The sequence below is a fragment of the Juglans microcarpa x Juglans regia genome, chromosome 8S, assembly GCF_004785595.1.
Source record: "Juglans microcarpa x Juglans regia isolate MS1-56 chromosome 8S, Jm3101_v1.0, whole genome shotgun sequence".
NCBI classification, from domain to species: domain Eukaryota; kingdom Viridiplantae; phylum Streptophyta; class Magnoliopsida; order Fagales; family Juglandaceae; genus Juglans; species Juglans microcarpa x Juglans regia.
This window is the reverse complement of record NC_054609.1, coordinates 2,089,608-2,145,155: the sequence shown is the minus strand read 5'-3', so window position 1 is coordinate 2,145,155 and position 55,548 is coordinate 2,089,608. Positions and strand designations below refer to the sequence as shown.

Genomic DNA, 55,548 nt, shown 5'->3' with positions numbered 1-55,548 from the left:
TCTTCTTTTATCTAAGTCTCCAGCATAATCTGAATCAACAAAATCAGTAACTTTGGAACTGAGATCGACATCTCTATCAAATATTAACCCAAAGTTCAGGGTTCCCCTCAGATACCTGAGTATCCATTTCACAACCTGCCAATGAGTCTTACCCGGATTAGCCATATACCTGCTAACTACACTCACGGCCTGTGAAATGTCTGGGCGGGTGCAAACCATTGCATACATGATGCTGCCAACTGCACTTGAATAAGGAACACTAGCCATGAATTGTTCCTCTTCATCTGCCTGAGGAGATAGGCAAGCTATAAGCTTAAAGTGCGTAGCAAGTGGTGTACTTACTGGTTTGGAATCAAACATCCCAAATCTCTGAAGCACTTTCTCAATGTACTTTCCCTGGGACAAGTACAACTTTCCAGCTTTCCTATCTCTAAAGATTTCCATTCCCAAAATTTTCTTCGCAGCACCTAAGTCTTTCATTTCAAACCCATTTCTGAGTTGGGTTTTTAACAAATCTATGTCAGATATGCTTCTAGCAGCAATAAGCATATCATCAACATATAATAGCAAATAAATGAAAGACTTATCAAATAATTCCTTATGATAAACACAACTATCATAGTTACTTCTCAAATAACCATGATCAATCATGAAGGAATCAAACCGCTTATACCATTGCCTTGGCGACTGCTTCAAACCATATAAAGACTTCTTCAATCTGCACACATGATCTTCCTTGTTTTCAACAATGAATCCCTCTGGCTGATGCATGTAAATGGTCTCTTCAAGTTCACCATGTAGGAACGCTGTTTTAACATCAAGTTGTTGTAGCTCTAAGTCATACAATGCTACTAAAGCAAGTAGTAATCTGATCGAACTGTGTTTCACCACTGGAGAGAAGACTTCAGTGAAGTCGATGCCTTCTCTCTGACTGAAGCCCTTAGCAACTAAGCGTGCCTTGTATCTTGCATCTGTATCACCCTGGATTCCCTCTTTTCTTTTGAAAACCCATTTGCAGCCAACAGTCTTCACCTTCTTTGGCAACAGAACCAAATCCCATGTTTGGTTTTTGTGAAGAGACTCAATCTCTTCAGTCATAGCTGTGCACCACTGTGCAGATTCTGCGCTCTTGACAGCTTCTGAATAACTGGAAGGTTCCTGACCAACAATATTCTCTGCCGTAGTAAGAGCATACATCACCATATCTGCATGAGCATATCTCTGAGGTGGTCTAATCTGCCTCCTCTGTCTACCAGTTGCTATACTGTAGTCTTGCTCACCTTGTGCACCGCTACTCGAATCAGAATCATGCTCATCTACAATAGCATGATCTTTGGCGCCACTGGGCAGCCCTTGTGATGCTTCCACCTGAAACTCCACCTGCTTTCTAACATCCTGTTCTTGTCCTATAGACTCAGAATTCTCCTTCCTCGGACTAAGCATGGATTTTTCATCAAAAGTGACATCCCTACTGATCACAAACTTGGGTGATTTAGGATCAGTACACCACAACCTGAATCCCTTGACCCTACTGGCATACCCAATGAATATGCCCTTCTTTGCCATTGGCTCAAGTTTTCCATCATTAACATGGAAATAAGCAGGACAACCAAAAACTTTCAAATTTGAATAATCAGCAGGAGTATCAGACCATACCTCATTCGAAGTCTTCAAACCAATCGCTGTGGCTGGAGAACGATTGACCAAGTAACAGGCCGTGTTGATTGCTTCAGCCCAGAAATTCTTAGCCAAGCCTGCATTAGAAAGCATGCTGCGAGCTCTCTCCAAGAGAGTCATGTTCATCCGTTCAGCTACCCCATTTTGCTGTGGGGTATGTCTAACTGTACGATGTCTGGCAATACCCTCATTTCTGCAGAATTCATCAAACTCACCTCCGCAAAATTCCATACCATTGTCAGTGCGAAGTCGCTTGATTTTCTTGCCCGTTTGATTTTCAATCAAAGCTTTCCACTGTTTGAAGTTAACAAATACATCACTTTTCTGCTTCAAAAAGTAAACCCAAACCTTCCGTGAGAAATCATCAATGAACGTAAGCAAATATTGAGCTCCACCTTTTGACGGGACGGAAGATGGGCCCCAAAGATCAGAATGAATATAGTCCACAGAACTTTTGGTTCTGTGAACCCTTGTAGAGAACTGAACCCTGCACTGTTTGCCAAACACACAGTGTTCACAGAAATCCAGTTTCCCTATCTTCTGATTACATAACAAACCCTGCTTACTCAAAATTGACATTCCCTTTTCACTCATATGACCCAAACGCATATGCCACAAACGAGTGACATCTGTATCTGGATCATCTGAAACTGACACTGCAGCTGCACCTGTCACTGTAGAGCCCTGAAGGAAATAAAGACCATTTGTCTTATCTCCTTTCATCACAACCATAGAGCCCTTACTGACTCTGATAGCTCCACCTTCACCAGTGTACTTGTAGTCCAGAGAATCAAGAGTACCCAAAGAAATAAGATTCTTTTTCAAATCTGGAATGTGTCGAACATTAGACAATGTCCGAACAATTCCATCAAACATCTTAATTCTGATTGAACCAACTCCAACAATTTTGCAACCCATATCATTCCCTAACAAAACGGAACCTCCGTTGACCGATTCATAGTTAGTGAACCAGTCCCTCTTGGGACACATATGGAAAGTGTAAGCTGAGTCCATGACCCACTTTTCACTAAAGCGACTATTGGAGTCGCTAATTGCTAGAACAAGATCTAGGTCGTTAGACCTATCATCAGCAACACTAACGGCACTAGATGAACTAGTGCCGTCCTCTCTGTTTTTCAGTTTTGGACACTCGTTCTTGTAGTGACCAAACTTATGGCAGTAATGACATTTGACGTTTTTCTTACTAACCGTTGTTTGTGAACTGCCCCTGGATTTCCCCTTATTCTTCTCTGAACCCCTGTCATTCGATCTACCCCTACTTGAGGACCCTTTAACAAACAAGAAACTAGCATGTTCATTAGTGTTCTTCACACTCAATTTATTCCCCAACTCCTTAGAATTCAAAGCAGACTTTACATCTACCAAGGAAATTGTATTTCTACCATACAACATGGAATTCACAAAGTTCTCAAAAGATGTGGGTAATGAACATAAAATAATTAACGCTTGATATTCTTCTTCAAGCTTAATATCTATGTTCCTCAGATCCATAATGATTTTATTAAATTCATCTAGGTGTTCAGAAATAAGAGTACCTTCCTTCATTTTGAGAGTGTATAACTGTTGTTTCAAATACAACCGGTTGGTGAGAGATCTCTTCATGTACAGATTCTCAAGTGCCGACCAGAGACCAGTTGCAGTCTCCTCGTCAGCAACCTCTCTTAAAACTCCATCAGATAGTGACAAAAGAATAGTACTATGTACCTTTTCTTCTTCTTCTTTCGAAGGAGCCGGAGAATCGTCAGATACCGACACTTCTAATACTTTTGACAAGCCTTATTGTCGCAGTAAAGCTTTCATCTTGATGCGCCATAGACTGAAACTGTTCTGACCGTCAAATTTCTCCACTTCGAACTTAGCCATAGCCATCCCTCTAGATCCTGAGCCAAGCTCTGATACCAGTTTGTTGGGAATAAGTGTAGCTAAGACTAACTCGAAGTATAGTAGCGAAACTAAACGAAAGAAATTGATGACAATCACACAGAAAGAACACCAAGAATTAAATGGTTCGACTCAAAATGAGCCTACGTCCACTGGTGGGATCGGTATCGAAGATTTCACTATTAACAGAGATGGAGTACAAATGAATACAACAAAACTTCACAAGGAAGTTATCTCTCAAAACTCACTCTAGACTTCTCTCTCAAGAAAACACTTAAAACAAGACCAAAATGTATTCTGAAGTCCTTAGGCAAAAAGTGGGCGCCGTTTGATATTTATAGGAAAAGTGAGAATTCACTTTTGTGAACAGTGGCTCGGGCGAACGTTGAGCGAGTGTCGAGCGAACGTAGATATTCTGCACTTCGCTCAAGCCAACAGTTGTGCAAGAGTCGAGCGAAGCTCTCTGCCTGAACTCGCTCGAGCTGGGTGTCGAGCGAGGGTCGAGCGAAGCTCTCTAACTTGGATATTGCTCGAGCTGAATGTCGAGCGATACTTGAGCGAAGCTCTCTGTCTAAATTCGCTCGCGCTGAGTGTCGAGCGAAGCTCTCTGTCTGAACTTCGCTCGAGCTGAGTGAACCTCCGCTCGAGCGAACCTACGACACATGCACTGTTCAATCTGAATTCAAGCTACCTCATAACAATATATGTGGCCCATAACTCCGCGCCTCCAGCTCGAGGCCTACAACACCAACAATTGTATGTACGTACGTATTTCATGTTGCAAAAGATCACACACGCGTGCGCGCGCACACACACATATATATAAAATGGTACTTGACGACTGCATAATACCCAAATTGCTCAATAATGATACATATAAATTCGTACCCGGAAATCAGTAAAGCAGTTTTCAGCCAAAAAATGACGAAGATCATGAGCAGGCACTCAATTTATGGGAAATTAATGATCATGAAATCTCATGTGGTGGATACGGAAGATATATGTGGAACTCAAAAAATTTATGACATTAATTTTATTATCATGAATTCATGAGTGGAGAAAGAAGAGCGGATTGATTGTTGAGTGAGAAATTCATAGATAGTGTATTGATTAGGAAGTTTTGTTGATTATAACCCTCTAAAGTTAAGTCTATACAAAGTGACGTCGTCCTAGTCAGATAGGTTTTGGCTTGACCGCCTTTGTATTATTGCGATTTGAGGAGTTGAACTTGTTCCAAATTAAAGTTCTGTTCTGTTAACCCTATCATCATGCACGCTTAAATCTGTAGCTATTGTAGTAATAACCTTTCCATCTTCGCCAAAGTCCGGGTTCATGCATTTCTTCGGCTCACTGATGAATCCTAGCTAGCTATATAAATGCATGTGGCATAGCATAGTGGCATTAGGCATACACAAACACAAGCTGCGCGCTTTCTGTATGCACGTTTCTATATATCGACCCGAATGGATTCAAATGTCTCTACACTTCATGTTTCCTCTCTTTCAGAAGCTGGAGAAGGCCAGAAAGATCATGGTGCAGGGGATTCTCTCTTACAATCACAGTTTGTGCTGCAGAAAGAATCCTCTCATGTGCCCATGAATTTCATTTGGCCAAAAGAGGATTTAGTGAAAGCCATTGAAGAGCTTAGAGAGCCAGTTGTGGATCTTTCAGGTTTTCTTAAGGGTGATTTGGTGGCAACTCAGGATGCTGCAATGCTCATTAGGGAATCCTGCTTGAAGCATGGTTTCTTCCAAATTACCGGCCATGGTGTCGATCCTCGTCTCATCCAAATGGCATATGATCATTTGGATCGTTTCTTTAAGCTCCCGGTTAGCATGAAACTTAGGGCTAAGAGAATGCCTGGTACTAACTCATGGGGCTACTCTGGTGCTCATGCTGATCGTTTTTCATCCAAATTGCCATGGAAGGAGACATTATCCTTTCGCTTCTATGAGCCTGATGACTCACACCCCGTCGTGTTAGACTTCTTCAAATCAACTCTAGGGATGGATTTCGAAGAGACAGGGTACATACACATGATTTATTCATCATTCTCATATCAACTCGGTGTAAATCAGAATGTGGCCTCCACATTACTAAGATGAAAGTATATATTACACAAATCAAATAATGTCATGCTAGAAGTATATAGAACGTGTCTTCCATACCGATTTGCAAATAAATTATATATATATATATATATATATATATTCCCTACTTTGCTTCTTTTGTAGATTGGTATACCAAAAGTATTGTGCAGCAATGAAGGAAGTAGCACTTGCAATCATGGAGCTTATGGCAATCAGCTTGGGGATTCATGATCAGCAGCATTACAAACACTTTTTCCAAGATGGTTCCTCCATAATGAGATGCAACTACTACCCGCCATGCAAAGAACCAGAACATGTCTTTGGGACGGGACCCCATTGCGATCCGACATCCTTAACTATTCTTCACCAGGACCAAGTTGGCGGTCTCGAAGTATTTTCCGACAACAAATGGCGGACCGTTCCACCTCGTCAAGGTGCATTTGTCGTTAACATCGGCGATACTTTCATGGTACGTACGTATATATTTACGTCGGCTTCGATCTAGAAATGAAATGTTAAGAAAAATTGCTAGCTGTTTTCTTAGTTTTTTCCTTCTACCAATATCAACGGCACCATTTATTCTCAAGTGCTGCTGCTTTTCCCCACCGTCACCAATCACGCCACCGGCCACTTGCCATATTCCACGTACTAAGATCAATCATCAATGTGCTATGCTATTCCGTTAATTTCTCTTGTTAAAATGGACAGAAAAACGTACAGCTGATCACCTGCATGTGTACAGAAAATAAAGCAAAATTGATCATGACCCAAAGAAAATTAATGAAAAGATCTACCACATGCATTTCCTCCTTCACTTTCTTCTGATTGGCACAATATACACGTGTATATTTAGATATACATCCCCACGTGGGTATTGATATTACTTACACAGATGCATGCATGTACGTACATAGTTTAAACTTCATAATGCAATCATATTTTATTAATGGGAGACACAAAATGATCAGTGGCGCCGTAACCAGAAATTTTTTCGAGTGGGGCCGACTTGTCTAACGTAGGATACATTTATATAAAATAAAATAGACAAATTAATTTTAATCTTAATTTCATGAAAAATTATAAAAGCGTAACTATATATAAAAATTATATCTCAATTATAATTTGCTATCTACATGTAGAAATAAAATTCAAAAACACAACTTATAAACTTCTCTTTAAGATTTTACTATATAATTAATGTTTCATGGAATAATATTCATTTATTTTTATTCTTAATAAAATATTTTGAATATTGTTCTTCATAAAAACTATCAAGTTATCTTTTGGCAGTCGGCCATATAGTTTCATTCTAGCTAGCATGTAAGCACCTAGTTTATCAAATTTAATGTAAAACTTAGATATTTGGTGTCACATTAAGCATATAATGCTACAGTTGAGGTCTTAAATATATTTTTTCTTGTTCAATGAAGTCTAGGGATCGAATAAAACTTCTCAACTATTTTTTATATGGATCATCAAACTTATATGATTTTCTTGTATTTATTTCACTTTGGATTCTATATTAATAAGCATAATCTTGTATAATAAAAAACTTGGGATACAAATTAATAAGTTTATTATTTCTCATTCACTTGGTTTTAATTTAATTTTGAAGGGCCACATCACAGAAAATAGATAATATTTAGAAATTATACAAAATCTTGGGACTATAGGAAAAAAGGTTGAAGATCAGCCATTTCTATCTACATAGAAATTTTAGATAACATATGAAGATTATTGATTTTTTGGGAGGGCACTTTTCTATACTTTGTAGCGAAGAAAATTTATGGGATATTTTGAATTTAAAAAAAAAATAATAATTGGTGGGGGGGGGGGGGGGGGGGGGGGGGGGGGGGGGGGGGGGGGGGGGGGTTCCAATTATATAAACGTTGTCCGCCATTGTGGAAAATGTAGTTGAACCTAGATATTATAAGTGATCGACTGTACCTTGATAATCTTGAACACATTATAATCTTTCTAACCATATGGCGGTTTTAGGCTTAGCATGATTAAAATAGTTTATTGTTAAGTAAAAAATATTGTAAATCACTGCCATGGTTATGTGTTGGTTCGGTGCATGGTCAGCCTACCTAAACCATGTGACTATGCCAAGAAAAAGTTGTGACATTTTATGAGTGTCATTTCATTGCTTTCTTTCATTTTGTGTCTTTCTTTAGGCTTTGACTATTTTATATCAGGTTCAAAGATCTCCTTTCATGTGACCGAAAATAAGATTAATGGGAATCGACATTGTTGTACCTTGGGAATAGACTACTAAGAAGCCTACTGCACTATATTAAGACTTGGAGGCGGCAAAATTTATTTTAAAGAAAATGTCCATCTTAACATGTCTCAATACTGGGTTCTCTCTTTCTAAATTGTTCTTGTTATTTTATTTTATTCTCTAGTTTACAAAACATATGCAATTATATTTTATATCTTCAATATTTTCCCAACACTATCATCACTTCATGATTTGTCATTAAATAGCTGAAAAACTTTTTATAATTTATAATTTAATTATCTTATATATGTCAAATATTTAATGTCATATAAAAAAATAATAATTAAAAGAGTAATGAATAGTACTTCTCATTTGGTGGTGCATAAGCACATAAACTTGGCGGCCTCTTACATATATGCGGGAAATAAGTTAATTGCAATATTATAATTATTTAATTTGATATCTCTTTTGCATGGTATGCATGATATATAGGCACTATCGAATGGGAAATACAAAAGTTGTCTGCATAGGGCATTGGTGAACAGGGACAAGGAGAGGAGGTCGTTGACCTTCTTTATGAACCCAAGAGAAGACAAGGTGGTGAGACCTCCTGAGGATCTTGTATCTTCATGTACTGGTGATGCGCCAAGAACATACCCTGATTTCACATGGTCGGAGTTACTCCAATTCACTCAAAAACACTACAGAGCTGATGATGCTACCCTACCAAACTTCACCAAATGGCTCCTGTCTTCCAAACCGGCTAACGTTAATAATAATTAGTAAGCCATGCATGCATGCATGCACCTCTATCTTATAATATTTATGGATGCAATCAATCTACATGAGTACTACTGATGTTTAGAACAGTACTTAAGTAATAATTGTGAAAACCTAGCTGCAGTGATCAGCTTCCTCAAATTAAGGAGGTCGTGTTGCTTTATATATGTTAATAATTTGCATGCGTTTATGAAAGGATCATCGACTTGTGTAAATTTATGCAAAATATATATATGTATGATCTACACCGGCGCGTCTGCATGTATTAATACTTGTTGTATTACATTAATATGAATATGAATATTATGAAAAAGTATAATGATTATTATTACTCAGTCCAGTAGTACTGTAGTAATATATAATTTGATGCTATCAATATGTGTTTTTTTTTTTTTTTTTTTTTTCGTTTTCTAAGGTGATAAATCTCTTTGAAAAAAGAGAGATCCATGTAAAATAAACTCATTTTTTTTATGATGGATATCATACTCTAGATTTTTTAATAGGCATGTTTGTATCGAGCTTGCATTATTCCTCTTTAAACACCCTACGCCTTTGTGATACGATAAAGAATCACAAAAGTCATAACTCAATCAAGGAAGTTTTATACAGCAATAGTCCACGAAACTAATTACCATGTATATAATCGCGCGTCCACCAAAAGAACTCGACGACCTACGAGGGACCCATCATGTGCATGAAGCTCATACATGATCATGTACCCCAACCCCACTAAAGAAACACTTGCTATTAAATACGAGAAATCTAAAATATAATAAGAGGTACGCATTTTCTACAAATAAGAACTATTATTCATGGCGTTAATATTGCTCCTACCCAAGCTCTATAGTTGTTATATCCCATATTGATTGGTAAGTGATAAGGTTAGGTGGTATTCGAGATCTCACATTGCTTCGGAATAGGAATAAAGAATTCTTGCTCTTTATAACGTTCTAATGTGATTCCAATTTGATTGTTGACTAATTTTCGGAGCATATAGGCCCAAATATAGCATGAGCCTCACTTGAAGCATTACAAATAATACCTGCATTGTTATACTTCATATTGACAGATAAGCAATAATAGTAGGTAATGTATATGATCTCACACTATCCGGAAAGAAGTTCTAGCTTTTTAAAAGGGCTTCAATTGTATCATTTACTAATCATTTTGGCCACCTATAATGGACTGGCCAGTGGACTAGGCTAGGACATCGGAATTAGTTTAAAGGTGGAGATTGTGATACCGCATATAGTCTGATAAATTATAAGTTAGATATGTGATATATGAGATCTCATATTACTTAGGAATGAAAAGTTTTTACTTTTAATAATGTTCTGATTGGGCTCTAATTATATTATTGACTACTAATTTTGTAGTATATGCCCAGATGTGGCTTGACGCTTCCTTAGGGCATTACAAGTTTGAGAGTCTCAAATAAAAGAGCAAGTGAAACATGAAGTGCGTGTTCTACATTACTTCTTACTCATTTAATGTTGTCCAAAATATTTTTGGTACGACGTAAAAGCTCCATCTGGTCTAAATAGAATTTAGGAAAGAAAAAACACCCAAATGGGCCAAATCTCACATGTTTGGATCCATTAAAGCGAAACCAAAATCCTTCCGGACTACAAAAATCCGTTGCCACACAAACCAGTTAGAAAATAGAAGTTTAATGGATCATGATAACACTTTAATTTGATACCTGACTTGATATATTGTATTGCTCTGTTTTTATAATGGGTTACAGCAGTTCAGGATTACGACTAACATCAGAAGCGATCATGCATAAAGATTATAATTAGTTACAGCTAATCATGATAACCCTACACCTATTCCTTATCTACAAACTCATCAAGTTCAGCATTATCGACTTTTTTTTTTTTTTTTTTTTTTATGAAGAGCCGAAAGTCACATGTCTAATTGTGACTCCGTCCCAAATTTTATTGATCAACCCTCACTTGTGACGGAGGAAAACCGTGGTTACAACCCGAAGCCTGGGGGCTACAAATATTATAATAAAACCAAAACCCAAGCCTAAAAAACCAACTAAACTCAACCACTATACAAAAGCCTCAAAAAAACCTTCAAAATAAGAACCTGCAAAACAAAATCTGCACGAACATAGAGTGAGAAATGAAATGATCAAATGCAAAAAAAGACATACCTCTCAAAAGACCAGCTCACATAGCTTTCTATCAACTGCTTCGGATTCTACGTAAGTAAGGAAGGCCCCCTCTATCCAGCCTAAAGTTATCGACTTAGGTTACTCTTGCGTGCGCTATCTTCAATTAAATTATTCTGAGTTGGTTGCTGAGGTTTCACCGAGGGTCTGAGATGCTATATATGTCTCACATCAAACTATCGATATTGCTGGATCACCCCACGGAGCAATCCAAATCTTAGTTGAGAATAAAAGTTATTCTAATCTCAAGTCGGTGCATAGAACACACCATCCACATTATTTAAATAAAATATTTAATTTATAAAATTCAAATTTCAAAATTTATCTTTCCGATCAAATTATATCATATAAGTATTTTTGTAAGTTTGCTCTACGCACCGATTTTATAATAGAATTTTTCTAAGAATAATAAAGATGTTTTGTATATGCCTTTTTCTTATATATTCTCTCTTCAATTAGATTATATAATATATTAATTCATTTTAATTTAGAACAATAGAGGGTAATGGGGCAGATTGGTCGATGGCAACTTTTATTGAATTTTTTTTTTTTTTAACTTCATAAGAAATAGAAATGGTTGTGAGAATATTACTATGTTAGTAGAGGGCAACTTTTCAACAGACGGAAGGTAATGATGGTATGCAAATGACTATCTAGCCAACCCAATGCCTAGAAATATTTTCCTCAACACTTCTCGAATTTCACCTTGCTAACAGAAAATGGGAGGTTTTACCAAATATATTTTCGACAAAAAATGCTTTTTTTAGTTTTTTGTTTTAATTTAATGCTAGAACAAACACATTAACGTCCTAATTGAGTTCGAAAGGGTTTGCTCAAAGTTAATTAAAACTAAGAATTATAGACAGAAATTCTATATATATATATATATATATATATATATATATATATATATATATATCTCAAAACGAGGCTTTTAGACAAACTAGTTATTCCCGCAACAAAAGATCATCGAATGCCAATATAGCTAGTTTATAAATTTGCTAAATGTCCTTTGATTTTTCTCATTTTAGTTTTTACACGTTCGAAGACAAATGACATACTTCAAGGATACATAGTTTTTAAAACTAGATTATATATATTTAAAAAAAAAAAAAACTAGTATTTCTTGCCTATTCAAGAATTTCTTAGTACTATATTGGATATCAAAGATACTTTGTCATCTTTCTTATTTTATATAGGAAAATGATTTGTACAATCTTATTGAATGCAAATATCATGCACTTCATTTGAAAGGAATAGAAAAAATTTAGAATTCATGCGAAAAAATTAACTTTTTCATGTACTCTATTTTGAAAGTACGCAATATCTACGCACTTTAAAATTGTAGGTAACATTAGTACTCACATATTTATATATACTTCTTTTGTTTTCTCAATTCGTTCCATGTTTTGTGGTTGCAGAGAAACTAAGGGTTGGTTTGCTTTCACAAACCATTTCATCTGATCTCATCTAATCATTATAACTTTTTCAAACTTTAAAAAAAAAATACAATAAACAATTCAAAATTTCAAATTATAAAACAAAAATTATATTCTAACAATATTTTATTCAACTTTCAACTTTTATTTTATCTTATATGTGTAACCAAATTAGCCTAATTCCGTACACTCATTATGACGACTAGGAATGCTTGGAGAATGAGCATCCCACTGATGTCAGCGAGTATATTATTAAAAAAAAATGTAAGAATCAGGCCAGGAGAACTATGAGAAGAGGAAGAACACTTGAGAACCATGTGAAGAGGAAGAACTCATGAGAGAGGCCTGGACGTGCGAGAGGAAGAAGACGAATGGAGTTAGGGTTCCAGAGGAACGTACTTTGTCGGCTAAGTGTATTTTCTGTTGAAGAGAAGTGATCTGAAGTCTTGTTGTTGCGTGGATTTATTCACATGAAGACAAAGGCCTGGGATGGGCCATGGTTACAAAGGGCTTGTTGTGGGCTATAGCCTGTTAGAAGTCATAGTAGTTTAGTAATCCTTATTTAGTAGTATTGTAGCTAGGTTGGACCATGGGCCGTAACATTGGGTTTGTTTTTTACTTAATTTCCTACTTTCAGTCCAATAGAGTTGGCCCACGATGAGGGCATCAGTATGTAAGGGTTTAGTTTATCTGTATTAGGGTTTTTATCAGAAAGTTATTAGAACTCTCTATTCTCTCTTACAACTTTCTCTAGAGGTACTCACCCTCGAAGTGAGACTTGCTATCAATACAAGTTTATTTTATAAATCTATTACATTTTTTTGTATAAGAGAGATATGATCTCTGTGCAAATATAAACTTTTTCTATGGTTGAAAGGACAAGATTGAACCAACTCTAAGATGGCTTGACTACTCTAAAGAAAGTGATTGATGCCCAGTATGGTAGGATGGAGAATCAGTTCCACAGCCTGGAAGGTCAGTATCACAGCTTGGAAACCGAGATGGTGGCCCTGAAAGGCACTGTCCAGCAATAGTTAGCAGCTTTAACTCATGAGCTATAGAAAAAGAATCAAAGCCCTCACCAAGGAGAATCTTCCTCGGGGCTGCATTATCGAGATGAGAATAACCAGTCACATGGGGAGGTACACACAAAGTCAATCCACCTGGATTTTCCAGTGTTTCAAGGGGAGGACCCAGCTAGATGGCTCTACAAGGTAAATCATTTTTTTGCTTTTCACAACACACCACACACTCAACGCATGAGGTTAGTGTCTTTTCACATGGAAGAACAAGCTATGATTTGGTTCCAAGGAATGGAAGAGTCAGGCCAGATTTTTTATTGGGATGCTTTTGTGAGGGCACTGTTAATAAGATTTGCTCCTAACCCATATGATGAGCCCATGGAGGCCTTAACTAAGCTAAGACAAGTAGGGTCAGTGGAGGACTATAAGTCCGGGTTTGAGACTTTATCCAATAGGTTAAGAGGCTTGTCTGACACCTATAAACTCAGTTGTTTTCTGAGTGGACTAAAGGATGAAATAAGGTTGCCTGTAAGGATGTTTAACCCATCAAACATGTCTACCGCCTACAGCCTTTCCAAGCTACAAGAAGAAACCATGAATTTGTCAAAAAAATCCAACAAACCCATTTTTTCCCATCCACCAGAACCTGCCCATCCTAGCCACCAAAAAAGTTCTTATCTACAGAAAACCTCAATACCCATCCAGAAAATCAACCAAAACCAAATGAAAGAGAGAATGGAGAATGGGTTATGCTACCACTGTGATTCTAAGTGGAGCCCAGGTCATAGATGTCTAAATCCTAAGTTATACATCTTGGAAGAAGTATTACATGAGCCCGAAGAAGACATTGGAGAAATCTTAACTACCCCTAAGATGGAAGGAGAAGTAGAAGTGTTGAAGTTAGATCCTAATCAGGATAATCCTGAAATCTCTCTACATGCCATTACGGGGTCACACAACCCCAAAACTATAAGGGTTAAGGGGAAGATAGGGGCTTCGTAGGTGACCATTCTCATTGATACTGGGTCAACTCATAACTTTTTAGACCATACTATTGTGGAAAAAAGTAAGTTGCCTCTAAACATTACTGAAACAGTTAAGGTTAAGGTTGCTAGCGAAGAATTACTACACAGCTGGGACAAAAGTAAAGGAGTAGGAGTATGGATCCAAGGTGTGAAGTTTCTCTTGGATGTGCATATTTTAACCTTGGCTGGTTGCAATTTGGTAATAGGGGTCCAATGGCTCCAAACATTAGGCCCAATCCTATGGAACTTTGCGGAGTTAACTATGAAATTTTCTTACAAAGGAACAACAGTGCAACTAAAGGGTCTAGCTGCAACTTAACTAATAAAAGAAGGGTCTCTAAACCAGGGGAACAAGCTGGAAAATAAAGGGTCTTACCACACTTGATACAAGAAACTGAAAATTGTGATGTGGTGGAACAAGAAAGTCCAACAACTGAAATATAGCCACTGCTGGAGGAATTTTCTGACATTTTTTGTGAACCCAAGGGATTACCCCCCACTAGATCCCATGATCATGCTATTAATTTGTTACCCAGAACAAAGCCAGTTTCAATAAGGCCATATCGTTACCCCTACTACCAAAAGGATGAGATAGAGAAGATTGTGAATGAACTCCTAGCCTTGGGGGTTATACAACCTAGTTAAAGCTCTTTTTCATCCCCGGTTTTATTGGTGAGGAAGGCGGATGGCACATGGCACCTTTGTGTGGACTATAAGGGACCTAATAGCATTACCATCAAGGATAAGTTCCCAATCCCAGTAGTTGAAGAGTTAATGGATGAGCTCCACGGTGCTAAGATCTTTTCTAAGCTGGACCTAAGGTCGGGTTACCACCAAATCCAGGTTAAATGCGAAGATGTTCAGAAAACAGTGTTTAGAACCTATGGGGGGCATTACGAATTCTTGGTAATGCCTTTTGGGCTAACCAATGCCCCCTCTACTTTTCAAAACCTCATGAACAAAATTTTCAGACCATATCTAAGGAGATTTATTTTGGTCTTCTTTGATGACATATTGGTGTATAGCAAGAGTGAAGAAGAACACCTAAGGCACCTAAGAGTGACCCTTGAGATTCTAAGGCAGCACCAACTCTTCGCCAAGAGATCTAAGTGCAAGTTTGGTAGTTTGGAAATGGCATACTTGGGCCATGTAATATCTAGACAAAGGGTTAAAACAGATCCAGAAAAATTGCAGGCTATGAAACAATGGCCATTCCCATCCTCTCTCAAGGCTCTTAGGGGTTTTTTGGGCTTAACCGGGTACTACAGGAGATTCATCAAGGGAAATGGGAGCATTGCTGCCCCACTTACAAAAATGTTAAAAAAAGACAGCTTTATATGGTCTGAAGAGCAATGTTTTGAATATCGTATCGGATGTCATACTGTTCAAGGCACTGGAACGAAATATTTCGGTACCGGTACCGTTTCGGGATAGTCGATATATGAATAAATTATATATATAAATATATATATTATTTTTCAAAATAATAGTCTATATATGAATAAATTATATTTAAATACATACAAATATAAATTATAAATAACCTAGTCTAAATTGGAGGTCAAAAAATAAGCTTGTAGTTTGAAAAAATAAAAAAAAATTACAGGCCGAAATATAGGCCGGTACGATCGGTGTTTGGGCCGGTACAAAACATATATGATACCCGTACCGGCCCAGTGGCCAGTATGGCAAATACCGGCCGTACCTGTCGATACGGTACGAGATTAAAAACAATGCTGAAGAGTCTAGAGAGGCATTTCAGAAACTAAAGGAGGTTGTGATGCACCCTCCTGTACTTGTCTTACCAGATTTCTCATTACCCTTCATCATAGAATGTTATACGTCAGGAACAACCATAGGGGCAATCCTAATGCAAAGGGGAAGACTCATAGCTTTTTTCAACCAAGTCCTAAAGGGGAGGGTTCGGGGTTTGTTAGCCTACGAGAGAGAATTTTTTGCCTTGGTGTCGGCAGTGCAAAAATGGAGACCCAACTTATTAGGAAAACCATTTGTAGTGAAAATAGACCAGCAAAGTTTGAAATATCTGCTAGACCAGAAAGTGGGCACTCCGATACAGTAGAAGTGGATAACCAAACATATAATTTTCTTGTTGAGTACCATAAAGGTTCAGAAAAGAGGGTGGTCCAGAAAAGAGAGAGAGGAGGAATGCTCTCTATCACTTATATCATTTCCCACTATGGATTGGATGCATGAGTTGGAGGTGGCATATGGATGTGATGAACAACTATAGCTGCTCATATCTCAGTTTAAGGAAGGAAAGTTAACTTCAGCTTTTTCAATGAAGGATAAATTCATGCTGTATAAGGATAGGTTCTGCATTCCCAACTAAGAAGCCTTTAAAACTAAGATGTTGGAACTGATGCACTGTAGCCCTTGGAAGGGGGAATGCCGGGTTTGATAAGACTATTCATAAACTCAGGAGAGAGTTTTATTGGCCAGGTCTAAAAAGGGAGGTCAAGCAGTTCATCCGGAACTGTGATGTATGCCAAAGGGTGAAGATTGATAATACCCTTCCAAGTGAACTCTTGTAAACTCTACCGATATCCCACAAAACTTGGAAGCACATCACCATGGACTTTGTGGAAGGGCTCCCTATCTCTAATGGGTTTAACAATCTATGGGTGGTAGTGGATAGGCTAACCAAGTATAGCCATTTCACCCCACTCAAACCTCTCAACACAGCCAAGGCAGTAGTTGAACTATTTCTGAAACACGTCTACAAGCTCCATGGGTTGCCCTCATCTATAGTGTTGAATCGGGACTACACATTCCCTAGTAAGTTCTAGAAGGAGCTTTCTACGCTCCTAGGGGTCCAAATAAACATGAGCACAGCCTACCACCCTCAAACGGATGGCAAAACCGAATCAGTTAACAAGACACTAGAAAATTATCTAAGATGCTTCACAAGCGACCATCCTAAAGACTGGTCATAGTGGATCCCACTTGCTGAGTGGTGGTACAACACCACACAACACCTATCTACGAAGCTTACCCCCTTTGAAGCTTTGTATGGATACCAGCCCCCACGAATCCTTAGCTATGTGCCTAGAACAACAAAGCTGGAAGCAGTGGAGACAACTCTGAGAACAAGGGATCACATATCCCTTTTACTGCGGCAAAACCTGTAAAAAGCACAGGAGAGAATGAAAAAGTACTCTAATCTAAGGAGGAAAGAACAAAATCTTGAAATAGGTGACTGGGTATACCTAAAGCTCTAGCCCTACTGCCAGATCTCGGTCGAGCATCTCCGTAATATCAAGTTAGTACCCAGATATTTCAAACCTTACCGGATCCTGCAAAAAATTGGTATCGTAGCATATAGGTTAGATCTCCCTCCTAATTCTCGAATTCACCCTACGGTCCCTGTATCACAGCTAAAGAAGAATTTGGGATTGTAGATTACCATGGTGCTGTCGTTGCCTCCCGTCGATCAGTCTCAAATCTTGAAGCCCAAACCTGTAGAGGTACTGAAATGCCACATGTTGAGGTTCAAGAACCGACGAAAGGTGGAGGTTCTTGTGCACTGGCAGGGACAAACCGAAGAAGAGGCTACCTGGGAGGAATTTTTGTAGTTGAAGGAGGCTTATCCCCACCTTGTGGACAATATGCTCTGATAGGGAGGGTACTATAACAATCAGGCCAAGAGAACTATGAGAAGAGGAAGAACACTTGAGAACCATGCGAAGAGAAAGAACTCATGAGAGAGGCCTGGACGTGCGAAAGGAAGAAGAAGAATGGAGTTAGGGTTCCAGAGGCAAGTACTTTGTTGGCTAAGTGTACTTGTTGTTGAAGAGAAGTGATCTAAAGTCTTGTTGCTGTGTGGGTTTATTCACATGAAGACAAAGGCCTGGGATGGGCCATGGTTACGAAGGGCTAGTTGTGAGCTATAGCCTGTTTGAAGTCATAGTAGTTTAGTAATCCTTAATTAGTAGTCACTATAAGAAAATTGTTTATTTGTTGCCACTTATTTCCTGCAAAAATGATTATTTTCTGCGAAAATGAGTCTGTTTTTATCCCAAATGGTCATTCTCGCTGCAAATAATTTGTCCCAAATGCTTTTTTTTTTGTAGTGAGTACTGTAGCTAGGTTGGGCCATGAGCCATAACATTGGGTTTGTTTTTTTACTTAATTTCATGCTTTCAGTCTAGTAGAGTTGGCCCACGATGAGGGCATCAGTATTTAAGGGTTTAGTCTATCTGTATTAGGGTTTTTATCAGAAAAGTATTAGAACTCTCTATTTCTCTCTTACAACTTTCTCTGGAAGTACTCACCCTCGAAATGAGATTTGCTATCAATACAAGTTTATTTTTTAGATATGTTACAAAAACCAAAAAAAGAAAAAAAACTGAGAATAAGTTCATTCGATCTTCATCCATTCATTCGAGCTTCATCCAAAAAAGAAGAAGAAAACATAGCGAATATTTTCTCTCTCAAAAAGGAAACGAACATTTAACTCACCACCACATTTTCCTTTGTGAGACATAATAAAATTGGACTGAAAACTCATTAATGGCATCAGATTCAAAGGCAACTTACAGTTCATTCGAGACGAAGGAGGAGGGAATCACCGTCTGCCAATAGGATCAATCTTGAGAGGCTCACGATTTGGGAGGGTCACCGAGATTTAGAGGGACGCGACAAGATTCAGAAGGCTTAGGATTCTATAATAGAAAGGAAAATGTAGGCTCTTCGCGTGAGAAGGAGGTTGGAGGCCACATGGTGTTTACATGAAACACACCGTTCCATGAAATGGTGTGTATCATGAGGCATTAGTAGTGGGGAACCTAATAGTGGAATTTTGCCATGAAACGCTTCATTTCATGAGACACCCTGGACGGTGTGAACGGGGCCTCCCCCATATGCTTGGCTTTAGTATTTTTTATAGTGAAATGGTTTGAATTATGAGGTTTTGAAAAATGAAAGGAAAAAAATTAAATAAAAATATTATAAAGGTAAAATATTTTTAGAATATAAATTTTTCATATAATTTTTATTTTAAAACTTGAAAAATTAAATTCATTCTTTATTTAGAAGTTTAGGAAAGTTATAATATAGAATAGAAAAAATTGTAATAATTAATTTAAAAGTATTTATATTTTAATAATATTTACGTAAGAAATGAGATAAAATAAATAAGATTGGATAAGACTAAAGATACTTCCAAACAATCACGTGAATCCTTAAATTATTGTAGGGCAGAGAAATAGGGAATACCTCTTTGCTTTTTCTAAAGTTCATAGTTGTGGACCATGGCTTTCGTCCCTTCTACTTTTGCCTCAGGATGTTAAATCTCTTTCGTCGGACCCTGGCCTTCATGTTTTCACATCCTTCCCGCGTATGTATCTGTTGTACGATCTTTTCCCGTTTGTACAGGCGTAGGTATCAGGTACAAGCTTCTAAGAAGACGGTGCCAGCGGGCCTCCCGGCGTACCGCTGGTGTAAATTTGTAAAAAAAATTTATTCATTATTTTCATACATCATATATCATTTTTTTTCTCTTATTAAATATGTAATATATAGATAATTAATAAAAAAATTCAATTAGTTTAAAAAAATAAAATATAAAAAAATTAAAAAAACATAAAAACGTAAAAAGAATAAAAATAAGTGTGATATGTGATTTGTGAAGATGATGAGTAATAAATCTCAAATTTGTAATTCTTATTTTTATTATTTTTTAAAATACTTTTTTACATCCTTATTTATAAAAAAATTAAAAATATATAATTTTAATAATAACTATTTTCTTAACTATTAAGTAAAAAAAATTAAAATATTCGAGCTGTAATTTTGAGCCATAATATTGAGGGATCTAAGTAAAATTTTCCTTTAAAACGTAATATATAAAATATTTAATTAAATGAGTAAAATATAAAGTTAAATTTAAGATTTTCTATGATAATATATAAAATTATTACTTATTTTAAAAGTTTAAATTAATAAAAAAAATAGATTTAATTATTTATATTTATTAATGTAATGCTATATTAAAAATGTTCTTTTACCAGCCCACGAGTCTATCTTTAGGCTTGATTTGGATAGTGAGATGAGATGATCTATGAATAAGTGAAATGGTTTGTGAATAATAATGAAACGATTTGAATTATGATATTTTATGGAATTTTGGAAAGTGAGAAAGAAAAAGTTGAATAACAATATTATAAAATTAAAATCTTATTATAACATAATTTCTTAATATTATTTTTGTTTTAAGATTTGAAAAAAGTTGAATTATTTTTTATATTTTATTTGGGAGTTTAGGAAATCTCTAGTAATTCGATAAAAGTTTTGAAGATTTAAAATTAAAAAATATTTATATTTATAGTGTTTAAATATTAAGATGAGATAAAATGAGAAGCTTTCACCATCCAAACCAGGCCATGCATCCATTTTTTCTAGTAAGTAGACCATGAAAGCAAGGCATCCACCATGAGTAATTAACACCTTTTAAGATATCTAGTATCTAAAGAATTGGCAATGCTACACTAACTTCTCACCTAACGTGTATTTTTTAAAAAAATATATATAATTTTTTAGAAAACAAATTGGTAGCCCTACATTAATTAAAAATACTTAATCATTTAGTAGATTTATTTATTTATTTATTTTTACTTAATCATTAAATATAAATAAATAAATCATTTGGTAGATTTCTTCGGTAGCCCTACAGAATTACACAACGGATTCGAGATATATAATAGAGCAATGCTACGTATAATCTCTATTTGAGAATTATATTATAAGTTTAGTTAATTTTATATTTAAATCTCTTTTAAAATTATAATAATATTTTTATCAAAATAATATTTTTTTTTATTTAATGAAGAGTTTGTACATACAATCTTTAAACGGAAATTACAAATAGAATTTTCCTACATAATAACTACAAAATGAATGGCGTTAAAAAAAGTGAAAAAAAAATTGCTCTAAGAAAAAAGTAACGTCATAGATTTGGAGTACTTGTGGTCCATAGGCTCTTAAAAAAATTAATGATTAGTTTCAAAAGATGGTAATAATTAGTTTGAAAAAGTTGTAATAATTAATTTAAAAATTTTAGATTTAAATTATATTTAACAGTAAGATTAAATGAGATGAAATGAAATTAGATAAAAATTTTATATCTCTTCTATGCCCCTAAACAAGCCAGTCTTTTACTTTTCTAGGATCCTAGTGTTTTTATTGTCCGGTGTTTACGTTGTGTACCTCTCCATATATATGAGATTTTAATAGCGCTAGATTTGTTATTTCAATGATTATTATATATCTAAGGGGAATACAACAAACCCTTGCTAGCTGCATGTGTGTCGTTTTTCAAGTATTATTAAAATCCGCAGAGGATTTTTTTTTTTTCTCTAAAGAATACTATTTGCGGGGATCAGTTACCACCGTAGATGTAGCGACTTTCACCGCCGGAACTAATTCCCTTAGACCTGTTGGATTATTTTTCAACGGCCGTTTGCATCGAGCTTGTCTACGATCTTAATCTTGTATTTAACATCAAACTATCATTGCTGGATCATCTCATGGAGCAATCCAAATCTTAGTTGAGAATAAGAGTTATTCTATTATCAAGTTGATGCGTAGAACATACTATTCACATCACTTAAATGAAAAGATTTGATTTTTAAAATTTAAATTTTAAAATTTATTTTCCTAATCAAATAATTATATCATGTAAGTATTTTTGTAAGTGTGATCTACACACCGATTTTATAATAGATTTTTCTGAGAATAACAAAGATGTTTTGTATATGCCTTTTTCTTATATATTCTCTCTTCAATTAGATTATATCATATATTAATTCATTTTAATTTAGAACATTAGAGGGTGATGGGGCAGATTCGTCGATGGCAATTTTCATAGATTGTTTTTTTTAAAACTTTATAAGAAATAAAAATGGTTGGGACAATATTATGTTAGTAGAGGGCAAATTTTCAACAGACCGAAGGTAATGATGGTATGCGAATGACTTTCTAGCCAACCCATGAGTGCCTAGTAATATTTTCCTCAACACTTTTCGACTTTCACCTAGCTAACAGAAAATGGGAAGTTTTACCAAATATATTTTCGACAAAAAATGCTTTGTTTTAGTTTTTTGTTTTAATTTAATGCCAACAACGTCCTAATTGAGTTCAAAAGGGTTGCTCAAATTTAATTGAAACTAAGAATTATAGACAGAAATTATAAAAAATAAAAAAATCTCAAAGCGAGACTATTTTGAACAAATTAGTTATTCCTGTAATTAAGAGCATTGATAATGGACTAGCCAAATGTCAATGTAAGTCTAAACTTTAGCTAGATGTGAGAAAAAGCTTCCACATTGGACTAGCCAATGGTCCAAAGCTTAAGACATGACGAATAGTAAATCTTAAGTCTTCTCCTAACATGACTAGCTACTATTCACAATGGAAAGTAATATTTAATTATTTTATCACTTCCCTCTCTCTTTGAATGGTAAAAAATGCATGGCATGCACATTATTTCTACTGATTGATAGAGTAGACACATTATTTCTACAAAGCATGAAAATCTAAGAAATATATAAATTGTATTTACAAAAAATAAAAAAATAAAAAATAAAAAATATTATATTATATTACCAAATTTAACTTTATAATGGCTAGTCTAATGTGGACTCACCTAATCAAAAATTGATATTATAGTCAAAAATTAAGATTCTAGCTAAACTTTAGACTTGACAATAGATAGACCATTGCCAATGCTCTAAAAAATGTCAATATAGCTAGTCTATAAATTTGCTAAATGTCCTTTGATTTTTTTAGTATTTAATTTTTACACGTTCGAAGGATAAATGACATTTTCCAAGGATACATAGTTTTTAAAACTAGATTATATATATATATATATATATATATATATATATATAACGCATGTAATTCTTGCATATTCAAGAATTTCTTAATACTATATTGGATAACTTTCTTTTAATCCTATATCAAAGATACTTTGTTATCTTCTTATTTTATATAGGAAAATTATTTATACAATCTTATTGAATGCAAGTATCGTGCACTTCATCTGAGAAAAATAGAAAAAATTTAGGATCCGTACGAAAAAATTAATTTTTTCACGATATACTCTATTTTGAAAGTACGCAATATTTATACAATTTAAAATTGTAGGTAACATTAATATTTGTAAATAATTCTTTTGTTTTCTCAATTTGTTTCATGTTTTGTGGTTGCAAAGAAACTAAGGGTTTGTTTGTTTTCACATATAATTCCATCTCATTTCATCTAATTATTATAACTTTTTCAAATTTTAAAAAAAAATACAATAAACAGCTCAACCTTTTCAAATTTTAAAACGAAAATAATATTAGAAAATAATATTCTAATAATATTTTATTTAACTTTCAACTTTTATCTTATCTTATCTGTATAACCAAATTAGCCTAATTCCTTACACTCATTCCGATGACTAGGGATGTGATGCAGGACAGGGACTCGGGCAATAACGTGGCAGCTAAAGGCTCTAACTCCTGAGTAACCAATTACCCAAAGACATGGCGGGACTCTCATGCATCTCATGCATTGCGCCTAAAGTCACTACGTCAAAGATCTTTCCTATTTCGGATTGCTATGATTTCCATTGATTTATGCTAGTTTATTTTGTTTCATTTTGCAAGTTATTTTCTTACAAAATGTCCACTTTCCTTTCAAGAATTTTATATAGTCGGCTATCAATGTAATGGGATGATCATTAAGACATTTCGAAAATAAGAAAGTTACGAATATCAATTTTTTCAGCAACCCTCATCTGTTCTAGAAGACACAGTTCTTCCATTTACTTTGTTCGCAAGCCTTTTACTTTATTTCCCTTATTTTTCACATCTTCCGCTACGCCAAAATTTGCATCAGAGCAAGGCTTTACCTAGCTTGATGGCGAGAGACAATACTCGTGAGGAGGAACGCGGCATGCAAGCTGTTTGGGTAGCCGTTAATGCTCAAGATCAGAGGAACCAACAGCGTTTCGAAGGAATTGAGCATATGCTGCAAGAGATCCAGATAGCCATCACAGGCGTTCGTGTTGGTAAAAATGAAAATAGAGATGGGGAAGACCCAAACCATCCAAGAGGAGATCGCAATTCTGCTCATCGACAGAGGAACCAAGCACTAAATGACTCCTCTAGTGATGAGGAAGTTGAGGGGTTCGCTCGTGGGAACCATGAGGCCAGGAGGGCTCCGGACAACAACAAAAATTTCAGAATCAAGATTGATTTGCCTTGTTTCAACGGGCACCTTCACGTTGAGAGTTTTCTCAACTGGATGCTCAAGGTAGAAAATTTCTTTGATTATATGCAGATCCCCAAAGCGCAACAAGTGAAGTTAGTCGCCTATAAAGTATGTGGTGGTGCTTCAGCTTGGTGGGAACAGATGCAAAACAACATGAGATGACAAGGCAAGCAACCAATGAGAGTTTGGCCCAAAATGAAGCGATTGATGGGGGCTAGATTTCTTCCACCTGACTACGAGCAAATTCTATACCAGCAATACCAAAACTGCTAGCAAGGGGCGCAGATCGTGAGTAATTATACGGAAGAATTTTATCGATTGAATACTCATAACAATCTATCCGAAACTAAAGGACAATAAATTGCAAGATACACGAGGGGTTTGCACGTGGCCATACAAGACAAGGTAACACTACACACCACATGGTCTCTATTAGAGGTAGTAAATCTTGCTATGAAGATTGAGATGCAGCTGGCCAGGCCACCACCGAGGATACAAAATCCACCACCTCAAGCGAGGCCTGTGGCACAACCATCGCAACCCAACGATACACACCCACCACCATTCAGCAAGTTCCAAAGTGGGGAGAGTAGCACTCAACACGCCAAAGCTGCAGTTAACAAAGAAGGGGAGGAGCAACAACCCCTACACACGACCTATGACCAGAAAATGTTTTTGGTGCAATCAACCTGGACATCGATCTAATGAATATCCCACACGCCGTTCAGTTCATGTGATCGAAGAAGGAGATGAAGAACCAAGGGATGGAGAAAGTAGCAATGATGATGTTGTCAAAGAGTTTGTTGAAGGCAAAGAAGGAGACCCGATAAAATGTGTCATCCAAAGGATCTTGTTGTCACCAAAGATAGAAGAGAAAAACCAACGACACTCTATCTTTAAGACACGTTGCACTATCAAAAACAAGTGTGCAATGTAATTATAGATAGTGGGAGTTGCGAAAATATAGTGTCCAAGGCTTTTGTGAAGGCACTTGAATTGAAGACTGACAAACATCCACGCCCATATAAGATTAGCTGGATCCGAAAGGGGACTGAAACCAGTGTTAGCAGTGTTTGTCATGTCTTACTTTCCATCGGGAAGCACTACCAAGATGAGTTCGTGTGCGATGTTGTGGACATGGATGCCTGCCACATCTTACTGGGGCGACCATGGCAGTTTGACGTGAACGCCACCTACAGGGGACGTGATAACGTGTATTCCTTTTGGTGGAGGGATAGAAAAATTGTATTGATGTCTACTGGGGATAAGGTTTCTAACTCACAACAGGCTGAAGACAAGGATGCCCTTCTCACCCTCATTGAAGCTCGGTTCTTAGAGGAAGCCAAAGAGATTGGAGAAATATGGACCTTAGTAGTAAAGGGGAAAGAGCCTGATGAAGACCTTGCAATCCCCCCACAAGTCCAATATATCTTGACAGAATTTACAGACATCATGCCCCAAGAATTGCCTAATGGACTTCTGCCTATGCGAGACGTCCAACACCATATTGATTTAATTCCTGGAGCTAGCTTATCGAACCTACCACAACCAAATGAGCCCAGCTGAACATGTGATTTTACAAGGCCAAGTGGAGACACTTCTTCACAAAGGATTAATTAGAGAAAGCATGAGCCTGTGCACGGTACCTGCATTAATCACACCAAAGAAATATGGAAGTTGGCGGATGTGCGTAGACAATCGCACCATCAACAAGATAATGGTAAAATATCGCTTCCCCATCCCTCGACTAACTAATTTGTTAGACATGCTTGCAGGGTTTAAATTTTTTTCAAAGATTGATTTGCGGAGCGGCTACCCCCAAATAAGAATTTGGCCAAGCGATGAATGGAATACAGCTTTCAAAACCAAAGAAGGCCTATATGAGTGGCTAGTAATGTCATTTGGTTTCTCTAATGTGCCAAGCACTTTCAAGCACCTCATGCACCAAGTCCTCAAGCCCTTCATTGGAAAATTTGTAGTGGTCTATTTTGACGATATTCTCATTTACAACCACAATGAGAATGATCATTTGAGCCATCTCAAAGAGGTTTTATCCGCCCTCTCCCAGCATAAGTTGTTCACCAACATGAAGAAGTGCCACTTTTTGAGTAACAGGTTGTTGTTTCTACAATTTGTGGTGAGTGTCAAAGGGACACACATGGATGGAGAGAAAGTTCGTGCAATCCGTGAATGGCCAACCCCGACCACCGTCACCCAAGTCTGCAACTTCCACGGCTTGGCTACTTTCTACTGCAGGTTCATATGGAATTTTAGTTCCTTGGCAGCCCCAATTACAAAGTGCATGAAGAAGGGACGATTTTCTTGGGGACAAGAACAAGAGGGAAGTTTCAACATTATCAAAGAAAAATTTTCAACAGCTCCTGTGTTAGCCCTCTCCAGTTTGACAAGCTCTTTGAAGTTGAGTGTAATGCATCCATTGTTGGCATAGGCGCTGTCCTGGTCCAAGAGGGCTGTCCACTGAAGTTTTTCAGTGAAAAACTAAATGAAGCGAGGCGCAAATGGACCACATATGAACTGGAGTGCTATGTAGTCATAAGGGCTTTGAAGCACTGGGAACACTATCTCATTCAACGTGAGTTCATACTTTACAGCGATCATCATGCTCTAAAGTTCATAAATACCCAGACTAGTTTGAACCAAATGCATGCAAGATGGATTGGTTCTATGCAGAAATTCGCAATGGTGCTCAAGCATAAGTCGGGGCAACAGAACCAAGTAGCCAACGCTCTCAGTCGACGTGCATCTGCGCTCCTCATTATGAGAACTGAGATCATTGGTTTTGAACAGGTCAAAGATTTATATGCTGACGATGAGGATTTTGCTGAAATCTGGCAGCAGTGCACTTCGGGAAAGCCCAAGCCAGATTTTCATGTGCAAGAGGGATATATCTTTTGGGGGGAATTAGCTTTGCATCCCTCTCACATCACTACGAGAACATGTCCTACGCGAGCTGCATGAGGGTGGACTAGGAGGACATGTAGGCCGAGACAAGACCATTTCCTTAGTGGCAGAGAGGTATTTTTGGCCCCAGCTACGAAGGGATGAGGGAAAGTTCGTTCAATGATGTCCTATTTGCCAAGTGAAGAAAGACCAAGCTCAAAATACAGGGCTATACACACCCTTACCAGTCCCTCAAAACATTTGGGAGGACTTGAGCATGGATTTTGTACTTGGGTTGCCGCGAACTCAACGAGGAGTTGATTCCGTCTTTGTGGTAGTGGATCGATTTTCCAAGATGTCACACTTTATTCCTTGTCGAAAGACCTCAAATGCCTCTAGCATTGCACACCTGTTCTTCGAATAAGTTGTTCACCTACACGGCGTTCCGAAAGCCATCATCTCCGACAGAGACACCAAGTTCCTTAGCCATTTTTGGATCACATTGTGGAGAAATTCGAGACTTCACTCAAATATAGCAGCACTTGTCACCCACAAACTAATGGCCAAACTGAGGTGACCAACAGGACGCTTGGTAACATGTTGCGCTACGTGTCTGGGGACAAACCAAAGCAGTGGGACGTGAGCCTTCCTCAAGTGGAATTCACTTTCAACAGCATGAAGAACAGGCTAATAGGAAAGAGCCCATTTGAAGTAGTCTATACGACTCCCCCACGATATGCTCTTGATCTGGTTTCCCTCCCAAAAACTCTTGGAATCAGTGTTGCAGCTGAGAATATGGCAGGAAAATTCCGGGGGTCCAAATTGAGGTGCGCAACAATTTAGAGAAGGTTAACATGAATTACAAGAGAACAACGAATAAGCATAGGCAAGCCAAAGTATTTCAAGAATGAGACTTAGTGATGATCCACTTGCGCAGGAACCGTTTTCCAGTAGGCACCTATGGCAAACTTCAAGATTAGACATACGGTCCTTATTGCATCTTGAAAAAGATTAACGATAATGTGTATATTGTTGAGCTTCCAGAAGATATGTCAATCTCACATACCTTCAACATGGGTGATTTATTTGAGTATCATCCTCCAGATGAGCAACTCAATGAAGACCCAAACTTAGAGACGAGTTTCTTTCTAAGTGGCGGGGAACTGATGCAGGACAGTGACACGGGCAATAACGTGGCAACTGAAGGCTCAAACTCCTAATTAACCAATTACCAGAAGACATGGTGGGACTCTCATGCATATCATGGATTGCGCCTAAAGTCACGACGTCAAAGATTTTTCCTATTTCAGATTGCTATGATTTCCATTGGTTTATGCTAGTTTATTTTGTTTCCTTTTGCAAGTTATTTCCTTACAGAATGTCTACTTTCCTTTCAAGAATTTTATATAGTCGACTGTCAATGTAATGGGATGATCATTAAGACATTTCAAAAATAAGAAAGTTACGAATATCATTTTTTTCAGCACTCTCGTTTGTTTTGGAAGACATTGTTCTTCCATTTACTTTTTTTGCAAGCCTTTTACTCTGTTTCTCTTATTTTCACGTCTTCCGCTACGCCAAGATGCTTGGGGAATGAGATGAGATGAGAAATCTGTGAATTGTAATAAAATGATTTATGAATAATAGTAAAACAGTTTTGCTAATTTGTACCTGTATGCGCACCCTATTGATATCTGTGAGTATATTATTAAAAAAAAAAAAGACACTGGGAAGAAGTTCATTCGATCTTCATCCCTTGAGCTTCATCCAAAAATGAAGAAAACACAACAAATACTTCCTCTCTCTCTCAGAAACGAAACGAACATTTAACTCACCACCACATTTTCCTTTGTGAGGCATAACAAATTTGGACTGAAAACTCATTAATGTTGTCAGATTCAAAAGCAACTTACAGTCCCATTACATCACACACACACATATGTAATATAAAGGAAACTCAATGCAGAAGAACTTATTTTTTTTAGGTCATTTTGCTTTTCTGGGTAGTATTTTTCTTTATAGATTTGCTTTGCCTTCTTTGCAAGGTTTTCGTCCCATCTGTTTGGGGTTATTGCCAGTGGTTACCGTTGTGGATGGGATAGATTTGCCTTGGGTTTCCATGAGCATGGTAAGCACAGTGAGGATGAATCTTTGGGGCTGATTTATGATAAGCTACCAGTGTAGGAATTTGGCGGTGGTACCTATCGGCCACCGACACCTAAGATCTAGAAGCGAAATCATAAGATGACGAAGATGACGACGGTGATCTAGATAAAGATGAAGCTGACGACGACGAAGGAAGAGGAGAAATTATTTTTTGGGGGGATTTGGCAAAGAAATGAAAGCTCTGATCTTCAGAGACGAAGGTGGCTATGCTGCTCGACCGTATTCCTCGACGAGGTTAGCGAGATCCTCATCGGACGTGATTAATGCCAGAGCATCAAGTTCCTCTGAAGGCAATCCACGACGAAGGAGGAGGGAATCACCGTCTACCAATAGTAGCAATCTTTAGATGCTCGCGATTTTGAGAGGGTCACCAAGATTCAGAGGGATGCGACAAGATTCAAAGGGCTTAGGGTTCTATAATGGAAGGTAAAATAGAGGCTCTTTGCATGGGAAGGAGGCTAGAGGCTGGAGACCATATGGTGTTTACATGAAACACACCATTTCATGAGGCATTAGTAGTGTGGAACCCGATTGTGGCATTTCGCCATGAAACACTTTGTTTTATTAAGACACTATGGACGGCGTGCACAGGGCCTCCCCATTGTGGCATTTTTCAATTTAGATTCAAAAAATTGAATTATTTTTTATTTGAAAGTTTAGAAAAGTTAAAATGTAGAAAAAGTTGTAATGATTAATTTAAAAATATTTATATTTTAGTGATATTTAAAATAAATGAGATCAAATAAAATGAAATAGGATAAGATGAAAATTACTTCTATACATCTCGTGAATTCTTAAATTATTGCAGGGCAAGGAAATAGAGAATGAGTAATTCTACATATCAGTCATTGTAGACACTTCACACGCACATCTCACATCTCGTACAAAACAACCTATCATTTCTCTCTCTCCTCAAATTCTCTCAGATCTCATCCGAACCCTCACTCTCTCTTCAAATTTTTCTTCTCTCTTTATTAGATCCCCTTTCTCTCATCAAGCTCCATCCATTATTTCAGTCTCTCTGGTCACGTCGGACTCCTCTCTCTCGTCAAGCTCTCTCTCCTAAACTTTGTCTCATCTCCTTGGATCTTTCTCTCATTTTATCAAGTTCTTTCTTATTTTGTTAATAAGAAGAAGAGATAAAGAAAGAAAAAAAATCCACCTAAGATGTAGGGCGTAGGAAGATAATAATTGTTGAGAAGAATATTTCATGTGAAACACGTCTTTGCTTTTTCTAAAGTTTATTTCCAAACATCACGTGAATCCTTAAATCATTGATTTCGTCCCTTCTACTTTTGCCTCGGAATGTGAAATCTCTTTCGTCGGACTCTAGCCTTCATGTTTTCACGGGCCCCGTTTCTTCAGTGTTATGGTACTGTTTTGTTATTGTTGTTATTCTTTTATTATTATATATCAGTTAAGTGTAAACGAATTGTATCTAGTAGGCATAGGTATTCCTCTTCCTATTTGTTTTGAAAAAATTTAGGTAGCTTTTTACTATTTATACAATCTTTACATACTATTTTTTTTAATTCTTTTTATTAAATATTTAATATATAAATAATGAATAAAAGAATTAAATTAATTTTAAAAAAATAAACTCAAAATTTAAAAATTTAAAAAAATGTACGTGCGAAGATTCAAAGGTCATATACCATTACTCATCTTCTTCCGTCTGCTGTAGCTGTTGTTCGATCCTATCTCGTTCGTACAGGCAAAGGTATAAGAGATAAGAGAAATGATATTTATAATTGTGAGTGTGTAAGTGTCTTATAATCATTTTAAAAAAATAAATAAATATGAGACCCATGTAAAAATAAATTATTTTTTTAATAATAAACTTCACTCTTTTTCAAAACGATTGCACGTCGCTTGCGTATTTCACAATTTTATATAGCATTACTCTTTTTTTAATGACTAAGTAAAAAAAATAGAAAAAAAATTTAAATAACAATAAACGATAATTTTGAAAAGGCTAAATAACATTTTCTTTTAATAAGTAATACATAAAATATTTAACTAAATGAGTAAAATGTAAAGTTAAATTTAAGATTTATTATGATATTATATAAAATTATTATTTGTTTTAAAAATCTAAATTAATAAAAAAAAATTAATTATTATATTTATTAACGTACTACTATATTTTAAAAAGTTTCTTTACCAATCCACCAATTTATTTTTAGATCGATAGGGAGATGAAATGATTTATAAATAATAATGAAATAATTTGTGAATAGTATTGAAATGATTTGAATGATGATATTTTATGGAATTTTGAAAAGATAGAGAAAAAGTTGAATAAAAATATTATAAAATTAAAATATTATTATAATATAATTTCTTAATATTATTTTTGTTTTAAAATTTGAAAAAATTTGAATTATTTTTTATGTTTTGTTTGGAAGTTTAAGAAATTTGTAATAATTAGATAAAAAAAAATTAAAAATTAAAAATTAAAATGTATTTATATTTATGATCTTTGAATATTAAGTTGAGATAAATGAAGGTTTTTCAATTTCCAAACTTAAAGAGATTCCTCTTTTTCTGATAAGTACTAGGCCATGAAAGCTAGGCAATGAGTAATTAATACCTTTTTAAGGATTAGAAAAAAAAAAAAAAAAAAATTATCACCTTTTAAGATATCTAGTATCTACAGAATGGGCAATGCCACACTCACTCACATATAACTCTCACCGAACGTTCTAACAAAAAAAAAAAAAAAAACTCTCACCCAACGGCCATTCATTCATAGTATCTTATGAATGGCCGTTTAAAAGTGTGAGAAAAAAGTAATGTCGTAGCTTTGGAGTACTTGTAGGGTAGCTCCGTAATGTCGCAGCTGCGACTGTCAGCGAGAAGGACACTGATTATTTTATTTTATTTTTTCTAATCAAGGACATCAATTATTTAGTTGGATAAGCATCCGCAAGGACATCAATTATTTAGTTGGATAAGCATCCGTTTGGATAATGAGTTAACGAGATAAATTAAAATTACATAAATTATTATTAAAATATTATTTTTTAATATTATTATTATTTTAAAAATTAAATTAATTATTATATTTTATGTAAGAATTGATGAAAGTAATAACGATGAAATGAGATGAGTTGAAAGACCCACTTAATCCAAATTGAGTCTGAGAGTCTATCTCAATTTATCTCGTTTTATTTCATCGTTACATTAGGCTGGTCAAGTGATTAGTTTCAATTCACAACAGTTAATCACAAGCTGCGATGTAGGAGATGCAACAAATTACAACATTGACTTATATACGAGCGATTATTAATACTACTCATCATCACATATCACACACTTTATATATTTTAAAATTATTTTTTTTATTCTTATTAAACTAATTGAGTTGTTATATTTATTATTTATATACTATATATTTTTTATAAAAAAAATAAAAAAATAAAATAAAATAAGTGTGGATGGTGAGAAAATGTGGGATCCTATTTTTCTTTTTTTTTTTTCTTGGAATTTTCTCTTGTCACTTGCTCACGCCTCATAGATCTCGTATAAAGAAAGCATAATCCACAAAGCGAGAACAGGTGAAATAAAACTCTATGGTAGAAAGGCTGAAATCTTTGTAAAAAGAAATGATATTGAGCCCACCAACTTTTGCGACCTTGGAAATTGATTGCTGCCTGCTATTATATATTGAGAAGTAAAACTAAAGATTTCCAATGCCTCGAAAGTCAGGAAATTATGGCTCTACATGGATTTCCTAAGTTCCTTCCAAATGCATGCCCATTAAAATTTCAGCATCTATCTATATGGAGCGATGCTTCTACGAATAAAATAGACGAAACCTTTCCTCCTCGCAAAAAGAGGGGGGTACGTGTTTCCCAAGGATGATGCTCTTGCAAGTGATCAACATGATATGGATCGTTGGTGTCATATTAATATTAGAAATGGCAGCCTCTGCAACAATTCTAGCAGCAGTAGCAGCTCCATTAACAAAGCTTAATTGCAGTGACCGGTGTGGAGATGTTAAAATTCCATTTCCATTTGGCACTTCTGAAAGGTGTTATCTCGATCATAATTACTTCGTCAACTGCACATACGATTCTTCCAGCAAAACCCCCCAGCTAATGTATGGAGATTTCGTTGTTCAGAACATTTCCCTCGAAGGTCAATTTGAGTTAATCTTTAGGTACCCTGTCTATGAATGTTTCAACGAGTTGGGTACCCTTGCGAATCGTAGTCGTTTCCTTGTAAATTTCTCCAGTTCATTTTCTTACACCCACAACGTGTTCGTGGCCATTGGTTGTGACACTATTGCTTACCTTAATGGTACCAAGAACAATGGAAACTTCTCCACGGGATGCCTCTCTGTTTGTGAAAACACTAACGATGTGGTCAATGGGTCTTGTTCTGGAATTGGGTGTTGCCAGGGAGAGATTCCAAAAGGATTGACGGAATCTAGTTTAGCAGTACAGAGCTTTTCTAAGCACAAAGGAGTATGGAAGTCCAATCCTTGTAGCTATGCTTTCATTGTTAAAAGAGATGCGTTCCATTTCTCTCCCGAATATCTTATTTCAAACGTGTCCAATATGACATTTCCTGTGATCGTTGATTGGGGGATTAGATATGAAAAGTGTGATTTTGCTAGCCAAAAGTCGAACTTCCTATGCGGAAAGAACAGCACATGTAATGATTCCTGGTATGGATACCGTTGCAGATGCAATCTCGGTTATGGTGGAAACCCATACCTCCCTAATGGTTGCCAAGGTATGTATAGTTCGGAGTAGAGAATGTTTTAGCTACAAAGAGATTTTAAGAATGTAAATTTATAAAATGACGTGGTTTGATGTGATATGTTAGATTGTAAATTTACATACTACTTTTATTGTAAAGTAGACCTAACGTATCCTATGAATATATGTGAGTTTGTTGGTTTACTTTTGTGAGAACTCTAATTGTAGTTATAGCACTTCTTTTCAGATTAAGATTCTCTCAAATCATTGTCTGAATTTGAGGGCTTAAAATGAAAGAGAGATAAATACATAGTAGATTCTACAACATATATTTCCCTTTAATAATGATTGAAAAATTTATACGGCAATAATAAATGTAGGATCCACTTTATATATATTTATCTATCTTTTACTCACTTAAGGTCGTCAAGTTTGAGCAACAACTTGAAGAAATATTTTTCAGTATAATTAAAATCTCATCTACACATTAGATTGTAAGAAAATCTGGTTGGGGCACAGGAAAGGGCAAAATGATCTTCACAAGTTCTTGCCTGAATTTGATAGCCTCAATTGAGAGAGAGTGTGTGAAACATGAAGTGAATATTATAATATATATTTATATATATATATATATATATATATATATTATGAAATCTAAGAATTTTCTAATACAATTTGTAGAAATAACATTTATTTTGGGATAAGTAAGAAATAACAACTTATTTTGATCGTCTAAGATTTATGACCGATCGAACTCTATGGTCTTGGGTTTGAGAGAGAGGCGTATGAAATGAAATCCACAATATTTATAACTTCTCGATCGAGTGAATTGCTCTTTCAAACAATATTAAATATTAAATGCTTAATAAATATTATGAAACCAATTTCGTATGTTTATTTTAAAGGAAAAATATATTTATTATCATTTTATCATCTCATGATGTGTCATTAAATTGTAGGTTTACAAATAAAATAAAATAAATAGTCTTTAATCATTTAATATCACAACATGAAATGATGAATAACATTACTTGACAAAATATATTCTACGTGAATTTCAAATATTGCATTAATTCGTGTCATTTTCTCCTAGCAATCACATTTATTTATTTATTTTCAACTGAACTGCTTAATTTAAGTTCCTTAAAATTAAACTCGTGCTTGATATGATAAATTTTTCCACAGATATTGACGAGTGCGCACTCGGGAATAATTGCACACATCCGAAACGCTGTAAAAACACATACGGGAGTTATAAATGTTCTTGCCCCAAAGGGAAACGAGGGGACGGAAGAAAGGATGGAACCGGTTGTTTTGTGAATGGCCCACTGATTGGTGTTGGTAAGTACATTTCCTGTATGTACGTATATGTTTGTGTGTGTATATATATATATATATACATACAATATATTCTTTTTAAAACTCTTTTAAAATTTCATTTTAAATGAAAGATTTTTTTTCAAAAATTATGATACCCTATTATCATTTTACAACTCATTTTATAAAAGTGCTATCCATTTAAAACAGAGATAAAAGAAGTGTAAAAAGAGTTATATATCTATCATTACTCTTTTTTTTTTTTTCATAACTATGTGTATATAGGTATCGGCACAACCATCTTAGTGCTACTAGTTGGAAGCGCTGGGGTATATTGGGTAATACAAATAAGAAAAATCAGTAAGCTCAGACAGTTATGCTTCAAAATTAATTGTGGCCCAATGTTACTTGAACAACTCTCTAATCACCAAGGATCGATGAAACCAGTTAGAATCTTCAGTGAAGGAGAACTTGAGAAGGCTACTAATAATTATGACGAGAGTAGAAAGCTTGGCCAAGGAGGCGATGGAACAGTTTATCGAGGAGTATTAACAGATAATAAAGTGGTTGCTATTAAAAAGTCCAAAACTGGTGATAAAAACCAGATTAAACACTTCATAAATGAAATGATTGAGCTTACTAAAATAAACCACAAGAATGTGGTTAAACTATTGGGTTGTTGTTTGGAAACAGAAGTGCCCTTGCTAGTTTATGAATTCATCGGAGATTGGACACTTTTTGACCATATCCATGATAAAGACAAGTCATCTTTACTCTCATGGGAAAAGCGTTTGAAGATAGCAACAGAAGCTGCAGGAGCCCTTGCATACCTACATTTTGAAACTTCCATACCAATCATACACGGAGATGTGAAATCTGCAAATATACTTTTAGACGAGAATCATACAACAAAAGTTGCTGACTTTGGAGCTTCAAGACTAGTTCCTCTTGATCACACGCGATTAGAGCAAGGAACATTTGGGTACTTGGACCCTGAATACTTACGCAGTGGCCAATTAACAGAAAAAAGTGATGTCTATAGCTTTGGTGTTGTTTTGGCAGAGTTACTAACAGGTGAGGAGGTAATTTCTTTGGAAAGGGTAGAAAAAGATAAAAATCTAGCAACATACTTTGTTTCTGCTATAGAAGATGATCGCCTACTAGAAATTATCGAGTGCCACATTAAAAATGAAGGCGATGTTGAAGAGCTAAACGAAGTTTCGTATATTGCAAAAAGGTGCTTAAGCATAAATGGAAAGAAAAGGCCTACCATGAAGGATGTGGCAAAGGAGCTAGAGGGATTGAGAAGTAAGAAAAAGCTTTCAAATGAGATGGTTGATCTCTTGAGAGAAGAAACCAAGAGCTATTTGAATCCTGATGCTGGCATTGCCAATTCTTCGACCAGTACCACCATTGATAGCATTATGCAATTTCTACCCACCTGTTGCTCCATGATTCCTCTGTTCTGAAGACAACCTCTTTCTCTGCTCAGCGTCACAGCTCTTCCATCGCTACCCACCACCATGCAGTACGACTTCCTCCAAATCTTTTTCTGTTCCTTAGTCCACCCCTTGTAGTGCTTCCTTGCTCTCCGATCCCAGAATTATCTCTCACGGCCTCTTAGCCTCCATCATCCTCCAATCCTTTGACTTTCATTCTCCCTTTTTTCTCTCACACTTTCTTTACCATCTTTTTCTTCTCACTCACCTTTTATAGACCCTCATGAGAGGCTACGTAAGTGTCCAATTTGGTCTCCGCTTTTGTGAGAGCTTGTTCTTTTGTATGTTCAAGATCAAGTATTTAATTTTTATGCCTTTTGTGTGTAAAAAGACTTGTAGTATCTTAATGTTTGAGTGCTTGTAATAAAGCTGTGTTTCTTTTTCACTTTTTATGCCTTTGTGTGTAAAAAGACTTGTAGTATCTTAATGTTTGAGTGATTGTAATAAAGTTGTGTTTCTTTTTCACTCCCACTTTATAATTTGCCTGCCTATTTATGGGTTTCCCAAATATCATGGAACAGTAGTCCCTCCTAGATATCACATATAATACATACTTTTGTAACTATGCATCAAAATCAAAAGGGCCAATTACGACACATCATGCTAGCATTGCATCTTAATTAATTATCAAGGATGCACTCAGGCAGGCCATCCTTGGAAAGTTTTTAGACATTCAGACTTGCCTCATCTTAAAGCACCCTAGGCCAAATAACTGTGTAAACCAACTCAAACTAGTTTTTTGTATCCCCCTGCCATAGGCTGATCTGCTCTGGTGACTTTGTATATTCCACTACTAGTCGATCTTATTCAGGACCTAAACTTGGAATAACTAAAGGAATGTCGGTTGTTGCATGGAAATTAACTTTGTTTCCCACACATCATGTCAAGGTCCTGGCATCTAAACTCGTGGGGGTGGAGAGCTGGCGTCTATACCCGTGGGGGTTGAGTGCTATAAAAGACTTGATTGTGTTTTTCCTAACATCAATCAGTTCTAGGTGGATTGGCATCCGATAAGTGATATCAAAACTAAAGGTTATGGGTTTAATTCACTGGAATTTCATTGCGAGGGAAAGATTCTTGAGGTGTATCAGTCGAACAGTGCATGCAATTAGGACCACCACACAAGCAGAAGAGGTGGGAAAATGGACAAATAAACAGCTGATCACCTGTACAGAAAATAATGCAAAATTAATGACAAGATCGGCCCCATTTCCGCCGGCACTTTTTCTAATTGGCACAATATAAGTTCTACGTTCTTTCAAAAGATTACTTTTTAGATGACAAAGCATCTCATCTTTATCTCATTTGGACCATATGTTTTCAGAATTTTGTCTATCTAAATATTGTATTTCATTTCTAAATTTTGTAAACATCCACTTAAATAAATGATAAATAAACAGTGTAAAACTGACAGCGAACAATTCAAAATAGTAAATGAACAGTATAACTTGACTTGAACAATGCGTGAATGCGTGAATAGTGTAAAATCTCAAGGATTCAGATACTTTATTAATGAGAAATAATACTTGCAGTCGTGAGTGTGCAAGCGTCGTATAGTCGCTTTGAAAAAAGTGAATAAATATGAGACCCACATGAAAAGAAATTAATTTTTTAATAGTGGACTCCACTCTTTTTCAAAGCGATTGCGCGGCGTTTGCGTATTCCACGACTGTATGTAGCATTACTCTTTATTAATACCGTGGGATCCCACCTTTTTCAAATTTTAAAAAGTCAAAATTATCTCATCTCATCTCACTATCTAAATATATATTTTTTTACAGACTATCTGATCTCATTTTAACTCAAAAAATTTTATTATTATTTAAAATATCTCATTTTATTTTATCTGAATTGTGTATCCAAATCAGGCCCAAAAAATGTATGTAACATTAATCACATTTATATATAATATTTTTGTTTTCTAAATTCCTTCCCCATTTTGTGGTGGCAGAGAGACTAAATTCCTTAAGAGTCATGATATATTCCGATTTTTGTGGAGTTGCATATCTAGATACTTCTTTTGAGTCATTCCGATGACTGAATGCTTAAATTATTGCACAAGACAGGGAATATGTTTTTGCTTTTCCTAAAGTTTATAATGGACCATGGCCTTGTCCTGAACTTCTACTGTGAAATCTCTTTCGTCGGATCCTAGCCTTCACGTTTTACACGGACCACGTTTGTTCCTTATCCTTATACTGTTGCTCCAACTTTTTCGATCCAGACATAGGTAATAGGGACAAGCTTTTAGGAGTAGTTTGAATAATGAGATGAGATGAATTAAGATGAAAATTGAGAATTAAATAAAATAATATTTTTTAATATTTTTATTATTTAGAATTTAAAAAAATTAAATTATTTATTATATTTTATATAAAATTTTAAAAAAAATTATAATAATGAAATGAAATGAGATGATTTTATTACCAAAACGAGATCAGTGTTTCAAATATTTAAAATATTTAATTAATTGAGTGAAACGTAAAGTCGAATTCAATATCTTTACTCTAATACTATATAAAATTATTATTCATTTTAAATATTTAAACTGATAAAAAGAGTTAAACTTAATCATTTATATTTATTAACGTATTGCTATATTTTGAAATGTGAGAGTTCCCAGCTTTGCCAGTCAACGAATCCATCCCTAAAGGGATCCCTCTTTTTCTGATAAGTACTAGACCATGAAAGCAAGGAATCCACCATGAGTAATTATCAATTAACACCTTTTAGGATATCTACATACCACTACAAGAAAAATGACATTTTCCGATGCCAAAAATGGCCGCTAATAACACTCAAAATCGCTACAAATAACCTTTCGCAGTGATTTATACTGCACCGGACATTCGTCGCAATTGTTGACTCACTTAAAAGTTAAACCAACAAAATCCAAAAATTGTCGTGAAAAATATTTATTTGCAACAATTTTTTTCATTGCTAATATTGTAAATTACACTGCAAATAACGTTCATATTTTAGCTCTTTATCGTTGCGAAAAAAGTATTTGCAGCGTTTTATATCGTCGCGAATATACAAAATATCGCTACAAATATCTTCATATTATTTGCACCGTGTTCAAAACTCGTTGTGAATAATTTTTTTTGCGGCGGTTAAATTCGGTGGAAATAAGATTGTCTGAGCAATTATCGTTGCAAAAGAGTATCTGCGGCGATATGTGGTCGCCGCAAGTATTCTTATATGACAAAAAACTCTTTCCGGCGAACGTTACTCGCCGAAAATGATGTTTCAGAAAAAAAAAAAATGCACAATACAGAATGAATAAAAAATATAATGCACATCTAAATTATATTCCCTATGAAATTTCTGGATAGCCACACAAAGCTCAAGCTAGATAAATTGCAATTTAGTATTTATATCAAACATTTATATCAAACAATAATGAATCAACTATATATACAACCACACCACCTTATATAACCAAGAAAATCTCTAAATTCAATTCCCTCATCTTTTGTTTTTTCACATTACCTAGCTCCACTCAATACTGCGTTCTCTGCATCAAGCATAGTTTGAACCGTAGTCTCTGAACCTGGAGAAAAATGTAGAGTGAGCAAATAAACATGGCAATGTTCAAGCAACTTTCCCTTAGGAATAACCATACCATCAAAAATTTGCCTGGGAATAACCATCAAATTAATTGCTAATATTTCACTTGAACACATTCCATTTGCTGCACAAAGATAAGTTTTAAGGTTTGCATGCATCACTTCATATCTGAAATTCTTGCTAAAAGCCATTGCCAGGTGAAGTGGCTTTACACTTTTCCCATGATTTGAGGACATAAACTAATTTTGAAAACACACATTCTTAAAGGGGAAAGAACAGATTACTGTAGCCATATCAGGAGCTATGGGCTATCCGTACTAGCCAATAAGCCACACATCATCTAATAAAGCAAATTTCTAAGCAAGCTGAACATCCAACTATTGAATGTGCAGTATGATATTTTCAATACCTTGTATCTTACCCTATACTTTCTTCTTTATTTGTAAGCAAGTATCTGGATGATCTTAAATACATGACGTCACCCCTTACCCATTAAAATAATTGCGTGTTTAGATTATTGCTATAGATAAATCCACATGGGGGAAAACCGTAATTTTCCAATTCTACTGATATGCTTTATGCAGCACAACATTAGAGAGAACCTGTTTTTTTCATTGTTAATTTACACACTCAAGTGGGTCTTGAACCCATGATATGATCCTCCATCTTACTTTAATGGGAAAAGTTAGAGCCACTTGAGCTAGAGCTCATTGGCTCACCAATACTAACATAATTTGCTCATTGCCCCCCTGAAATTTAAAGATGCATTACTTTGAGAATTAATTGTTTTTAGATATCAAACAATCATGCTTTAAAAGCATTTGCACACTTGCATAACATGTGATACTTCATGAATAAACCATGATTCAAATTAGTCAAAGCAAATTTATTCGACAAAGAGACATAATGAGTAGCTTTCTGGTAATAATAGAGAACTAATAAATACATCCACTTTTTTTAATTTAAGAGCATTTTTAATTATCCATCTATAATTCTCCATTTCAGCAGAAGGAAATCATGTCTTTTTAATGCAGGTCACAGCTGTGAGAGCTTATGCCAGCTTATTTTGTTTCTATTGATTCCAATCCAGCTGGTGGATTTGGGCCTTCAACTGTGAACTACGTAGGTACATGTAATTTATTTGCACACGTGACACTCAGTACATATAAATATTTAGAAATCAAATTGCACAGAAAGCAGGTTGTACCTCAAGACAAGATTACGAGTCCAAGATACATGGATCCACAAAGAAATATAAATGATATCATTCCCCTGCAAGAAGAACTCATAAAAGTATGATTAAGGTGAGAAAAACATTAACATTAGTCAAAAATAATTTTAGATCCTAGACAATTATCCCTAAAATATTACAATTCATGCCTTTTTTTTTCCTGTTTATGCTAGGATATTCATGCTCTTGGCATGCTATGAAGCTCACCAAATTACTCCCCATCCAACCCCATTACAAGGGCAGGGGCAAATTTCTGCAAACTTCTCAGCATCACTGGAGTGGACTCTTCGAGATATTAGATCATCATAAATATCTGGGACAACAAGATATATATCAGATGACATTTGAAGTTCCAATTCAAATAACAGTATTTTAATTCTCTGAAGAAGAGACAATGAATATACCATAAACTGAAAACAAACTGTTCATCACTCCTGCAGTTTGCCAAAATAAGCGTAAGTCACTCTCCTCCTTCACTCAATGGATTGAATATCAGTGCAGTATCTAGAAGCAAATTCATCCCTTAGAAAAGATGCATACATAGAATTATGTCATACCAAAAACAACAGTCAAAGAAATGAGTCCCCAAACCAAAACTTGAGTACAGAGATTGACAAAGGGAAGAATCGAAACTCACAAGGGAGTGGCAGAGTAGTAAACCGCGTGGGGGCCGTGGGTTGTGAACAGGGCAAGGGAGAGAGGGAGGGCCTCGAGCTGCTGGGCTAGGCCTCGAGGAGAAGGGGGCTCCAACGGCGGACTGGCGATGGCGTCAAGGTGTGATTGGTGGCAAACGGCGTCCTTAGAGGCGGCGATCATAGAGAAATATGAGAGAGAGAGAGAGAGAGAGAGAGAGAGGTGAGGCCATTCGGTGAAACCTAATATTTCTGCCATGGGGGCTGGGGGAGAAGGAGGGGGTGGCCGTCGAGGTGAGGTGTCGATGGGGTCGCTGGCGACGGGCTGTGCGCGGCGGAGGCTTGAGGGAGAAGAGGGATTGGGGAGAGAGAGGTGGGAGGGGGGGGGGGGGGGGGGGGGGGGGGGGGGGGGGGGGGGGGGGGGGGAGAGACGGCTCGGGAGGGAAAGAAATGAGTCCAAAATGTTCGCTGCTAATAAGGTTCAAATGGCAGCATATGTTATTACGGCGATAATGTTTGACATAAATATTATCTATTGCGGCGATTTTCTAATCGACGGAGATTTAATGCCGCTACAGTTGGAAATCTTTATTGCGACGACAACAGTTGCCGCAAAAAGAACAAAAGTCGCCGCAAAAAGTTACACATGGATTAATGTATAATCTCCCACGTGATTTCCCACTTCACGTGATTTTTTGCAACGATTTTAAAATTGCTGCAAAAGGTCTGATTCTTATTTCTAGCGATTTTTAAAGTTAAAAAATCACTGCAAAAGTTCACTTTTGCAATTGCAGCGATTACCAAACCGTCGAAACAAGTTTTTTTAATATACCGGAAAATTTTTTCATCGCAAAAAATGAAAAATTGCTGCAAAAGACCAATTTAGTATTTATGGCGAATACATCTGTCGCAAAAAGTAAAAAAATTCACCACAAAAGACCAATTTCAAAATTTTGTATCAAAAGATCGCGACGATGTAAAAATCGCCGCAATTAAATGCTTTATGCAGCGATTTTATTTCCAATGGACATAAAATCCCCGCAAAAAGCCTTATTTCTTGTAGTGAGAAGAACTACACAGCGGACGCGGGATACATAATATCAACTGAATGTCAGTTGAAAGAATGGTAGTTGAAAAAAGAACAAGAAAAAAAAAAGGTGCACTGAAAAAAGGAACGTTGTAACTTTGGAGTAGTACTTGTGGGGGTGGGATGTGACACAAAATTCTTATCTCATCTCATCTCATCTCATCTCATTATTACACCTTTTTCAAATTCATATACAAATTATAATAAATAATTCAATTTTTTCAAATCCCAAAACAATAATAATACTAAAACATAATATTTTAAATACTAAAATAAAACATAAAATTCTCATCTCAACCCCCAAACCTGTGTGGGTTTAGATTCAGAGTTGATTTCAATTCATTTCATTTCATCTAATAAACAATTTTATCAAATTTTCACACAAAATATAATAAACAATTAAATTTTCTCCAATCTCAAAATAATAATAATACTAAAAAATATTAATATTCTAATTATATTTTATTTAATTTTTATTTTTATCTCAACTCATCTCATATCAACTCACTATCCAGACCTCATCTAATTATTTAGTCGAATAGGTCTAATTGTTCTATCAAACAAATTGTAAGGCATTCAAGGCTGATCTCCCCGGCTGGCAAACGAAAGTTACACATCATGGCTCTGCATGGATTTCCTAATAAGTTCCTTCCAAATGCATGCCCATTAAAACTTCAGCATCTATCTATTAGGAGCGCTGCTTCTGCGAACAAAACAGACTAAACCTTTTGTCCTAGAAGAGATCACAGAGGGGGTATGTGTTTCCCAAGGATGATGCTCTTGCAAGTGATCATCATGACATGGGTCGTTGGTGTCATATTTTCATAAATTCACCTTTTAAGGTAGTTTAGTGCAATTAACGTAGAATTTATACCTAAATACTTATAGCCATTTGGGTTTGCTACGTTTGCATCACATGTCAAATGATGTTTTACTGAATATAAGCCAACTTCCTAGAAATCATGTTGTCTTAATCCGGAAACCAATATACATATGCTACATATTTGGTTCATTAATTTTTAAAAACGTTACATATTTGACAAAACTGGAATAATAGAAATATTTTAACTCGTGTAACTGCTTGTTCAAATATTTGTGTAGGTATCGGCATAACCCTCTTAATGCTACTAGTTGGAAGCTTTTGGGTATATTGGGGTCTAAAGAAAAGAAAACTCATTAAGCTCAAAGAGAAATTCTTCCAACAAAATGGTGGCCTAATGTTATAACAACAACTCTCTAATCATGCACAAAGGATCGATGGAACCAGTTAGAATCTTCAGTGTAAAAGAACTTGAAAAGGCCACTAATAATTACGACAAGAGTAGAATCCTTGGCCAAGGAGGCAATGGAACGGTTTATTGAGGAGTAATATTGGTAGACAATAAAGTGGTTGCTATTAAAAGGCCCAAAATTGCCTATCAAAACCAAATTGAAGAATCTGTAAATGAAATGATTGTGCTTACTCAAGTAAAGCATAGGAATGTGGTTAAAACTATTGGGTTGTTGTTTGGAAACAGAATTGCCCTTACTAGTTTATGAATTCATTACTAATGAGACACTTATTGACCACATACATGATATAAACAAGTCATCTTTGCACTCATGAGAAAAGCGTTTGAAGATAGCAACAGAAGCTGCAAGAGCCCTTGCATACCTTCATTTTGAAACTTCCATACCAATTATACACAAAGATGTGAAAACTGCAAATATACTTTTAGACGATAATCATTTAACAAAAGTTGCTGACTTTGGAGCTTCAAGCCTAGTTCCTCTTGATCACACACAATTAACCACATTAGTGCAAGGAACATTTGGGTACATGGACCCTGAATACTTACACAGTGGCCAATTAACAAAAAAAAAATGATGTCTATAGATTTGGCGTTGTTTTGGCAGAGTTAATAACGAGTGAGAAGGAAATTTCTATGGATAGGGCAGAAACTGAGAAAAATCTAGCCACATACTTTGTTTGTGCTCTAAAAGATGATCGCCTACTAGAAATTGTTGAGGCTCACATTATCAATGAGGGTAATGTTGAAGAGCTAAAGGAAGTTTCTTACTTTGCAAAAAGGTGCTTAAGCGTAAAAGGAGAGGATAGGTCTACTATGAAGGTTGTGGCAATGGAGCTAGAGGGATTAAGAATTAAGGAAAAGCATTCATATGAGAAGGCCGATCTCTATAGAGAAGAAACTGAGTGTTCACTTAATGCAATTACAAGCTATTTGAGTCTTGATGCTGGCACTGCCAATTCTTCGACCAGTACAACCATTGATAGCATGGGAGATCAAGTTTCAAAATCAACAATTGTTTACATATAATTCCTCAGTTCTGAAGACAACCAGTTTCTCCGCCAAGCGTCACGGCTCTTCCATCGCTACCCACCACCGAAGACTTCCTCCAAATCTTTTTTTGTCCTTGAGTCCACACCCAGCGGTGCTTCCTTTCTCTCGCTTGAATTCTCTCACAGCCTCTCAACCACCACCGTCCTCCAATCCTATGACTTTCATTCTCCCCTTTTCACTCGCACTTTCTCTACCATCTTTTTCTTCTCACTCACCTTTTGTAGAACCTCATGAGAGGCTACGCAAGTGTCCAATTTGGTCTCCGCTTTTGTGAGAGCTTGTTCTTTTGTATGTTCAAGATCAAGTATTTAATTTTCTATGCATTTTTGTGCAAAAATACTTGCAGTATCTTAATGTTTGAGTGCTTGTAATAAAGTTGTGTGTTTCTTTGCACCCCCACTTTATAATTGCCTTCCTATTTATGGGTTTCCCAAATATCATGGAAGAGTCCCTCTTAGATATCACATATAATACTTGCGTAAGTATGCATCAAAATCAAAGGGGCCAATTACACATCATGCTAGCATTGCATCTTAATTATCAAGGATGCACTTGTTAGGGAAATCAACACAGCGAAAGGGATAAAAGCGGAAATAAAAGAGTACACTCATGCACTCAGTGACACCAATAATTTAACGTGGTTCGGCAACTGCCTACATCCACAGAAAAGAGCTTCACTAATAAATAGTGGCACACAAGAAAATATTACAGAGGAGGAGGATCACACTCTACTCAACTCAACTCTTTTCTTTTCTCTCAGAGCTCTCTGGGCTCTCTCTCTTTTCTCTTCTTCTTGGGTGTATCTGAAACTCTCGCATGGTGCTTCAATTTATAGGCGAATATATATCGCCTCACCGTATGAATGCATTCAATAGACAGTTGAGCGCTGGGTGCTGCGCGCTGGGAGCTGAGCGCTGAGCAGTCAACAATGACTGCCCTGGGCATGAACTTCAACATTCTCCCCCTCCATGCCCATTTACCTAGATGCTATCCATCCCAGCTATGTCTCTGCATAGCTTAAGCTTCTCACTTGTAACCACCTTTGTTAGCATGTCCGCTGGATTCTCTTTCGTATGGATCTTCACAAGTTTCAACAGCTGTTGTTCCATCACTTCGCGTATCCAGTGATAGTGGATGCCAATATGCTTGGTGCGGGAGTGGTATATTGAATTCTTGCTCAAGTCTAGAGCACTTTGACTATCACAATGTACCTTGTAGTCTTCTTGACTAACCCCTAGTTCTTAGAGAAAATGCTTCATCCACAACATCTCTTTCCCAGCTTCCGATGCGGCAATGTACTCTACCTCTGTTGTAGATAAAGCAACACACTTATGCAATTTGGACTGCCAAGAGACAGCTCCTCTTACAAAGGTGAAGAGAAATCTAGAAGTAGATTTCCTGCTATCCAGATTTCCTGCCATATCTGAATCTGTATAGCCTTCCAAAACTGGTTTAGCTCCCCCAAAACACAAGCACATCTTTGATGTACCTTTCAGGTAACTGAGAATCCACTTGACTGCTTCCCAATAATCTTTTCCTAAATTTGAAAGGAATTTGCTCACTATGCCTACAGCATGAGCAATATCTGGTCTGGTACAAACCATTGCATACATCAGGCTTCCTACTGCTGAAGAGTAGGATACTGCTTCCATTTCTTCAATCTCTTTCTTTGAAGAGGGACACGAGCTCTTGCTCAACTTGAAGTGGTTTGCAAGTGGAGTATTGACTGGCTTAGCATCTCCCATGTTGAAACGTCTGATGACATGTTCAACATATTTTTGTTGTGATAGCCACACCCTTTTGGCTTTCCTATCACGAACAATCTTCATGTCCAAAATTTGCTATGCTGGGCCTAAGTCTTTCATGTCAAAGAACTTGGATAGTTCCTTCTTTAGTTTGTTAATCATGGACCTATCCTCTCCAACGATTAACATATCATCAATGTAAAGAAGGAGTATGACAAACTTGTCATTCTAGAACCTTCGAACATAGACACACTGATCTGCAACAAGTCTCCTGTAACCATGACTCATCATGAATGAGTCGAACTTCTTGTACCATTGCCTCGGTGTTTGCTTGAGGCCATAGAGACTCTTCTTTAGCCTGTAGACTAAGTGATCTTTTCCTGGAGCTTCAAACCCTTCTGGTTGCTCTATATAGATCTCCTCCTCCAAAACTCCATGGAGAAAGGCTGTCTTTACATCCATCTGTTCGAGTTCCAAATTCAAGCTGGCTTCCAATTCGAGTATGACTCAGATTGACATTATTTTCACCACCGGAGAAAATATTTCATCAAAGTCAATTCCCTTCTTCTGCTGAAATCCTTTGACAACCAATCTAGCCTTGTGCTTTATCAGCTTCTCTTGGCCATCTTTTTTCAGCTTGAACACCCATTTGTTCTTTAGGGCTTTCTTTCCTTTAGGAAGTTTCACCAACTCATAGGTTTGATTTTTCTGCAAAGAACTCATCTCTTCTTGCATTGCCTGCACCCATAGGCTTCTATCAGCATGAGTTTGAACTTCCTGGAAGCTCTCCGGCTCCCCCTCATCAGTAAGCAGAATATAGTCTGATTCCGGATATCTCATCGACGAAATCAGTAGGCGGCCTCTTGCCGATCTTCTTGGTTCATCAACCAAAGGAGGTTCATCACCATCTAACCCTTGTGGTGGTACACCAGCTGATGGTGGAGAGGGCTCTTGCTCCCCCTGCTCAACACTCTGAGCTTCATCTTCTGCTTCTAGATCTCGATCCTGCATATCCACATTGTCTGTGGCAAACTGCAATGGTGCAGGATTTGGAGTATAGGAACTAAGCTCTACTGACATCGAGGAAGCTTTAGTTCCTATGTTCTGGTTTTCATGGAACCCAATGTCCCTACTTCTGACAATTCTCTTTGTCACTGGATCCCATAACTTGTATCTGAATTCTTCATCTCCATATCCAACAAAGATACATGGAGTTAACTTGACATCGAGCTTCTGTCTTAGCTCTTTGGATACGTGTGTAAAGGCTTTGCACCCAAACACTCTCAGGTGAGAGTAATAGACATCTTTTCTAGACCAAGCCTAGTCAGAAATTTCAAATTCTAGTGGTGTAGAAGGTGATCTGTTGATCAGGTAACAGGCAACAAGAACAGCTTCACCCCAGAATGGCTTTAGTAACTTGGCCATACTGAGCATGCATCTTGTTCTTTCAATGATGGTCCGATTCATTCTTTCAGCTACACTATTGTACTGAGGGGTATATGGGACTGTCTTCTCATGTGGAATATTACGATCAGCGCAGTATGCAGCGAACCTTTGAGAAATATATTCTCCTCCATTGTCCGTTCGCAAGCACTTCAACTTCTTTCCGGTCTCTCTTTCCACTAGGGTGTGGAAATTCTTGAAGTGCTCGAAGATCCGATCCTTTGACTTGAAAACATATACCCAGACCTTTTGTGAAGCATCATCAATGAATGTCATGAAATATCTGTTACCTCTCAATGACTCTTCTTCCATGGGACCACATATATCAGAGTGTACCAGACTCAACAACTCTGATCTTCTCTTCGTAGAGGAATTCAACAAGACTCTGCATTGTTTGCCAAACAAACAGTACTCACAAGGGTTTAACAATGTTCCTTTGGCAACTTTGATGAGTGCCTTCTTCACAAGCGTATCCAACCCTTTCTCACCCATGTGTCTGAGTCTCTTGTGCCACAGATTCGGTGATGCCTCGTCTTCCGCTGCATTGAGGCTATCAAAACCAATCTTCACATGGGTTTTGTACAACGTACCGCAAATATGTCCTCGGGCGACAATTATGGCACCTTGTGACAGCTTCCAAGTGCCATTGCTGAAGTAGCTGTCATAACCCTGTCGATCAAGGGCTGTTCCCGAAATCAGGTTGAGCTGAAGGTCAGGAATGTGTCGAACATCCTTCAACACTATGGTGCAACCAATGTTAGTTTTTATCTGCACTTCGCCAACTCCCACGATCTTCGAGGAACTGGCGTTCCCCATCCTTACCGTACCAAAGTCTCCTGCTTTGTACGTAGTGAAAAATTCACTATGGAAAGTGGCGTGGAATAATGCTATTGTGTCTACCACCCACTCAACATCGTGGCTTGCAACGTGCAGACACGTCTCGTCACTAGTGGAGAGTATTGCCACATCTCCCGAAAGAGGGACAAGGGTTTCACCATCTTCTTTCTTCAGCTTACTACTTTGACATTGCTCCCTTAAAAACTTGCGGCAGTTTTTCCTTGTGTGGCCTTCTTTGACACAATGGTAACATTTCATGTTACCCGTCTCCTGGTTCCTGCTACTGCTGGACCTTCCACGTGGTTGAGACTTCCTTCTGTTTCTGCCTCCACTTCTCCCTTTATCATCACATCGAGACCTTTCTCTACTCTCGGTGACAAGAACATGAGTTTGATTCATGCTTGTCTCTTTTCATCTGGCCTCCTTATTAAACAGGGCATCCTTAACCATCGTCATGGTAAGTTTGCCATCTAGAGTAGAGTTACTGAGGGAGACCACCAGCGTCTCCCAACTATCTGGTAACGAACTAAGAAGTAGCAGGTCTTGTTCTTCATCGCCAAGATTCAGGTTGATGGATCCGAGCTGGTTAACTAGGTTTTGAAACTTGCTAGTGTGCTTGGCAACAGAGATGTCGCTCTTCAACTTCAAGTTAACAAGCCGTCTCATCAAGAGGGCCTTGTTTCGAGCAGTCTTAGCTTCATACATATCCTCCAACGTTTTCTAGAGGCTATATGCATCTGTCGCCTGGGCCACGTGATAAAAACACTATGGTCAATCGATTGTCTGATCTGACCGATAGTCTTCTTGTGCATCTTTTTCCGCACTTGATCTGTAACTTCATCTGGCTACTTCCCTTCATTTTTCAAAGGGTCAAATAGATCTTTACAGTTCAATAGATCTTCCATCCGAGGCCTCCAAAGACTGTAGTTTGAGGCATCAGCTTTATCATGGCGCCTAATGCTGAATCCTCCATGGATTTAGACTGATTCTAAATACAAAATGCAAGTACAGGATCTTTGAAGTGGAATATTGTAAAACGGACGGCACCGTTGTGTCTGAAACGCTTGATTTTGTTGGAAACGAGTCTTGTTCGTCAAAATCGGACTCAGATAGCACAAGGAATGAGCAAAAGAACCAAAACAGGAACACTGTCGAGCATGCAGCACGTGGCGCGATCAACAATGCGTAGGCGCGTGTTATTCATGCGCAGACACCTCACTGGTGCGCGTGAAATGCGTAGGCGCGTGTAAATCACGTGCCTTCTTTAGTCAGGGCGTGTGTACTTCACGCGCAAGGACTCCTTTGGAGCGCGTGTGGCGAGTGGTGTTCACGCGCTCGGTCCTCTCCTGGGCGCATGTGACGCGTGTCGAGAGTGGGTATCACTCTCCGACCTTCAGATGGCGCGTGGAGGCGCGTTAAGCGTCCGTTCGGCCTCTGGTTTTCACGTCTTTTCTTGTCTCGGTGAGACGAACACAATGGCGTGCTCAAATTTTCAAACTGAGAAACACACTAAAAACGAGTTTTCTTTTAAAAAAAACTCCTCCCAACAATCGCTCTGATACCACTTGTTGGGAAAATCAACACAGCGGAAGGGATAAAAGCGGTAATAAAAAAGTACACTCATGCACTCAGTGACACTAAGAATTTAATGTGGTTCGGCAACTGCCTACATCCACAGAAAAAGAGCTTCACTAATAAATAATGGCACGCAAGAAAATATTACAGAGGAGGAGGATCACACTCTACTCAACTCAACTCTCTTCTTTTCTCTTAAAGCTCTCCGGGCTCTCTCTCTTTTCTCTTCTTCTTGGGTGTATCTGAAACTCTCGCATGGAGCTTCAATTTATAGGCGAATGTATATCGCCTCACCATATGAATGCATTTAATAGACAGTTGAGCGTTGGGCGCTGCACGCTGGGAGCTGAGCGCTGAGCAGTCAACAATGACTGCCCAGGGCATGGACTTCGACAGCACTCAGGCAGGCCATCCCCGAAATGTTTTCAGTCATTCAAACTTACCTCATTTTGAAGCACCCAGGGAAAAATAACTGAGTAAACTAGCTCAGACTACAGTTTTGATATCCCTCTGCCATAGGCTCTGCTCTGGTGACTTGTATATTCCATTACTAGTCTTGTTCAGGACCTAAAATTTGAATATATAACTAAAAGACTGTCAGTTGTTGCATGGAAATTAACTCTGTTTCCCACATATGATGTCAAGGTCCTTGCATCTGTACTCGTGGGGGTGGGGTATTTTATTGTTGGGTGTGTCCACGTATCAATTTGATTGCTTTGAAAATAAGCTTGCGGTCTACGATGTTGAATGCTATAAAAGACTTGATTTTTTTTTTTTTTTTGTCCTAACATCAATTAGTTTTAGGTCGATTGGCCCCTCATGGTCCGATAAGTGATATCAAAGCCAAACGTCTTGGGTTTAATTCACTAGAATTTCATTGTGAGGGAAAGATTATGGGTGTGCATCAGTCTTACAGAGCATGCAATCAGGACTACCACACAAACAAGCAGAAGAGGTGGGAAAATGAAGGATTGTGAGATTGTTTTCCTTTATATGAAGACATGGATTCTAAGAATATAGTATATTAGCTTCATATAGACCAGCTTAACACATGAAGATAATACAATATCGTAATTTTATTTCATTATTTTTGGAAAAAAAAATATGGATTACAAGAGGCATTACGAAAAAGAAGAATAAAAATAATCATTACCTTGATAAGTGATTGATCACTGGCATCATACTAGCAGTGCCTCTCAAAGAATATGAAAGTCTATCTGTTGAAAACCCTGGCTTCTTTATCCTCCCCATACCGAAACTATCCTCTATAAACTCATTATGTTCTTGAATGCAACTCGATTGACTTTACATATGACTATCATCTGCTAAAAGGTAAGCAAATCTACAAGTTTGTGAGTTTGTTCAGAGCCAAATAAGATCAACACAAGTCACTGTAAAGACTAGTTTGCAAAGTCCTGCATGTTTCCTTCCTTTTCAAAAGTGCAATTCCAAAACTGCATTTCATACGCTCCACTGAGAGACGTCGAATTAGAGTTCTTCAGATCGCAACTAGACCTTTCCATCTGATGAGGGGAGGTCCCTGTCAGCCTTCGAGGTTGTGGAAGATGATGAAGTTTGAGAATTAGTGCCTCTGGAGGGGGATGAGGATGGAGAGGGAAGTTTCTTGGGCAGCATCTGTTCCCTGTATTCCTAGGCAATCTTGATGCTTCTGAAAGAACATTGAAAGCAAGAAGAGTCATCAAGATCAGGCGCTTGTGCCTCCAAGAACCTAACATGTTGAATATTCTGGAAATGGTCTGGGTGCTCCTTTAACTTTCAAAATCTGCAGCTTTAGAGAGACTGTTGCAGCAGACATGTTGAGTAATGTATGGAGACTGCCAACTTGGTTGTTTAAGGAAAGATGACTAAATGGCAGACAATGTGGTATTTGATAATTCTAACCTTTTTAAGCAGCTCATGTTATTGCTCTCATTATCCAATATACAAGTAGAGAATTTGGTTGAGTGGTGTAATTGTTTAATCTTCTGTCTGGTAACAAAGCTTTGCTGTCAGACCTATTGAAGTGATATAATTTCTAATGTCACTTAAGCAATATGTGATGTTTATTAAAGAAAATTGTACCAACTTGGTCTGCACTTTTTGTATGGATGCATTTTCCCTGCATATGATGCATGCCATGAGATTCATTAAGACAAATGCTTGATACAAAGAGAATTATAAAAGATGGGTTTATTAACTTATAGGACTTAATGAGATACATCTAATTATAAGGTCTATCTAATCTACCACACCAAAACATGCCAGTTTGTAAGCTTTCTTTTACTAAGAAAAAAGTATGATTCCACGCATAGGTCGAAGCATGTTAGATTTTGTTTAGTTTTAGAAATCAAATATGACAATGCTAATCATTTAAATACATTGCAACTGAATCCTCTTTGGGTTTACATGGCTGCATACTATCATGCATGGTTAAATCCCAATACAACTCATCATTACAAATTTTTCAAATCCCAACACAAAATATAATAAACAATTCAACATTTTCAAATCTCAAAATAATAATAATAATAATAATAATAAATAATATTCTAATAATATTTTATCAACTCAACTCAATTCAGTTCAACATCCAAACTAAAACCAATGAAGCATGCGTTACTAATTATAAAGACTTCCCCCGAATGGCACTAAGCCTATGACTTGGAAACACCACCTAAGTCTAGTATTATTTTTATCTTTCAATTATGCAAACATGAGGACGGTACCCTTTGTCATTTCTTTTTGGAGTTCAGAAGACAAACAATCCCAAAGAGTGGAGAAAAATTGTAGAGATGTTCAGAATTAGAAGCATGTTGGAACTTTCTGTTTGCTATTTTGCCAACAAAAGAACTATAAAAGATAATGGTCATTAGCATTGCCACTGAGAAATCAATATATATATTGTATAAAATATGTATTTCCTGAAATAATAGGGGTACCCCAATAGCTAAACAGAACGATTGGAGTAACCAAAAGCACTTGATTAATGAGCTCCATCATTTCTTATTATAGCTAAGCTCATTTATCAAAATGCTTGAATTTTTATTATAGCTATTTTATTTTTTTTACATGTATTTTTTTAACACTTTTCATTATTTTTTTTTAAATTCACAATATTATTAAAAAATAAGCCTCTGCATCGAACCTCTATGGAGCTTGCTGTGCAAATCTCCCCTGTTCTTCTACCGATCGCAACCGCTTCCTCTTCTCCCCTTTCATTTCTCCAAGCTCCCTACATATAGGAGATGCCGAAAGCTATGAAAAACCACCGAGAGACCACCACGTTTAGGTGCTGCAACCATCGTTTATTTCTAAGAAACGACTGCCATAAACGCTCCCTCATCGATTCGACGGCACCACGGGTCTGAGAACGAGGTCATACCAGGTATTCCATGGTACCTCTAAGTTATTTTTTATATCAATAATTTGTGCAAATATGTTGTTTATTGTTTGTATATGTGCATTGAGATTGATTTGTTTGTGGTTATGGATTGATTAGTGGAGTTATTTGTGTGTTTGAATGGAAATTTTGTGTGTTTGAAGTTAAAATGGTAGACGAATGTAGGATTTGGTTAAAATCCTTTGTGATGTTTCCTTTGAAGTTAAAAGGATTTACTCAACAGCTAGTCATGTATTGCAGTTGGCCAGCCTTTAGGTGAATTAATAAATAGCTACTTAAGTTTGGGTTTTGATGGTCTTTGCTTTTCTTTTTTTCTATACATGCTCTTTCTAGAAACTTTTGAGGCATGTTTTAGAACATAAGTGCTTAAATTGATAACACATAAAAATTGTGATTAGGAAGTCATATTTTGCATTGTTCAATAGAACAAATGGTAAATATCATGATATGATCCTGGAGATGTTCTCACAGGCAT

At 36.7% G+C, this 55,548-nt stretch overlaps 2 protein-coding genes, 1 long non-coding RNA gene and 1 pseudogene across 3 annotated transcripts; 3 read left to right on the top strand and 1 right to left on the bottom strand.

Moving 5' to 3' along the window:
- The first annotated feature begins 5,042 nt into the window (after window positions 1-5,042).
- LOC121244780 (gibberellin 20 oxidase 2-like) lies at window positions 5,043-8,753 on the top strand. Its single transcript, XM_041142990.1, has 3 exons — window positions 5,043-5,605; window positions 5,814-6,138; window positions 8,386-8,753. Exons 1-3 carry the CDS (start codon window positions 5,043-5,045, stop codon window positions 8,674-8,676), a joined length of 1,179 nt encoding a protein of 392 aa, XP_040998924.1. The 3' UTR covers window positions 8,677-8,753.
- A 24,525-nt stretch (window positions 8,754-33,278) lies between these two features.
- LOC121244115 (wall-associated receptor kinase 2-like) lies at window positions 33,279-37,673 on the top strand. The gene is made up of 3 exons (XM_041142162.1): window positions 33,279-34,429; window positions 35,581-35,736; window positions 35,998-37,673. The coding sequence occupies exons 1-3, from the start codon at window positions 33,550-33,552 to the stop codon at window positions 37,179-37,181; spliced, it is 2,220 nt and encodes a 739-aa protein (XP_040998096.1). The 5' UTR covers window positions 33,279-33,549; the 3' UTR covers window positions 37,182-37,673.
- Window positions 37,674-40,729: 3,056 nt separating this feature from the next.
- Window positions 40,730-42,545, bottom strand: LOC121244117. The gene is made up of 3 exons (XR_005936386.1): window positions 42,417-42,545; window positions 41,989-42,325; window positions 40,730-40,764 (listed from the first exon to the last, which is right to left on the bottom strand). It is a non-coding gene; the product is annotated as an uncharacterized LOC121244117 (long non-coding RNA).
- A 2,286-nt stretch (window positions 42,546-44,831) lies between these two features.
- LOC121244779 lies at window positions 44,832-46,049 on the top strand (annotated as a pseudogene).
- Window positions 46,050-55,548: the final 9,499 nt, after the last annotated feature.

Excerpts from the sequence above, each read along its gene's own strand:
- LOC121244115 (XM_041142162.1), top strand. The coding sequence starts at position 33,550 with ATGATGCTCTTGCAAGTGATCAACATGATATGGATCGTTGGTGTCATA. Across the intron at positions 34,430-35,580 it reads CCTCCCTAATGGTTGCCAAG|ATATTGACGAGTGCGCACTC; the intron begins GTATGTATAGTT and ends ATTTTTCCACAG. Across the intron at positions 35,737-35,997 it reads TGGCCCACTGATTGGTGTTG|GTATCGGCACAACCATCTTA; the intron begins GTAAGTACATTT and ends ATGTGTATATAG.
- LOC121244780 (XM_041142990.1), top strand. The coding sequence starts at position 5,043 with ATGGATTCAAATGTCTCTACACTTCATGTTTCCTCTCTTTCAGAAGCT. Across the intron at positions 5,606-5,813 it reads ATGGATTTCGAAGAGACAGG|ATTGGTATACCAAAAGTATT; the intron begins GTACATACACAT and ends CTTCTTTTGTAG. Across the intron at positions 6,139-8,385 it reads ACATCGGCGATACTTTCATG|GCACTATCGAATGGGAAATA; the intron begins GTACGTACGTAT and ends CATGATATATAG.